This window comes from Ovis aries, chromosome 2, assembly GCF_016772045.2.
Source record: "Ovis aries strain OAR_USU_Benz2616 breed Rambouillet chromosome 2, ARS-UI_Ramb_v3.0, whole genome shotgun sequence".
Taxonomy (NCBI): Eukaryota; Metazoa; Chordata; class Mammalia; order Artiodactyla; family Bovidae; genus Ovis; species Ovis aries.
This window is the reverse complement of record NC_056055.1, coordinates 133,946,302-134,007,570: the sequence shown is the minus strand read 5'-3', so window position 1 is coordinate 134,007,570 and position 61,269 is coordinate 133,946,302. Positions and strand designations below refer to the sequence as shown.

Below are 61,269 nucleotides of genomic sequence, written 5' to 3'. Positions count from 1 at the left end.
TCGTTAGATGGGCGCCGCCTGCAGCTGCTTGGAACGGGCATTTTCCGAACGCAGGCCCGGAGGCTCCTTGGGGGGCTCCCGGGTGTCAGTCCCCCGACCTCCGCCCGGGGCCACCGCCTGCCGAGGTCCTCTCCACGAAGGGGCTGAGACCCAGAGCCGCGCGTCCTGCCGGAGAAAATACCAGCCTCCCAGCGTGAGTCCTCCTTAGCGGCTTGGAACATTTCTCTCTGCTTTTCTATTTACTCCCTCAGCAATGCTAATGTTCCCCCTCCCCACATTCTTCAGGCTGCCCCCTGCGCCTGGCACTGACGTCTATCAAGGGTGAAATGATGGAAACTATATTCATGGGCATGATTTCCATTAAGTATCAATTAACCTGGGAGCCTCAGCCAGGCATGCAGTGCGTCAAGGGTAAATGTACATCTCATTTCCACAAGGCCCGCTCGGCTGGAAAAGAAGGGCTTACTTAGATTCACTTTGATAATGCACTTTGGTATTGAGGTCACCTTTGTGGCCTTTAATCAAGCCACTTGGATAGGACCTAACTCAAATATTCAGTCCGGATCGTCTACACGGCTTGTCCTCGTTCCCTGGGCTGCGCCCGCGTGTCCAGAGGCGCAAAAGCCACGGCCAACCTCTGAGGGGTTGCTCCAGGGGCTGGGGAGGGAGTCATTTGCTCCACAGTCTCCTGGGAGTGGCCTCTCTGCCTCCCCGCTCCCCCACCCCCAAGTGTAAGGCTCTGCGGTGCTCCCGCCCTGCCGGCCACGGCCCGCATTCCCTGGGCCCCGGGGGCACGGCGAGCCCTTGGCAGTGCGGTTTTATGGGCCCCCTTTAAGGCTGGCGGAGGCATCTCCGCGCCAGCGTGAGGCGTCCCGTCGGGTGCAGTGATGTCGCCTCCGCGCGGATCCCTCCGCGCGGTTATCTCGCGACCATCTCGCTCCCTCTCCCGGCAGTGGCGTGGTGTGAAAATGCCTCGCCGGGGCGCACCGGGGCGGCAGCCTCGGCAGCGGCGGCGAGAGCGGTGGGAGGGGGCTGCGGGGGGGGCGAGGTGAGAGGTGGCGGCGGGCAGAGGGTGTTTTTTTTCCTTTTCCCTCCAGAGCGGGGGTTTGTAAACCGAAGCCAAAGAGTGTCTCCGTGGGCCGGGCGCACTTTTTTTTGTTGTCCCGGTGCGCTCAGGGCCGCCTGGTGCCTGAGAGGAAAGAGTGGAGGCAGCGGGGCAGGTCACCGGGGTGTTGGCGAGTTTATTGCGGCCAAGCCGGCGCGCGCCGGGAGAGGCCGGGCGGGCAGTGGAACGCGGGGGCTGGGTGAGGCCCTGCGACCCGCGAGGGAGGCGGCGCGAGGTCGAGGCGGCGGGCGCGAGAGAGGAGCATGAGCGCCCAGTAGCGGAGTGCCCGCGGTTGCGGGGTCTCAGAAGCGGCGGGCGGGCGGGTGGCAGCAGCAACGTAGCCCGGCGGCCCCAGTGGCGCGAGCAGCCGCCCCAGAGGCCCCCGCGGCAGTGCGGTGGCGCTGAGGCGCGCTCCCTGCCAGCTCCGCGCCGCCCGCCCGCCCGGGGCCGCCCTACCTTGGCCCCCGGCCGCTGGCCGCCGCCGCCGCCTCGATGAGTTCGTACTTCGTGAACCCGCTGTACTCCAAGTACAAGGCGGCGGCCGCGGCGGCGGCCGCGGCGGGCGAAGCCATCAATCCCACTTACTACGACTGTCACTTCGCGCCCGAGGTCGGCGGCCGCCACGCCGCTGCCGCCGCCTTGCAGCTCTATGGCAACAGCGCCGCCGGCTTCCCGCACGCGCACCCGCACCCATCGCCGCCGCCCGCCGGGCCGGGTTGCAGTAGTGGGGGCGGCCCGGGTCCCGGCCAGGACTACTTCCACCCCGGCGGGGGCAGCCCAGCCGCAGCCTACCAGGCCGCCCCACCTCCTCCGCCGCCGCCTCCCCCCTGCGGTGGGATTGCCTGTCACGGGGAGCCCGCGAAGTTTTACGGATACGATAACTTACAGAGACAGCCGATTTTTACGACCCAGCAAGAGGCCGAGCTGGTACAATATCCTGACTGTAAATCGTCCAGTGGTAATATTGGCGAGGACCCAGACCACTTAAATCAGAGCTCGTCTCCTTCTCAAATGTTTCCCTGGATGAGACCACAAGGTTGGGATGCAATTTTTTTTTTTTTTTAAGCGGGGAGAGGGGGAGAAATCTGCTTTCATCTCACGTAATTGCTTTAAAACTCCCCTTTTCTCTCCCTCTCCTTTTTCTTCTGGTGTAGCTTACAGTGACTTATTCATGAAGTAGTACAGACTTTTTTTTTCTTTAAAGTAGAAACCATGAAAAGATGATGGGGGTCATAATAATTGCTAGGACGTTCTCGCTGTCCCTCTTGCCTGCCCATGCTATATATTATATCAGACCTAAGGAGAGTTGTGTATATTTCACCCCTTAGACCTGTTTCAGAAACCCCCAGCAACCTGCAGACGCACCATTACATTTTTAATGTTTATTTTCCTCTTTTTTTTCTCTTTGTTTTAATCAGCAGCTCCTGGTAGAAGAAGGGGAAGACAAACCTACAGTCGTTTCCAAACCTTAGAGTTGGAAAAGGAATTCCTTTTTAACCCTTATCTGACCAGGAAGAGAAGAATCGAGGTTTCCCATGCCTTAGCCCTCACCGAGAGACAGGTAAAAATCTGGTTCCAGAACAGGAGAATGAAATGGAAAAAGGAGAACAACAAGGACAAATTCCCGGTTTCCAGACAGGAGGCGAAGGATGGGGAAACCAAAAAGGAAGCCCAAGAGCTGGAGGAAGACCGAGCTGAAGGCCCGACAAATTGACTTCTACCTTTAAAAATTTACCGCAGACTATTAAAACTAATGATCAGCATATGCTGGTGGACACCACCTGTTTTCTTTTTTGGAAAGGACTTTACCTGTGTTTCAAGCTACCTTCATGTCACTGCTCTTGAGGTTTCTGCGCTTTGAGAGGGATTTGGGTGTTTAAAAAAATGTTTCTAGTGTCGCATAGAAACAGCCCTTGAGCTGTCCTATGTAAGAGTAATTTGATACTGACCTTGTAGCTATATTTTTATAATGGTAGTTTTTAATGTCTGAGCTGGTGATTTTGCCTCGACAACGTAAACTTCCTAATGATTAGCACTAAATAATTGAATATAAAATGCTTTATTAATCAAACAAGTGCACTTGAACATTTTAAATCTTTTCTTTATGGTGAGTAAATTAAAAGAAGTTTATTAATTTTAAAAAATTATGCCCGCAGAATATTTACTTTATATTATTTGATTAAAATGTGTTATTTATATTTTTTTCTGCTTTTATAATGAATGGTTCGGGTGCCTTTTGTTTACTCCTAAAAGGTTTCTTTGAGAATTTTGTAAATGTAATATCTCTGGGAAAAGTCTGGGCCAAATATTGAGAAAAGCACATGTTAGCTTAAGAGTGTAATGTATAGTCCTGGCTCTGCAGCTTCCTTAAACTTGGGGAAAATGTTCGGCTAGTGACAGAAGTTTCAGGACAATGTCAAAGTTGACATTTAATAATTTTTCTATAGTTTATACAGATTATGGCAGTTTAATCATCTAGAGTGAATGAATACTTGAAAAGTCAATTATAACATTTTCACTTAGATACTTTTTAGTCTGGCAAGTCACCTTGTGGAACGCCTCTCCTTTCTGAATTTGCTTTCGTTTTGAACTGTGCTTGCTTGGTATCGCCTGCAATTGCTAGGTCTTTGTGCTGTGGCCGCCGCTGTGATTCCGGTTTGTGTGTGTGTGTGTGTGTGTGTGTGTGTGTGTGTGTGTTTTCTGAGGAGGTGCCATATTTATTTTGTATTCTCTTCTCTCTGTTTGCACGACCATTGTGAGCCAACTTGTGTGCATCTCAGATATCGGTTGGTACGTCCTCTGCTGTTCTCCAGGTTGGCCTCACCTATTTGAAACAAGCCTTGAGAGCAAATGCAGAAAAGTCCAAGTGTAAACAACCGCTGCAGAATATAGCTAGCTCCTTAATAAAAGAAATGAATCCTTTTTCTAGAGCTAGTGTCTTTGAGCGCCGCCAATAACCCTTTTCCTGAGTCAGGAACAATCTCCAGGGCTCATGGGAAGGCAGCATCCTGCTAAAGCATCTATTTGATTTTTAAAAGGTGGGAGGGGGGTTACCTGCACCCTTGCTATAAAAATAAATAAATGCGAGGTGGGGGGGGGCTCTCTTTCATTTCAGAGAGGCTAGGCTATTCTAGCTTCATCTTGCTCTAAACAACCTTGATAAGATACTGGGAGAGCTTTGAACTTCGCAAAAGACTGGAGTTGTAGGCCCAGTGGGTAGCAACTCAGAGTCCAGATTATACCACAGTTTATTCCATTGAGCCAGCGCTGATGCTGGGGTTTGGGATCTGTTATTAACAAGATATCCATTTTCCATTTGAGGCTACTCCTGCAGCTGCCATTTTATGAGGGAAGAGGAGGGGGAAGAGGGACAGGAGGGAAGAGGAGAAATTCAAGTAAACTAACATTTCTCTTCACAAAAGGGAAAGCCCCTTTATCAGGTAGACTTTGCAGAATTCTCTTCTTTTTCTAGATGCCTGTATGTTTTTAAAGAGGTACATCTTAATTTCCAGAGTGGCTTTTATTGCACAGGTATGAAAATGGAATCCTATACTTTGGGGCCTGTATCACTTGTTCAGGTGATGGTGGGCTGTTTGCCTGCTGCTTCAAGGACCAGGGAAAAGTTGGCACAGGTTAGGCCAGAGGCGAAGCACCACCTGGCTTTCTATCCAGGGAAGAGGCCATGGCTGTGGCATTTGCTGACCTGAGCCAGGAAAGAGTTTTAAGTCAAGGGTGGCGGCCCAGGGCTTAAGAAACATTTGCACAAGAAGAGACAGCTGCAAACGTGCCTGCTGGATTTGGAAACGTTTTGCTCTGTGTGTTGCCTGAGACTGCTGTTGACTGGTTTAGAGCAAGTGTGCCAAGTGCTTGAAAGCATGGCTAGGGAACAGTCTGGCTATGGAGAGGGTGGGACTAAGCTGGCTAGAAACTGGTGCTGGCTAGGCTCCAGCTGCCCTCCATTTAAGGGATTCCTCTATTAGCAAAATTCACTGTCTTCTACACAAGAATTCTCCCTGAAAATCATTTTTAGAGCCATTGATTTGGGCAAGACTCTAAATGGTGGGGGACCCGGTGCATGGATTAATGTGGAAATCTGTTAAGGAAGGGTGGTAAAAATGTTTTTTCCTCCATTTTGTGCTACTCTGAAAGTGTTGTACCTTCTGGCCCTGTTGGACCCCTAACCTATGGTAAATTCGTAGCTCATGTACACAAAAAGACTTGCAAAAATTAGTACACTTGCGAGTATTTGTACATTTACACATTTGGTATTTTGGGTATATATTTGTTGTACATATACATAGATTACTCATGGAGAAAGTGTTGGTAATTAATGTAGGTATACATGCTTCCTTTTGTAGTTGGGGAAAACAGATTTGTCTTCAAATAAAGAGTCTGTGGAATTACAATCACACCCACTCACCACCTTCTTTCTTGCAGTGGCTAGAAACCCCCATCTGTGTCTCATGCAGACAACTCCCAGTGACGAGTGCAGGAGATGCCCTTCTAATTGGCTCGGATCTGTAAACATCCGCGGGTTGAAGCATATCGAACCAACATTTTTGCTGCAGAAATTTGCATAAATCTTCAGAGACCCCTTCTGACTGCTTAGAGAGTCTGCTTAGAGAGGTCTGTAAATCATTTACAGAAAAATAGGACCCTCCAATGTTAACGCTGATTGAAAAAACCAAGGGTCCTAAGTGATTTGGGTTCTCTGCGTAGACCAGAAACACACACAAAAAGAAGGTGTGGGTCTCAACGGTTCCTAGAGAAAAGTCAATTCAGGGGCTGCCATTTTGTGAGGTTCCACAAAGCCCAGCACATGGCTTATCTCTGCACAGGGTGAAAAAGTACAAATATGGCTGCCTTTTCAAAAGTGCAGTCTTTTCCCAGCCCTCCTTCCACCAGCTGAAATAGAGGGTCATAAACTCTGCCTTTATTTGGGTAGAGGAAAATTGACAATTGAGGTTTATTTCTCAGAATGTTTCAGAACTAAACAATGTTCTGAATGTATAGTCATGTATAGACCAGCATAAAGTGTTAACTGTTTGGGAAGGTCCAACAACATGCTCGATTTTGTGTAATTAAAATATTGTTTAATTATTCTTCACTGCAGAAGGTGTTACTATTTCCCATCCAAACTTGTGTCCTCTGCTTTCCCACTGTTTGCTGAATCCGAATGCATCTGGCGGTGAACAGGGGAAAGAGAACATTTTAATGAACCTGGCTGCTGCTCTGGGTACCTCCAGCAAAGTTGGAACTCACTGACTTTTTCTAGAAAGAATATGACTTTTGCAGACACATGGCAACAGAAGCACTTTAATCAGAAACATCCAAGGTCATCAGAACTTTTTCAAGGGATACACATAGCCTGCTCCAGAGGGTGCTGTGTGCTTCCTACTTAAGTGTATGACCACTTAGGGACTTGGTGTGAGGATGTTAATAGAGAACTCACACATTGAAACCCTAATGCACATATTTATAAATGTATTACTAGAAGTCCAAAGCAGTGTCCTTGAAAGGATGGGGTTGGGGTGAGGAGAGGTTACCTCTTACAGGCACATTTGAAGCCTGGATGGCCATGCCCATGGATTAATGATGAGGGGAGCTAGCCAAGGATGTTTACCTTCAGCTGGGGTTCTCTGGAGCAGCTTCCATGAGAAGAGCGAAAGGAATGGCACTCCTGCCTTTGAAGAAAAAGAACTATTTTTTTTTCAAGCCTGAAACTGGGGAGCTGCTTTTTTCCTGAACAAATGGAGTCCCTCTCCTCTTCAATATTGCATTGAATAGGCTCTTCAATGGACAAACATTTTGGGGGGCAAGGGCAGAGGGGCTAGAATTCCATAGAAATGCGAATTGCACTTAGGGGAGACTTAAACAAGGATTTTCAGAGGGTATTAAAAAAGATTGACTCTTCTAGAGAAGACTGTCCCAGGGGGTGTTTCTCTCTAGATTAAGTATAGGTATTGGGAGTTCAAACTGTTATTTTGGAGAAGTTGACAAGTATCTAAAACCATTTTCAGCCTTTGAGCTGATTGGCAACTCTCCTACTGCAGAAACCCCAAGAAACAGGAGGGACCCCAGTTTATGTTGGAGAGAGTTGGGTTGGGGAGAGCACACATTTTCTTGGCCTGCAGAGCCCCGGTTTTCTGCACAAGGTCAGACTGGGTGGCTTGCCTGAAGATGAGAGGGGCAAAAACCGAAAGCACTTGGCTGCTCTTTCAGAGAGGCCTTTTGGTGAGGGGAGGAGAGGAGAAGCCAAGTGAGGGGAGAGTTGGAGGGGTGACTGACAGGATCACCTCCCCAAGGGAGCGCGGCATTCATTCTCCCTGAAACACAGCGCCCAAGGAGCAGAGGTTTCAAGCCAAAGAACCAAAATAAAAAATAAAAGGAAAAGAATTCCTAGAGAAAGGAACCGTGAAGTCTAGGAAGGCAGAGCGAGCGGTGGAGAGGGACACCGAGAAACAGGAGGAGGGAGAAAGAAAGAGGAGGAGGAGGGGGAGGAAGGAGAGCAGAAAAACGGAGAAAGAAGAGGGGAGAGGAGAGAGAGAGAGGGAAAAACATGGCGCTTGCGAGCTGTATGTGCAAAATCCGCAAGGAATTGCAGTAAATTCCTTTTTGTTTGAAGAAAATTTACAACTTGGTAATAGACCTTTTTATGACCTATTTGCGGTCGTCATTGGCTGCGGCTGGTCATGTGCAGGCTCCGCTCGCCTTCACGGCCTTTTTCCTGATTTCCCAGGCGAATTTCCCCCCGCATTCTGCCTTCCTAGAGCCTCACCCCCTCTTTTTCTAACCTTTGTCTCCGCAGAGGTGGGCTCCAGTCGCCGGCTGCGGGATTGCGGGGTCCGCGGCGGCCTCGGCTCGCGCCCGGCGCCCAATTTGGCCCCACGGCCGCTTCGCCCCGGGCCGCGCCGCTGCTGCCTCCGGAGCCGGCGGGGAGCCCGGCGGGCGGGAGAGCCCGGAAGGAGCCCGGGGCGCTGAGGCCCCCACTGGCGCCGGCACCGCCCGCCGGGAGCCGCCGGCCTGCAGCCGGGTGGCCGAGTCGCGCGGTTCCGACGCGGCTCCTTCTCCAACATGAGCGGGTCCCTGCCGCGCAGAGCGCGAGTAACCGGGCAGCGCTTAGTGGATTACAGCAGCCGCCGGGGACGACCGCCGCCTCCAGCTCTGCACCTCCGGTAAGAGCGGCCCCCGCCCCGCGCTCCCAGCGCTGCCACCGAGAAGCTCGAGGCGCCCACCCGTTCGGTTAGCTCGGGGAGCCCAGCCCGACCCCCCACACTTCCCCGGGGCCTGGGAGTGCCTGTCTGCGTCCCCTGCCTCCAGATCACTCAGGTTCTGAGCGGGCGTCCCCTGGGGCCCTGGGTGGGGTCCGGCTGAGCTCAGAAACAGAAGGGAAGCCCCATTTCCTCTCGAGATTATGAGAGGTGGATAGAGGCGTAGATCGAGAGCCTCAGGATCCCCGCCCTGGAAGACTGTGCAGATGGTTTCTGGAGCTGTCAGCTTTGCTGGGGGTCACTACAGGCACTCTGAAGTCGAGCAGTATTTTGCGGTTGGTCTGTGGTCAGAGGTACCTGGGAGACTAACAGGTGTTTTCTGAGGGTTGGAGCTTGGGGGTGGGGGTGGGGTGGATTCTGTGTATCCAGGATGGTGGTACGTTTGTTCATCTAGGCTTTGGTGAGTGATGCTGATTTTTAGAGTTTTTGGTTTATTGGGCTCTGTTTATGGGATGGAATTTTAAATACTAACTGCTTCTCTAGTTCTCAGATGATTTTCTTAACAACTCAAGAAAGGTTCCGCACACATCTGTCAGGTGAATCTCGGTTATTCTGTGCCACAAAATGGACGCATGTTTTGAGAGGTAGCAGTAGAGCAGAGGATCAGAAACCCTGGTGCAGGTCTTGGGAAAAAAACAAGAGACGTTTCAGAAATTCTAAGCATGCTTAATAAGTTCAAGCATCGCGTGTGTTTCTTATTTGTCAGAGTAGGGAAAGAGTAGACATTTTGCTCTCTAAATGTACTGTTGTGGTGTGTTTGTGTTGCCTATAAATGAATAGCATAGCAATATTTCCAACTAGACTTCAAAACTAGTGAACCAAAATATCTATGAATCGAAAGAAAATTATTTGCAGAAAGAAATGCTATTTTCTCCTATGGATTTTGAAGGGCACTAGAGGATGCAGTTCTCAAATCCCATTGCCTCTTCCCTCATGGACACGTGAAATATTAAAACCTTAGGACAATCTGCCGCATTGCGCATGGGGTTGACCTGCGCGTTGCGGAGTATTGTTTTTTTCAGGAACCAGCGGAAAAGCCTAACTCAATGTTCTCCCAAATATCCCAGTGTGACCATGCTGGCCTTAAATGCATTTCTGAACAATAAATGATATTTTTATAGAAAGATATTTTTAGTAACAACGGAATCATGCTCGTTTCAAAATGGAGGGCTACAATTTGTGGCTAGTTGATGTGCACAGAATTGTCCTTGATCACTAATTATGATCACTCACAAATGAGAAACTGATGGTTAAGTCCAAAATGTCTGTATTTTGTAAATATTTCTGATAGAGTACTGCTGAGATCATTCTTTCATATTGGTATCGAGCATTACCTACTGAAAAACAGGCCTCTGGACTGGGGCTCCCAAGGCCCTCCCCTGGCAACTCCAGGAGTCCCTAAATTGCCTGGAGTTGCGGCGGGGGTGGGGATGAGTTGTGGCCGTGATGGCCAAGCCTCTCCCTGGGTTCAATGACTGAGCGCGCCCAAGTGACTAGGAACCTGGGCAGTCTGCAGGTCCAGTTGCACAGCAGAGGGTGATGTCATGGGCAGATATGGAGGACTAAGGGGTTCTTCCTAAATCCCATAGTAGCATTAAGAGCTTAAATAGTCAGTTACATCTAAGGGAATATATACGCTGCCAGTCACATTTGAACTTAGGCCACTTAGTCCAAGAGGAGACTAGTCAACGCTTTTGACACTACCGGAAATGCCCCCACTGGTAACCCAATTTTTAAAAACTTAAACGAAATTTTAAAAAAATAGTTGGATCCAAAGAACTCACAAGCCGGGGAGTGTAATTCCCAGAGTCCTCGAACCGAACCTCTAACTGTGTGTAGATCAGAGAACCAATGGCACCTCCGGGCCTTAGTGTCTAAGGTCAGGCAATGAGCTGGGCTTGCGCTTTCCCGGAGGATCAGGAAAAAGAGCGAAGCTCGTTGTTATAAACGTGGCCAAGCACCGGGTTGAAAACCGAACGTATTTTCCTGTCAGATGCTCCTCCAAATAAATATATCTCGCCAGAATTCTGTTTGCCGAGCTCGAGAAGCAGGGGAAATCGGAACAAAGACAGTATTTCACTCTGGGCTGGCAGGCAGCTGCTAGAGGTATTTACGGCCTTGCCGCAGTGCGACCGCCGGGCAGGGCACGCGGGGGCACCGGAAGCTGGGGAGAAGCCACCAAGAACTCGGAATTCCGACTTAAGTCCCATTTAGGGCCAATTTTCCGAAATTAATGCGAAAAGATACCCTCTTTCTAGGAACTGGTCTCTTGGACTTCATAGTTGTGCAGAATGAGGGAGAAGTACTCTCTGGACGTAGGGAGGTTCCCTCTCCCCCCTCCCCACCCCCAGCCTTGATTAACGACGGGGGAAAAGGCGTGCACTGGATATGAAACTGCTGATCCAAAGGACAACCTTGAGGGTTTACTGGAAGCATGGCGATTTTGTTGGTTTGGCGGAACAGGGCTTGCAGATCAGAAAGGACGCGTGAAGCTTTTAACAGGGTTTCCTGCAAAAGTATCTTTCCTGTGTCTCTAAGATGGGGCGTTCAGGCTCTTCTGCAGTTAGGCGCTGCAGCAGTGTGCGGTGCTGCACACCGCCCAGTGCTGCGCACGCCGCCCGCACAGCTCAGTGCGGGGCTGCGCCTGCCTAGCCCGCTCGCCCAGCGTCCGGCGCATGTGCAGTGAAATAACCCAGCCTGGGGATCCAACCAGCAAAGCACGGATGGGGGGAGGGGGCGAGTGGACTCAGAGCTGGAAGATAAAACCCGATCTCTCCACTCGGCCCTGCCTCAAGATTCGCTCCTGATCTTTCCTTTATTCCAGCCTTCAATCTAAATATAGCCAAACATCTTGCCCTTGACCACGTTATTTTCAATCATCTTGACTCACCACCTCACCCAAATTTAAATCTGTACTTTAGAAACAGTCTGCAAATATGAGCTAGTGACCAGAAGAAAACCAAATCTTTTTTTATGGTGTTAAAGTAAACATGCATACATTTTGTAACACCTTAAACGAAGATTATATATATGTATATAATCCTCAGGGAAGTGTATAGATGTTTTTCAGCCTGGTGCTTCTGCTTTGGGAAAAGGCCTTTCCTCTTGGCGCCTGTTCAAACCGCCAAACTTCAGGCCAATTCTTCAACCGGACCATTCTCGGATCTTGTTACGCCAGCGCAGCACGTTCGAAGGCTCTGTGGGGACCAGTGGCTCAGCAGAAAGCTGTCAAACAAATAATAAATAAATAAACGCACGAACTGTAGGGTTTTTCCGCCTGGGCTCGCCTAATTAACGGAGGATGCACACTTCTGGGTCGCGAGCCTGCTGTCAGTGCTAAGGGTGGGAGTGGGGGTGGGGTGCCCTCAGGGCTCTCTCGACTCCTTCTGGCCTCCCCCAGGGGAAGGGAGGACCAGCTCAAGCCTCTGGTTCGGGAAGACCTCTGCCCGCGCTAAGAAGCCGGGGCCTCGGGCTTCCGGGACTGCAGCAGTCCCCCTGCTCTGCTGTCTGGCGCCTTGTCCAGGAGGAGGCGCTGTAGGACAAGCGTCCTGTCGGCTACGGAGGCGCGGGAGATGCCCCGGGCGCTCGCGGGCGGGCGCGTGGGAGGGACACTGACCCCGCCCCTCCCTCTCCCCGCCCTCCACCCAGCTCACAAAGTGTTTTCCGCCAACGAGGATAGTTGGCGATGCGGCGCCCACCCCCAGGGGCGGCTTCCCGAGACTGGCAGCAGAGGCAGCCCGGGGTCCAGGAACCTGGAGGCAGGTTCCGGGGTGGCGGGCCACCTCACTTCCTCCGCCTTCCCGGAGGGGGCGCGATTTCTGCGCTTTGGGCTCTGAAGAGCAGGAAAAGAGGGTCTTGTGGTGGGGCAAGCCACGCCCAATCCCTACCAGCCCCTTCATTTGGGCTGCTGCTGTTGCCACTTTACTTTCTTGCAATTCCTGGTACCTAGAACCGGCAGCCTTGAAAAGCCAAGCGTTCAGCGTCGCCTGCCTCAAGCTGATGGGCTCGCCCAGGCTCACTTAGAACAAGGCCTCGGCCCCGGGGCTCCCTTGAGCCTCCAGATCCAGGGCGACTTCTTGCGTGTGGCTTGATAACCCCGCAGTTACTCATCTCTCCCCCTTTTCACACCACCCTCACACTCTTCTTTACCCACTGCACCCATTTCAGGCCTTTGGTGGGCTCCATGGGGGTGTTTCTCGCATCAGCGGTGACATCCCCAACTGGCTCTGATCCAACCTCACTGTTCCTTGTTGTCTCCTGGCAACACAGCCTTTTGCTTCCCTCATTTCCCTGCGTTGGAGCAGTGATTCTTAATGAAGGCCTGCATTTAAGCCTCTTCTTTATAATGCAGGTTCCTTTGTTTCAGATTTACTGAATCAGGATGTCTAGAACCTGCAGTTTATAAACACTCTCCACCATGGCAGTTAAGATGTATGCTTATGTTTGAGTACTCATCGAGGGTCTTTCCTGTATCTTTTATGATTCTGTGGTCTACAGGGGCCAAGTTCTCGCTACCATTTAGCAATGCCCCGCCCCCTAGTTAAGGGAGCTCTCTCTTTCATTGGGTTTTCTAGGGGATCTTCCTGACCCAGGGATCGAACTTGGGTCTCCTGCATTGCAGGTAGATGCTTTACCATCTGAGCCACCAGGGAAAAGTCATAAGCTGACTAGTTGCTACCAAATTGGGAAAGGGAAGTTGACTGCTTGCTAACTCAGAAGTTTTTTCAAAGAGGTGAATAGGTTCTAGATACAGACCGCTTTCTTTCAAATTTTTTCCACTTAACTGTTGTGTGAGCTTAGGCAAGTAGGGCAAACTCTCTGGGCTTGTTTCCTCATGTGGAAAGCAGAGATAATTAGAGTACCTTCAAGGGTTGTTATGAGGATTTTTACTTACATAGCACTACTATATGTCCAGCACTATTCTAACTATTTTACATACATTAACTCACTGATTAGGCACTTAAAATGGGTTTTTAGCACAAGCCAAACATTCAATACCTGTTTCAATCACATATTGAATAACAAGCATTCAATAGGTGTTTCTTATCATCAGTATCCTTTTTCTGTTTAATAATCAGGCCTAGCCTTTTAGAGCTTAGAGAGACCTGGTTCATGCACTCAGTCCCTGAATTGTACAGAGAAGACAGGCCTAGGCTTGGTCACAGGAGAACATGGATCTGGGGCTTCCCCTGTTGCTGTAGTGGGTCTCATAAGCCCTGCTTCCTTGGGTCTTATTGTCTGGCACCTGCCTACAGGTAGACTTCAGGGCCATATCCAAGAGGAAGGTGCCCTTAGCTCCTTAGTGGGCAGACATCAGGTAGCGGAAGCCTCACACCCACACAGGCACATCCATGACTCTTACAGAAAGCTCAGGTCTTACTAGAGAGCAGGCCCTACTGGCCACCTTCTGGAGACACCCTCCTTACCACCACCCATCAGTCACAGCCTCTTTTACAGCCCCAAGGCAACTACCCTTGTTTTCAGTATCTTGAAAGCTGGGACAGACTGGAAAAGCCAAATGCCAGTGGGCAACACAAAGGAGGCAAGGAGTGTTCCACACCCTTAATCTGCTTGTGTTCCAAGATCTGGGCTCCAGGGCCATGGCTGAGCCACAGCTCCCACCTTGGGCCATGGTGATGTCAAGGTGTGTCTTAAAGAAGCCTGTCCCCCTCAGATCTCCATCAGCCCTTCAATTTTTTGAGATACTTTATATCTTTTAAAAAGAATTATATAAATACTACCTCAGGCTGTAACCCACACATATGTACACCCTTCCCATGCAGCCAGGTTCTACCCCTTACCCCTGGCCTCCAGGACTTCTGACTACAGACTTTTCCTACGAGGGACTCTGCAGCCCTTGGCCAAGCTGCTTCTGCTTAACCAGGAGTCCACCTGGGTCAGATTTTCTGTCCAAACACACCTTGTCCCTCCTGCTATAAACCATGCCTGGCAGAGTTTGGCCCATGAAATTGGGCAGTGCTGCAGTTGCCCAGTCACCCCCATCTCCTGATCCATCTAACCTCTGTTCTTGGTTCTCAATGAGCTTAGATGGCTACCCCACACTCTGCTTTCCTTGGACCCACTGGAGCTTTTTCCAGGTCTGGCCCCCCATTAGAGGTCCTGCCCTAGAGCCTGTTCTTTGGGATGCCACATCTCACTGTTGGAATTGTTACCTCCGGGGTTACCTCTCCTTCCCAGAAGACACCAAGGCAGAGTTCCAGTGAGCAGACCCTACTGTAGGGGGTGGGGGAAGGGGTAGCAGGAGAAGAGTTCCTCTTTCAGCGATAGAGTATAGTGCCAGGAATATGAAATTATATTCTCTCATGCTTGGGACTCCCTGTCCAGCCCTTCTCTGGCTCTTCCCCAGCCTGTGTCCCTAAGTGCCAGGCCTGGCAGTTTCCTTCCTACCCCTGGTCTAGGGGATTCATCTGAAGTCTCATTCCCACTTATCCTGGTTGTGGAGATAGTTTAAGAGAAGAGTTCAACACCACCTCTGGGCAAGAGGCCTCTTGCAAGTCAAGGTCAGACTATCCTTTCCTAGGCCACATAGCAAGGGCCTCTAGGGCAGGCAGAGAACGGACCTTGTTAGGTTTGGAGTGCAGGTGATGCCTCTTGGGCCCCTTCACTTTCTCCTCCTTCCTGGGAGTGGCTCTGGCATCTGGGTTGGGAGAGCCCTGCAGGGGACTCTAGCTCATGGGAGCTCTCTGAGCAGAAACTCCCAGAATTGGCTCTTTCTAGTCAGATGGGGAAGACAGTGCTCAGAATCTCACTGTACCCAGCAACAGGTTTCTAAGAAGGCTCCTACATCTTCTCCCCCCACCTCGTCTTCATGACTTAGCACCACCACCATTGACAGTCCTTGGAAAAGCCCCAGGAAATCGGCCCAAGCCACTCTGCTCTTCTCCCTGGTGCTCAGCCTTCTTACTAGACAGAGTTTGCTCTTCCCCATTCCCCTGTGTCATTCATCTAGAAAAGCCCAAAGTTGGGGGCAGAGGCCAAGGGAAGACTGGAGGAAGGTGTACACTCTCCTTAATCATGTTGTCTGACTATCCTAAGATTAGAAAGTGATTGAAGTTATGTGCCTCAATGTCTTCCTTTCTTTCCTCCTTTCCCCTCAGCAGAGCTAGTTACTTTCCTGTTATCATCTAAATATACAGAGTAGGCTGTATAATTTTATTCTTCTTATGTAAGCCACAGTGAAGACTGTGGGCAAGCCCCAGTCATAATCTTTCATTATCATTCATTCAAAAAATGTCTCGAGCCCAGATTAGGGGCCAGACATTGTTTCAAACACCATCTCCTCAGTCTGGTCTTCTCTTTACACCACTCTTCTTCCATAAAAAGCTCATCACAACTGCCTAGAATGTCATATATCCTTTGGTTAACTCAGTTTTATTAAGTTAGGAATTAAGGAAAAATAAAGAAGCCTTTCCCAAGCCCTCAAACTTTTTAAAAAATGGATTAACAAGGACTTGTTTGGAAGCTGCTCACCTGGTGCTAATAGAGTCAGAAAACAGTTTTTAAAGGATTGATCTTTACTCATATTTTAAAAACAGATGCTACCAACTGTAAAAGAAAAAGATACTTCTAAGTGGGCTAATGGGGTGGGGGTTGGGGGAGAGAAATCAATGCCATACAGTCTGGACTAATAGCTCCCTGCTTTCTATCCAATGAATGTGAAATTAGGAAATGGGTTTAGAAATGCACAGAGAATGGGTGGAAATTAGGATGCAAAGAGATTTTAGTAGATAGGAGTCTCTTTCATAGGTTTGATAGGACTTGCTGATGAGAACTTTCACAAGTGAATTTTATTTAGAAATCTTAGATGTATATGTGCTCTACAAAGCTACAGAGAACATTCATTCTTTTAATCGGAATAGTCAAAATCACATGTTTCCACACTGTTTGGTAGCAACTCTGGTGGGCTGTGGAAGGATGCTGAGGAGGGCGGTGTCAATTCTCTTTTCATTCTCTCCCTTTGGTGGGAGCTGGGGGTGTCTTTCCCACCCCCACCTACCCCAAGCACGGAGTCATGCTCTCCGATGGAGCAGTGCTCAGGCCCAAGCTCTTTTCTTGGTTTCTCAGCGGGAGAGCACGCTGCCTCCTCCTCTCAGGCTCTCCCTCTGGTGGGAGTGGCAGTGGGGGGCGGGGAGTGGAGGGGTAAGATCGGGGAGAGATAGGATCTTACCCAGCCAGATTTGGACCCCAGGCCCTGTGGTTGGGGCCCTGTGGGACTGGGGACATCTGACTTCCTGGGCTTGGGTTCCTGAGAGCCTCATTTGCTTCCTCACACCCTGTCCCCTTCACACCAGGGCTGTTTTATTGTTTTATAACCTTCTTTAGCGCTTCAGTTGCCAAAGATGCCCGATGAGGCTATTCTCTACTTTCTCACATCACCAAACCCCAAGTCTTGCTGTTTTAAGCAGTTTGGTCACTTGCAAAGGCTTCCCTTCCAGATCTAAGCAAATTACAGAAACCTCTAGGCATGTGGCTACCTTCAACTTTTGCTGAGCCCATTCACAACAATACAGAGCCAAGTGTTAACTCCAACTGCCACCCCCACCCCCAAGCCCACCCAGCCTCCAACCACGCTTTTCTTATTGAAGCTAAAACAAAATCTGAAATAACTTCTGGTATAAGCCAATAGAAATGACCTTTGGCTTTCCTCTTTATTTACCACATCTAGAGCTAGAAAATGATTGAAATAAAGGAGTTGATGGTACTCACAGCCGATGCAGCCAAAGAATCATAAGACATGCCCACCAACCAGCCTTTTCCAAATAGCACTATCTCCCCCTCTAAACAGAGTCCCTGAAAAGATACTATTTGAAAAGACCAGGGTATTGATATGAATATGACTCCCCCCCCTTGAATCCTAGATATTTGGAACTATTTAAATGTGAGGGAACAGTTGCAGTGAACCTTTATTTAGTGAATAAAAGTTTAAAGCCGAAGGTTATTTATGGTTCTGCAGAGATGGGACCTGAGTGGCTATTTACGAGCACGTGATTCCAATAAACTTTGTTTTATGGCTTGAGAGTTGACAAGCCAAAATATAATTCCCACCATAAATTAGGTTAAGAGCATACAAGTGCAGATGCTTGGTTCTTGGAGCAGCGATAGGAAAGTGAGAGGCTCCAGCTAGCGCCGGGTTCAGAAGGAGACAGGTCTGCTCCCAGCTCCCCTGCCCACTAGGAGAGAAAACCAGTAAGTCACTTATTACTTTTTCCAGGACAACTCCAGGGGTGGGGGATTTCTCTGCCCCATCTTTTCTGCCTGGTGGTGGGGAGAAGTCTCATGGAAGTTAATTTTAGCTTAACCTAAATCAAGAAATAGGATGGGAATCCCCTCTCCCTTCTAGACATAGAAAGTTAGGAATTGAGGGTTCTCACCTTACCAGAGGAACTTTCTGTCTCTCACCTCCTCAGAGTGAAGTTCTGCTTCAGAAGTGGAATAAAATGGGTAGCCTAGGTGGACAGATATAAAGTTTAAGAATGGAGATGCTCTGCCTCTGCGATTTCTCAGAGAAGACCCCTGTCCCAGACTAAAACTAGAGGCGACTGAAAGCTGGACACCAGCCCCTGAGAGGACCACTGCTTTGTAAGACTGCTTTGTGGGTTCTCCAGCAAAAATGCTGATGAAACGATGTCGTATCCACAGAATTGGGTAACAGTCTAAAGCACTGCCATTTACCTTTAAACCCATCGGTTTTCCTCTTCCTTGGCTATCATTTGGGTCCTCATTTCCCTTGGAAATTGCTCTTTGTTTTGAATTAGAGCAGAAGTGGGACGGCAAGTCCCAGCCTTGCCTGGTCCTTCTTTGGGAAGAAGACAGTTTTGAGGGGGCACTGGTTGGCTGGGGAATTTGAAACCAATCTGAAATTGGAAAGGGGGTGCTGAGTTGCTCCAGCTCGAGACAGCCGGGGAGCTGGGGCAAGGGACAGATGCGGCGGCTGCCCCCTCCCCAGTGGACCGGCGCCCACCCAGCCGATTTTGCAGAAGGAAACACACAAAGGCCCGTTTTCTCCTCGCTTCCCGTTTTCCCACGGGGGAAACCCTGTTACAGGCCGCCTGAGTCGGGCCAGGCAAAAAGTAAGGTTTTGCCCAAAGGGGTGCATGGCGTGGGGGAAGTGATGGGGGCATACTCTCCTACCGCGGGTCTGCCCTTGAGCACTGCAGTCTCCCACTTCGCGGAGAACTTGGCGCAGTTCCTAGGGGCGGGCATCCGAAGCAGGAAGGAGGTCCGGGTATTGGTGGGGTGTCTGGGCCTTGTCATTTTTCTGTGTATCATCCATCTCTGTTTTATTATCCTGTGGAATTTAAATGACCTCGTTTCCATTGCAACAGGTTCGGGACCGTGAGACACCACTCCTGTGAGTACCTCCCCGTTTCTTCCGAATCGCGAAGGGGCGGTATTGGTAACGGGGCGGGTGTGGGGAGAAGGGCCGAGCCAGGGGGTGTGGGCGGGTGGATAAACGGCCCTTGCCTCCCCAGGCCCGGGTAAGCGAGGGGAGTCCGTTTGGAACTGGAGGATCTAAGCTGGACTCCCGGGAAGATTTTCTGGGGCCTAGTTTCCAGTCACCTAACTAAAGGAACGCGTCGCGAGCACTCGCACTTGCCTCCTTGGGCCTCCCTGGCCCTTCCCGGCCTCCCCAGGCCCCCCCAGCTCGCACAGGTGCAGCTCCGCCTCAGCGGACGCGTCTGTGAAGAGCTTGCAGCTAATTAGCAGCCTGCCCTATTAACAAGTTGCGCCGAGCATCGCCTTCTGCTCGAACCAACCTGCTAAGCACCCAGGCAACGCGATCCCCATTCGCCGCCCAGCCCAGCTTAACCCGGTCCAGCCTGGCCCCGACCTTCTCTCCTTTTTTGTTTTTAATAAAAAGAAGGTGCGGGGGTGGGGGGACGCAACCCGTTACGGCTGCGGGTGTGTTGGGTTGGCCCGCTTCCGGGAAGGGCTGAAAATTCTGAGCTTTATGTGAAAGTCCCTCCTACCCTCTCCCCCGGCCCAGCCCCGGCCTCAGCAATCTGGGTCCCGGGTTGGGGACTCGGGCTGAGGAGGGAGAGATACGGCCCTTCGAATTCACTCCTGCTTCTCTCTAACTGCAATTCGAGAATTTCTGCACCAGAGCCGCTAGCGTTGCAGGCAGACAAGGGGGAGGGGTGTTTGGGGGTGCGGTGGGGGCCAGAGATTCTTGGGGTGTTGGGCTCAAACGTTTGGCTCTTTCAGAGTTGCTTATGCCACGGAAGACAGGTAGGTACACTTCTGAGGAGGCCTGTGAACTGTCCAGGAAGGCTATCTCAAGATGATGGTGGTAGGGAGAGACTCCAGGAAAGACCAGGGGCCCCTCCCTCATGCAAAATGGAGATGGTTTTATTTTAATAAGAGATGGAATGTGTGAAGATGTTAAGAACCAGGCACCCTCCCTTTCTGGTGAGATGTCCTCTTTCTGGGGTCAGAGAAGATGAGGCTTGGCTCTGGGCCAGATTTCTGCCCTCCAGCCTGGGCAACATAATCAACTTCCTAGGGACTGTGCCCACACCCTAGGAGTGGAGGACCCACGAAATACAGAGTTCACCTCTACGAATCAGGCTGTCTGAAGTGAAACAGGCCCCCCAGCTCCAGGCCGGAAAATCCGGAGTCCCCAGAACTCCTGGGCTTTCCCTCTTCCTGTAGCTCCCCTGGCTCTGGGTGCTTATCTCTGTGGATGCTCCTTGCTTGCAAACCCAGGATTGGCACCCCGTAGCTGAATACAGCACAAAAAGCCGGAGACATCAAAAGCATTTGTATGGGCAGTTGAGCGGGAGGTGAATATTTAACGCTTTTGTTCATCAATAACTCGTTGGCTTTGACCTGTCTGAAGGAGTGGAGCAATAAGGTGAAATGCAGGTCACAGTGTCTAATAAATATGAAAATGTGTGCCCTCACCCAGGTCCCCACTCATCCCAGCAGGCACCCCCAATTTGTCTGGATAAAGTCTAGACCCAAGGTACCCAGGAGCTCTTGGCATTAAAGGAAGTTGGGGGAACCCCCTGGGACAAGGGAGTTGGGTGTGGGGGAGTTTCAGAAGGTCTTGTTAGAATTGGCACCCGGGAAATCCCTACAAAATAGCCAAAGCACTGGAACCAAAGGATTGGGGGGAGTATGTGGGGAGTGTGCACAGTGCAGAGAAGTCAGCCAATTTCACCAGACTAGCGGTGGGGGGAGTGGAGGGAGTTCTCCCTGTTCCATCAAGGCCCAAGTTGAGGCTTGAAAACAATTTTTGAATCATGAGGGCAAAATAAAAAAACAAAATGAAATACTTCTAGCTTAGAGTTAAGGATCCAAAATCCCCACCCAAGCCTGGGTATCCCTCTGCCCCTGAAATCCATCCCAGTCCTGAGCCCTCTTGGTGCTGTGAATTGAGGAGTGAGCCCCAGACTGCACGAAGCACTAGGGCGGGCACACTTCGTGAACTTTTGTACTCTTGTGTCCTGCTGTCGGCAAAGCAAAAATAATGAAACTTTGTGATATGTTTGTAAATGATTTCGAATGACCCCTCGCCCTGCCCTTCACCATTAGTACGCCAGCCCCAGCCCAGGGCAGCTCCGTGCCTGCAAGCAGTGCCTGCCTCAGGGTGGTAAGCAGCAGCTGGACAGAGAGGCCAGCCGGGCTCAGAGCCCTGGAAGGTAAACGTGCGACTTCTTGGAGAACTAGCTTAGCCAGCCAACCTGGCTTGCCCTGGCAGTGGGGAAAAGAAGGGGCAGAGGACATTCCCTCTTGCCTCTTTTTCTTCTGCCACTAGGGCATTTTCTCCTTTCTGGAAAATACCACTTGATAAGGGAGGGGGTGTTATGTGCATCCGAAAAGGGGATAATAATACAGTCGCCATTCTGCAATGGATTATTTTTCTTCTGTTCTTTTCTTTCTTTCTTAAGAAGACTGTCCTGACTCGTTGGCTGCTTGGTAACCCCGGCTCTGTTACAAGGATGGGGAACTCGTTGCTGCAAATTGCCACCAAGCACTTCAGACTACCTGAACTGTCTCTGAAAGTGAGAGTGGCTGTGTCGGGCTGGCGGCTCCGAGGAGGAGGCTGGGGCTGGCAACAGTCTGGGTACTTGCTCTGGGTGGAACCTGGAGGCAGTAACGTTGTCTATATATACCCTGTAGAACCGAATTTGTGTGGTATCCATGTAGTCACAGATTCGATTCTAGGGGAATATATGGTCGATGCAAAAACTTCACATTCTCCGCAATAGTCAGAAGTGGAGGCCAGAGGCAGCCGACTGGTCAGTTGCTTCTTTCTGTTTTATTACCTTGGACTCCAGGCAGGAGGATCGTCGGAGCCCAATAATGTAAAGTAGCCTTTTCCTGGAGAAGCTCCTCACCTTCAAACAGTTCCCCCCCGTGTAAATCCCTAACTGGTTGCATGAATGCAGGGCCAAAGGATTAGGTTTGGGGGCACTGGGGAGTGAAGTGGGAGTCAGGTAGCCCCAGGATCAGTCTCCTCTCTAGGGGCATAAAGTTGGAGGGTGCCCAAAGAGGGGGCTTGTTGACCTTTACTGCCAGGTGGGAAAAAGGTGAGCCGGAAAGAGGGAGTTTAGGGCCCTTTTAGGGATGCTTTTGAGTGAGGTGGGGTTACCTCACAACCTTCCTGGGCTACCCTTCTGCGCTGCCCTAGCCAGAGAATCAAGGGGGCTTCTTGCCATACCAGCAAGGCCGGATTTGGCTACAAATACCCTGGCCTTCAAAGAAAGCTTGGCAGTTACTTATTGCCTAATTTGATTCAGGCCAGCCAGATTGTAGTAACTTTTGGGTGACCCTGATGAAGACAAAGCCGGCGGGATTCGGCCTTTGTATGGCAGAGTCCTCGCGCTCCCGAGGGCTGGGCGGGCGGGAGTCCTGCCTGCTTGGGGTTCTCTGTCCAACTCAGGAGTCACCTCCTCCACCACCTTTTGATGCCATGCACCTTGACAAATATGGGAGATTCATTCCCTTTTGAACTGTGCCCATTTTGGGGGGCTGATTGCAGGCCGGGTGCATGGAGAGGGCAGTGGAGGTTAGCAAAGTCAGTGGCAGACAAAAGCTGGGGTTACCAGTGGGGAGTGAGGGCGCTGGGATTAGAACTCCACTAACATCTGGTGGGAGCCCTCAAAGGTGCCACGGTGAGTCACTTGATTACACGTATGTTATTTAGTTAAATTTGTGAAAATTATGAGATGCTCACCAGCCCGGTGATAAACTCACTCCCTCGCTATTGGCTGGCCTGGTCACATGGCCGCCAACTTTATTCAGTTGACAGCAAGTAGGAGGGCCCTATGGAAGAAGAAAAAAAGACAACACGAGAAAAATTAGTATTTTCTACCTTCTGAAATTAATGGCCATGAGTTCCTATATGGTGAACTCCAAGTATGTGGACCCCAAGTTTCCTCCATGCGAGGAGTATTTGCAGGGCGGCTACCTAGGCGAGCAGGGCGCTGACTACTACGGCGGCGGCGGCGGTAGCGCGCAGGGGACCGACTTCCAGCCCCCGGGGCTCTACCCACGGCCCGACTTCGGTGAGCAGACCTTCGGAGGTGGCGGCCCCGGGCCCGGCCCGTCTCTGCCCACGCGGGGTCACGGGCCAGAACCCGGCGGCCCCGGCGGCCACTACGGTGCTCCAGGAGAGCCATGCCCGGCGCCCTCCGCGCCCCCGCCCGCACCCCTGCCCGGCGCCCGGGCCTGTAGCCAGCCAGGCGGCCCCAAGCAGCCGCCACCCGGGACTGCCCTCAAGCAGCCGGCCGTGGTCTACCCGTGGATGAAGAAGGTGCACGTGAATTCCGGTAAGGACGGGCCCAGGACCGCTCAGTCTCCACCCCGGCCCGGCGGCATGAGCCCTGAGAGGGGGTGCGAGGGGGTGGGGGCGTGTGGGGTTTCAATGGGCGCCGCAATTACTCTCTCCATAAATTTTTATAGCCAAGGGAGCAGGCCGGGACCATGTGGCTGGCTGTTTGGCTGTGGGCGAAAAAAGGGGTGGAGATGGGGGTGGGGTGGGGGAGGACTCCATTTTCAGAGTGGAGGGAACGCAGTGGAGGAGAGGGGATTTCCAAAATGCCTGGGAATTCTGGAGCTGGTGGCAGGCCGGGGAGACGGGGGTACGTTTGGGGATCCCTGCCTGCGAGCCCAGGGGAGCAGGTGGGTGCGAGGGGATGGGAGGGAGGGAGCGTGTGCGCTGGGGAAAGAGGGCGGGCGGGAGGCAGGGAGTAGCGGGCCAGGGGGAGCGCAGGGAGGGCCCGGCCTCGGGGCGCGCCAGGAAGTGAGCGCCGGTGGCCAGGGGCCTACCCTGAGGCTGGAGCTGACCTTGTGCGATCTCTTTTGTCTCTCAGTGAACCCCAACTACACCGGCGGGGAGCCCAAGAGGTCCCGGACGGCCTACACCCGGCAGCAAGTCCTAGAACTGGAAAAAGAATTTCATTTTAACAGGTATCTGACGCGGCGCCGTCGGATTGAAATCGCTCACACCCTGTGTCTTTCCGAGCGCCAGATCAAGATCTGGTTCCAGAACCGGAGGATGAAGTGGAAAAAAGACCACAAGCTGCCCAACACCAAAGGCAGGTCCTCCTCATCCTCGTCCTCGTCCTCGTCCTCCTGCTCCTCGTCAGCTGCCCCCGGCCAGCATTTGCAGCCGCTGGCCAAGGACCACCACACGGACCTGACGACCTTATAGAAGTGGGGACCCTGGGCCCACCCCTCCCTGAGCTCCTGGCTGAGCCGAAGTTGCGGGGGCAGGCCGGGCCTGCTGTCACCTCCCTGGGCTCTAAGGTACTGTGGGGTGGACCTGGGACACACGCAGGCCTCCCTAAGGTTAGCATCCTGCCCAAGGACAGCCCCCTCCCTGGAGCGGGGATGGGGTGGGAGGGGGCGGGATTCTCTCTTTAAGTATATTATCAAATGGCAGGAGCTATTGAGAACATAAAACCTTGGCGAGTCATTAAACTCCTGAAAATCTCTGCTGTTGGGTTTTGAATTTGCAAATGAAGGTTGAATGCTTTATCCCAGTGTGAATTTGAACATGCTCCCCCACCCCACCCCTCCAGGGATCTTTGTGGTTTAAAAATGTGCCAGAGTTGAGGCAGAAGCTTGGCTGCCTCTGCTCTAGGTGTTTTCAGTAGAGCAGGAGAGCTGAGCCAGGATTCCTGAACTTTCTGGGTTGTCTGTATAATTTCCAGTGTGAAAAAATATATATATATATATATATATTTTTTGCTCCCGGTGTCCCCGTGCCCAAAGAAATGAGTCTAAGAAGGAAGCGGAAACGGGTTGTTTTATGTTTATATTTGCTTAAATATTTATTTGTTGGAGAATTGGGGTACAGAAGTAACTGACATGGTGTTGCCAAAAAACTTAACATGTGAAAGGGGCTGAGTTTCAGGGAGCGGAATCAGAGGTGCGTGGCCTGACTCCTGGCTGGAACTCCACCCCCTCCCCACTCCCAGGAAATGTATATAGGGGGCCCTTAACCCTTCTAAAGGGAAGAGAAGGATCCACTCAAAGTTGAGTTCTTGAATATATATTTCCACATGTGCGTTTTTCAGCACTGTGCTTAGAGCTAGTTCTGGGTGATTAGAGGAAAGGGAGAAAAGAAAGAAACAAATGGTCCAACATTTTTCTTCTGGGGAAAGAAAACAAAACCTCCATGTTCTGGGTCATTAGATAATGACTGAATTTTCTGTTCCAACTGGATTCCGAATGTCCCCAAATATTCCATGTAGCAGTATTTTATAGGAATTGGTATATGGCTGGTATGGGAGAAGGGATGTACATTGGGGAGAAAGTGGAAAGGTGAGGAAATCTTGCTTTTTAAAGAATGGAAAACTAACTGAATCTAGAAGTCCACAAAAGTTGGTCTTAGGGTTTTTTCCCCCTAAGTTTTAATTTTTCAAAACAAATCTAAGGAATTTCTCAACCTGTTAATTAGAAGCGGAATTTGTGAAAGTACCAAAGTTTTCAGGCCCTTTCTGCTCCCTTGCCTTGAGAATAGTGGTTTAAAAATAATCACTCTCAAACAACAGGAGAGATGTTCTTTAGTCGTTTTTCTCTTGCCTTGCCTGCGAAGGATTCAAAGCTCATTTTTCTAAAATGTTGACCCTTAAGGATAAGGGGAAAGAGTCAAAGGTAATGGCCAGAGTTCATAGACTCAAATGAAACAAGGCTTCAGAAGTTTAAACCCCAAAGCCTCGGGCTCCAAAAAGAAACCCCTGGTTGTCCCTTACCAAAAAGTGACAAAAGTAGGGAGGGAGCAGGAGGGAGGTTGAAAAGGAGATTCAGAATTGGGGCTATTTTTCAGTGCTTCAGAACACTTTAGAAGGCTTCAGAGGTAATTTTTTAAATATATTCGAATGTAGAGGGAAAAAAGACTTCCTCTACGGGCATGTTCTTTGGTTCTGTGTCTCCTGAGAGCAGGTATTCACTGGGGTCCCTAGGCTGAAATTCCACTTCTCTAAAGTATCTTACAAGCCTTGGTCTTTTGTATTAGACCCCAGGGACAGCTCTTTGTTCCTCCTTGGGGTGAGCCTGGCTCTCAGACTTGCACATGGCAATACTTGAATATCGCCACGTCGGGATATTAAAGATGGATATTCCTGCATTATTTGCATCATTGTTTCTATGACAAAAAGCACAGAGTTCATACATAGTCAAGATGTCTTTTTTCTGATGCCCTCACGTTGAGAAGCTGAAAAGGTATTTTACTGAAGTTCGGCTAAATTACAGAATCAGGTTCATCCAGAGGACAAATTTTCTATTCGATTAGCTGTATTTCAGCCGGGAGGACTGACCTCTAAACCCTTAACCTTTTGGACTCTAACTACCCTTCTCTTCTTTTTTCCCCCCTCTAACATGGAGAGTAGTCTTTGGATGTAGCATTTGAAAAGAGCTGCTATCTTTAGGCAAGTTGGAAAGTTGCTCAGATTCTTCCCTAAAACCCAAACTTGTTAATACATCGAAACTTCTCCTTGTGGGGAAGGGGTATATATTTCACAATGTTCAACTATATATGCATTATAAAAATTATTATATAGATTTCTTCCCTTCCTAGAAGTTCAGGTTACTCATCCCAGCTTCAGACCCAATGCCAAACTACTTAACTGCCTTCACTTCTGCCCTAGAGGAAAGCCAAGAGGTATATTTGATGAAGAAAACCCAAGTTCCTTATTAAAAATAGCCCCACTACTTTGGAAAGTAATTTTATCAGAGAAACAAATTCTTTGTTTATAAGTCTCAGTTCTCCTTCTCGGCTTCTAGGGATTCTCTTTTGAAATGTTAATGGGGCCTGCAAGGCCCAGAGGGCAGCCCTCAACCCTGAGGTCCCAATCAGACCCTCTTGCCCATTTGGGCCCACAGGAGTGGGGCGGGCAAGAAGCAGGGCCCCCCAGCTGGCCAGGGCAGGGAAAGAAATGAGTTTCCTCCTGGGAACGTGTTCTGGAGACCTAGGTGTAGAAAGGCTCAGTGCCCATTTGCTTTTATTTGTTTCCAGTTTGTTCCCCCAACTATGAGCCAGAAGTGTTTGTTTTAAGGGTTTTTAAAAATGGTATGCTGGGATAGTAACTGGGGAGGAGTGAAGTGTTTGCTGAGGACACTGCTTCTCAGACTCCCATCTCACTTTGTCCATTGCAGCCTTTTGTTGGGAGATGACATTGTCTGTCAGCCCCATGGTGTCTGTTCACGCAAGATGCTTTCTTAATAGAACTGATCAATGTTCTGCTGCCACTGATTAAAGTATTATTTATACTAATTGTTGCCTGTAGTTTTGATGTAATTCATTGATCTATATTTGAAATAATAAAAGGTGTAGCGAAATCTCCCTTCTGTTTGGTGCCTCCACAGAAGCATTCTTCATTAGGTGTTCTAAAAGCTAATATCCAGTATAAACAATGTATTTTATTATTTTCTATAATATGCCTGATGTGTGAGGGTTAAACTGTGTAAGGCATAGAAATTCTACCATTTTCTCCCTCCCCCATACCTACATATTCCCAATTTGGCTGTTAAATTTTGTGTGCATTGGAAAGACAGAGGCTGGATTCAGGCTGGGGTGGGGGCGGAGTGGGCATTATTATTTTTTTAAAAGGAAAATAAGTAACTTCCTGGGCTAAAAAGAGGCTCCAGTTTGGCTCTGTGCAGGCTCAGGTCAGCCCCAGACCCCCCTCGATCTGTGACATGGTGAGTGAGAGATCTCCTGGCTCCCCAACTCTAAGAGTGTCTGGTGCTGGGCTCTGGGCCAACCTGAGGATGGCCGTGGCTGCTCGGATCTTACCCTTCTGGCCGCCAGTCTTGGGCTCCTACTTCTGTGCTGTTCAGCCCCACTGGGGCCTGCAGCAGCTGCCCCTCCTCCCCCGAGCGCCCCTTCCGCCCTCCAGACGACAATAAACACTCCCCACTATAAAGAGTGGCGCGCGCTATTTTTTTCACGAGGGCTTTTCACGTCTTGGCCTCGCCTTGAAGAGGGGGCCAAGACAGAAGTCCCAAAATAGATGGAGGGGAGCTTACTCTCGACAGGAAATGAGCAGAATGCAAAAAATCAGACGTGTGTCCTTAATATATGTAAGGGCTCGCCTCAGACGCGTGGACATGTGTATTTATAAGTGCGCAGACAGAAGTTTAAATATTCAGACACATTTTATGATTGTCCTCTGCCCGTCTTCTGGCTAATGGCTCCTCCTGTGCCCACCAATACATCAGTAGGTCGTGTGTATTGAATCGCGGGCAGGGGTGAGGAGGAAGCGAGTGCTCAGCCCAGCCGGCCGGAGTGCAGGACCATAAATCGGGGACCCCAGGCAGTCGGCGCTTCCCGCGCGCCCGCCATGTTGGGGAGCCCTCCCTGCCCCCCGCGCCGGGCTGGGCGGCCGGGGCTCGCCGGCGGCCGGGGGAGGGCCTTTCATAACCCGGAGAATTTTCAAAGTGCGAGGAAGATGATAAGAATAGATTTCTACAAGTCCCGACCACGTGATTGGCGAAATAATTAATTCAGCACGTCCCTTAAGAAACACGGAGTCGTCATTAATCTGCCACGCAAAGGGCTCTCTCCTACTTGGAAAGTGCAGGGATCCCAAGAATATCACCCACCGAGGGGGGCTGCGCGGCGCCCCCAGCCCTCCACCCTCGGCCCCCGGTGGCGGCGGCGGCGGCGGCGGCGGGCGCGGGAGTGCAGCCGGCAGGTAAATATTTTGGCGACTTTTATTTCTTCGGATTTAAATCCTTAATGAACTTAGCTGTCAGGGCCGCTGACAAATAGTTCCCTTTGCTTCCTGATTTGGAAGCGTGCGCCGGCAAGAAGTTGTTAGTGGCTTGGATGGTGACCTTTGGTTCAGCAAAGCTTTGCACTTATGAAAAATTACTAAGAGCGGCCGAGTGTGTGTGAGAGAGAGAGAGTGTGAGGGTGTGCGGGGGGCGAGGGTGCGCGCGGGCTGCTCAGAGGCGACAGGAGTAGTAAAGACCCGCCCGGCTGGGGGACGCGCCTGGCGCACGCGGGCCGAGGTTGCCCGGTCGCCTGTGTCTACCGGGAACAATGGTCGCTGTCACGGCATCTGCCGCCTATTCTTAAACCGGTGAGAAAAGGCCCCGGCCCTCTTTTCAAGCAAGGGTCGTAAATTTTTCTGTGCGTCATAATGGAAGGCTATAAAATCGAGTTGAAATTTTACCCCAGGCAGATTTTAACCAACAGATAATGATTTCCGAGTTGCTTCTCCCACTCCCCTCCCTCTCACCCCAGCTCTACTGCTTCCCTCACCCCAGCAAGGAGTCTGTCCCTCTTCCCCCCATCTTTAATTTGGGGAGGAGACCTAAAATAAAGACAGGGAAATTCCCTGCCACCGAAGGAGTGGGAGACCCTGGGGTGAGGGGAAGCCTGGGGGAAGGGAAACGGGTGTGTAGAGTCGGGGAGAGACCAGGGATGAGATGCTGGAGCCGTCTCCCGCTGGCTGGTTTCAACCTTTTTTCTCTCCAACTCCCGAGAAGCTAGCTGTCGGGTCCCACGAACCACCCGGCTCCCACCCCACCCCACCCCACCCCAGCTTGCCGGAGGTCCATGCTGGGGGCAGCAGCGGGCATTCTCCTCCTCCAGCTCGTCACTCCGGCCCTGATGCCTCCTTTCCTCTAGTTGGCTTTGAGGATGATATCGGGAGAGCTGGGGGCTGGCTGCGTGTGGTGGTTGTTTTGGGATTGTGTGTGTTTTGATTTCTTTTTTGGCGTGTGTATATTTCCCCCATCAGGACAGAGACAAAGTTTCCTCCGTTATGAATTATACATTCAAACAATAACACATTAATTCAATTATTCAAAGATGACAAATGTTTATGTGCTTTGCAAGTGACTTTGGCGCAGATTCTGGGCGCTTTCTCTGAGCTGCTTGCGTTTTTTTTTCAATGAGAATTGGCTGTCACCCTCCTAACCTCACACCCACGCACCCCACCCCACCCCACCCCACCCCACCCCACCTCACCTGGACATACCCTGGTAGCTCCAGAGAGGAACCCACAAAAAACGTCCCCAGCCCGGCTGCCAGCAGCCTCCCAAGGCCCGGCTTGGCGGGCACCGGCCCGGGCTATTTTATCAGTGTGACAATTGCCCGGGTTGGTGTGATAAATCATCGTAAGTAATTCCTGAAAGGGTGCGAGGCTGTTGGGGGCCGGGCGAGGACTGTAAATCTTTCCGGTTTATTGCTCTATGAACATATGCTCCGATTGAAGAAGGCTTAGATCCTTTCCTGGAGACAAATTCCCGCAAAGGGGCCCCCCTCTTTGGCTGGAGATTAACACTTGCTGCGGGCGGCTGCATGGCCCCTGGTGGGAGGCTTGGGGGCGGGGTCCTCCGGGTGAGGGTGGACGGGGGGAGGTGGGGGCACCCACCGTCCGGCTCCAAGAGGCGCCCTTAGTGGGCCTCTAGCTAGGGCTGGCCAGGTGAACAAAGGAGGGGCTCGCTGACAGGTCTGGGGGCTCGAGCCTGTGACCTGTTCTCCGGGACTTTCCTGTGCTTCTGGAATGGGAGGGCGGAGGATCTTACCCCCTTCTCCCCGCTCTTGTACGGTGGCCCTGCCCATGCGCCTACCCCTGTCTGAGACCTCGCAAGTGGCAACAGGGCATCTGCTCCGTGCCCGATGCCTCTGAGAAGAGCCGGCTGTGAAAGCGGGACTTCGGGGATGGAGTGGACACCCCCACATGGTGCGGGATTCCCGGTGCGAGTCGAGCTGGGGTAGTGCGATGGGGGCTCACTGCAAGCCGGGAGCTGGAGGCTGGCTGCTCGCCCTGGCCAGGAGCTTTTTTTTTTTCTTTTTGGCCCGTAGCTTTTAAGCTCTTCTTCCCACATGCAGAGTTGTTACCCTTGTTACCGTAAATTACACCCGACCACTCAGAGTGTGCTGGAAATCTATCCTGATTTACTATTTCTAAAATAGAAGCTCCCTCTTCTCCCAGCTAAGCCCAGCTGGGACTGATCCCGCATCTCCCTTCGCGTTCTTGGAGACGTCGCAGGAAGCGGGAAGCCGCGGCCTGCTGTCGCTGGGCCTGCGGGATCCATGGGCCCTGCCAGGACCCGGAGGCTCACAGGTCGCGGCAAATAGCGGCTCCACGCCTCCGCTGCTCCAGGCCCCGCCGGACCCGGGTGAAGTTCGCCAGATGCAGAGAAGGGAGAACGCCCCCGGTCTCGGCCGATGCTTATGCGCGTTTTCTGGCTCTGAAAGTGTAGGCTCATTGGCTGTGTCCGCGGAACGAGCCAAGGTCCCAGATTATGGTGGTGGTGAAGAGGGGGGTTCCTCGGGGTCTGTGAGCTGGAGGCTCTCAACTTTAGGATGGGAGCCTGCGCTGTACCACAACGTAATTGCCTCCCAGGGGAGGGGACGAGCAGCCGGTCCGCCTAGGCTAGGCTGCGCCTTGCCCGGGTGTTTGAGGATGCGGGACCTTGTATCGGGCGCGGCTGGGGAGCTTGGGGAACCTGGGCCTCTGATGCTCCGCAGCTGCCTCCACAGAGGCCTGTAAGAAACGCAGCTTCTAAAATTTCCAGTCCCCGGGCCAGCCTGGTGGAAGGCTGGGCCAAGGTCAGAGGTCGTGGGGGGGGAGAGACGCTCAGCGCCCCCATCCCACTGCCAGCGGCCAGGCTGGAGCTAGGTCATTCCCAGGCCTCGGGATGGGGGCTTTCCTTCCGCCCCAAACTCGCCGTGGTCTGCCCAGGGGAAGGGACCGAGATCCCACGCCTCCTGCCCCTCCTCCCAGCCCCCAGGCCTGGCTGCGCTCCGGGGCTGGATGGCGTGAAAGTTTCAGCCTCAATCAGTACAATCTTCCCTCGGGGTCACGTGAACAAATATGCTCGCATTTGAAGGCAGCGTCTGTATTTCCCGACTATGAGGGGGTTTCCGGGGCTCTCTTCAAATCCAGAAAGGTCCACATTCCGAAAGGAAAACAAACCCCAAGCTCTGGGGGGCCTGGGAGGGCTGGGCAGGAACCCAGAAGTGGGTGGGGGCGCGGGTGGCCGCCGCTCTGGGCCTGGGAGCTGACAGGCAGGCGGTGGACCGGCGGGCGTGCAGTGCAGGCAAAGCCAGCTCGGGGACTGCGAATTCGTTCCTCCTACGTTTATTGGTAGTTGAACCTCAGCCTGGTTCCGTTCTACCGGGAATTCCGTGTGCTCTGGTATATGGCCGCGTCTTGGAGCGCGCAGGACCAGGGTTGGGACAGCGTTGTCTGCAGACAAAGGGGGAAGGCTAGCTCTGCCCCCCACTGGAGCCCACTCTGAGGCCGAGGACACCAGGTTTATGATAAATTGGGATCCAGGTAAGCAATTGCATGACAAAATAGAAATCTCTGGGCACAGGGCTGCTTGCTGCCCTGAATGGGATACTAAATATGATTTATTTTGTGTAATCTGTGATCTTGATTATTGCCAATTGGTGAGGCAGCCCGCGTAGACCTAGATACACTTCTACATATACATCCAGGATGGTGATTAATCCTAAGGAGGTTCGCTTTGTGGGGATGTTCCCCGCCTACCCAAAGGTTAGGGGGACATACTACCTTGCCAGGTTGGGAGGGTGGCCGGTGGCATAGTGGCGGGAGGTGGCAGTTTGAGGAGGGGGCTGGTGAGGGGACTGGGCGCTGGAGGAAGTATTTGGGGGTAAATGTACAGTTATGAGAATGGGTGGAAAATGGAATGAATAAAAAGAAACTTAAAAAAAAAAAACAACACTGTCACTTCCAAAGTAAGATGGAGCATCATATTAATTCCGTGTCTTGAGCTGCCTGGCTGGGTGCAGGCAGGTTGATTTATACGTATTTAAAATAAACTCTGTGAACAGCCAGCTCCCTGTATTGTTCTAGAAGCTAGCTCCACATACGCACGCTTTTTATCCTCTTACTGTTGGCTTAATTTTTTTTTCCTCTGTGAGGTTAACGTGCTATTCAAGTTTCTCCCCCAAATTCAAGAGAACCCCCAAACTACCCGAAAGAATTTGGGGGGCACCTCCACAGTCTTCACTAATCTGGTTTTTGACTGCAATAGTGGCAGAGAAAAGGTTTAGGGCTTCTGGGTCCTTCTTAAAGAAACTGAAATGACAGCTAAATAATATTTTGGTTCCTGCATCCCATCCATCATTTTTTGTATTGTGTCCTGGATGTGGGAGCACAGGACAGTTCTTCCTGGGTCTTTTCCCCAGGACCAAAGCCTGAGGAAGCGGCCCCATGAGTGAGCGGCTCCTAGCTCCTGGAAAACTGCTATAGGGCTAGGCCAGACTGGGCCTCTGTGGGAAAGGGACCCAGAAAGCAAGGAGCACTCCCTTAACCTAAGTTGGGACAGGTCTCAGCCACAGAGGGACAGACTCCCAGGGTCCTGGCCATCAGAGGAGAGCAGTAAAGTTGTTTGGTCAATGGCTGATGCTTCGCTCCATCAGAAGTTAAAATCGCTGGACATTTTTCTTCTCTTGCTGCCTTGGAGCTGCACGCCTGCCAGCTTAGTCAGCTGAATCCAATTACTGCGAGCAGCATTTCATTTGGCCCCGTGGAGCACTCACTTATAACTTCCCCGAAAATTTCAATAATCCGCACCAAGGCTCCCTATCCAAAAGGCTTTTCTCCTTTTCCCGGGGTACTGGTAGAGGATGGGATACATGGCTAGGTCTGCCAGGACCAGCTCTTCCTTGACAGCTCTGAGACCGGGTTCCTTCCTGCTCCCCGGTTTCTGGCTGTGAAAGAGGTACTTGAGCTGGTGGCTCAGAGCCAGCCGGGTAAAGTCTGCAGAAGGCTGGGCAAGCAGAAGGCTGAAGTTAGTCGGACCCGTGCTGGTTGGTGGGTGGGCTGGGGAAAGAGCCTTCGAGAAGACGATGGGGTCTCTGGGCAGCCCAACTTTGGCCACCTTGGGGTCCTCTTTGCTTTCCCCTTCCCAAGGTGTGCCCAGAGCACACAGCACAGCCCAAGAACGCCCGGGAGTAACTTACCCTGTTCCTCCGCGGCTGGGAAAACAAAATCTAGCTACAGGCATGGGGGAATCGCGGCACTGGGCGGCCTCACAATTTAGATCTTCTGAGGGGAAGGGCATAATTCTGGAGAACTCCCCCCACCAAATAAATAAGAAATAACTAAGCTCGAAAATTGACCGCCCACGTGAATGCATCATATAAATGGCTTCAGGACCCGCTGATCCGGTCCGAGGGCTCGAGTATATCGTGTTTCCACCGCTCAGCCCTCTGGCCCGGCTCCGTGGAGTGGGCCCTCTGGGTTTGGGACTGCCTGGGGAGCTGAAGCCCGGGCGCGGTGTTAGGAGCCCTACCGGTCCGGGATCTCTCCGAGGCGCTTCCGTTGGGTGTTCATTAAGGGGTGAGTTATTGCCGCGCGAGCCAAAGGTCACTTCAAAGGCTTATGGCTCCGCTCTCTGGTCTTTAGAAGGGCCCTGAACGCTTTGTGTGGGGCTTTCCCCAGCACAGTTTAGTGTTTGCAAACTACTGAGTCGACAAATTGCACAGGGCAGATACAAGAGGAGGGGACTGTGGCTCTCCTTTCACCTGACCAGGGCGGGCACCCGCTGAGCGCAGGCAGTGGTAGGTAGCTTGGTCTGTTTTGGGGTAGAGTGGAAGGGGTGTTTGCTTCTTTGCCAGTTTTCAGCTGGTTTGATCCCTACCCAGTTGTGGGCAGCCCAGGCCAGGAATGTGGTGGGTACTGACTGGAATAAAATAAAATCAGGGAAATCGTGGTGGATACAATGTACAAACCAAGAAATAACAACGCAGCTCCCTCTTCTCTGTGGCTTCACGTGGGAGCCTTGACTAGGACCTACCCAGGCCCATCTACACATTTGCCCTCCTTCTCTGGTGCCCTGAGCTGTAGCCTCCCTCTGTTCCAATCCTGCAGTCCCTCCCTTTTGCTCCTTAGAGGGTGGGCTTGACCCGGGGGATTGGGGAACATGGGGCTTTTAGCGCTTGGTTGGAATAGGAGGAGAGGGAATGGCTTCCCTGTGCCTCTGACCCACTTGGCTCACCCCCTGCGCAAGGTCTGGTCCTTCCCCACCGCTCTGCCTCCCCTTTCTCACATCCAGTCAAGGATTGGGGTGTTAAACGCCACCTGCTCCCCAGGAGCCAACCAAGTCTCCTTTCTGCCAGAAGGTGCCTGGAGTGGCTACAGACACCATATAAAATAGTGGCATTGATTATGACACCCTTAAAGGGAGTAATGTCTCTCCGCATGTGTTGGTAAGAAAGAACTAGCCGCTGCTGAGAGTTTTCCATTTTGTTCCAGATTATCTCAACAGAATATCAAAAGGAACTCGAAGAGCCTACAAAGAGTTAGAGACAAAATTTTGAGAATACACACACACACAAATTGTGGTGAGTGGTGTGATTTTTAAAAGTAATTTCCACTACATTTCCATTTGTCCTGCAACTCAAATTAGCCGTCTCAGGATTCATACATCAAAACATAAAACAAAGGGCCGCTTTGAAGTGGATCACCTCAGTGTGAACTGCCGCCAGTTACATGATAACCGATCATCGGTCTTCAAATTTATGGCACCTTAATAGGGTGAGCCCAGTGCCTTAAATGCAGGGTGTATTACATTGAGTTATCTGGGCTAAGTAAGAGTGATTTAGAAGGCGCGTCCAGATCCTCCCATAGGGCAGAAGAGCTCAGGCTGAGAGATCGGGAGAACGTGGGCAGAACACTGCCCCATCTCTGTGGTAAATAGAGCCCCTTCTTAGCAAATAGAAAAAGTAGTCGTTTCCAATGCCAAAGTAGTAGAGCCAGCAGGGAAGGAAGAATCGTTGCCCGGTTCCAGTGAATTAATGGGGATGCCCAGCAAGATTCGTGTCTGTCAGAAAGAGATCTGTGGGTTTCCAAGGCCCTGATTCAGGTAAAGCAGAGAAGCCGGCCCAGTTCGAACCTTAGAGGAAACAATAATAATTTAAAAAATGAAAGGAATAGAAGCAACCTCCACCCCAACGCCTACCCCTTCTCTTTCAAGTTGCACAGACTAATCCGACCCGTCCTTCATTTTACCACGATCGCACCTCTAGTCACCACCGGGCGACTGCAGCCGCCTCCCTCCCCAGCCCCCTCAGCCTTTGCGCGGCCACTGAGGGCGGCGGGCGAACGCGGGCGGGGCCGGCCTCCGTGCGTCCGGCGAGCCTCTGGCCTGGCCTCCAAGGCTGGGGGGCGGCAGGTCTCCGGTCCCTGGCCAGGCTGCGCGCATCGCGTCCCGCGTCCGGCCGCCGAGCAGAGCTGCTCCAGGAGGCCCGCAGAGGCCACTTTATATACCCCCCCTACTCCCCGGGAGCGGGGCCGGGAAAACTGCGGAGCAGGGAATTCTTTTGCTGCGCCTCCTCCTACGCAGAGCCTGTTTTCCACTTCTGAAAAGTGCCGGGCCTTGGGAAGTGTTTTTCTTTTCATTCCTTACTGAAGCGTTTACTGCAGCCGTGCTCGCAGTCATAAATTTTGCTACAAACCACAATGACAGGTGCATTGATATGCACCGTGAGAGCTCCAGCTGCTTAATAACTCCGTCCCCCAGCCGCTTTGAGCGCCTTTTATTTATTCGGTATCATATTTAGATATTGATCCCGGGCAGAATTAAGTGCAGTGAGCAAGTATCAGGGTTCGGCTGATTCGGAGGCGCAGAGGGTGCGGCGGGGATCCGGCGGTGGTGGCTCCAAGGAGGCCGCCTCCCTTTCGGCTGAGGACCGTTTGGCCCTGCATTCCCGGCCGGCGGTTGGGCCTCCGAGCTGAGCTGGGCAACTTCCCGGGACCACGAGAAAAGAGCCAGCTAGATCCCATTTGGCGCGCCTGCCCTAGGAGGAGCCGAGGATGGCGCCGGCGGGGTTCTGGGGTGTCTGCCTTGGCCGGTGTTCCGGGCCAGGGGTGGGGGCAGGATTTGAGGGTAGAGGAGAGGAGGAGAGGAAAGGGCAGCTGAGGACTTCGAAGACCACCCCTCCCCCTACGCAGCTTAGTCTTCACCCCAAGGCATTTGGGTCCCGGGGCCCAAATGAGCAGAGGTACCAAAGGGCGAGAAAAGAAAGCCCTAAAGGGAGGGGGGGCGGCTCGAAAAGATGAGCCACTGAACAGTTGACCATTGTCCAAGTGATTTATGACCCGTTCCTGCTTCTTAGGTTCAAGCAGAGTTCACAAGGAGTAGCGATTTCTAGAAAGAAATAAGCTAGGGCTTCTTTTTAAACCAATTTTGTAACAATATTCTCAGGTTCTGTTTTAGGAAAGGTGACTTTGGAGCTTTACATTTTGGGGTGAGGGAAGAGGCTACAAAGTCCTTCTCAGTGAGGAGAGAGCTATTGTCCTCGCTTCTGGGGAAATGGACATTTGGGTGCAGGATCATCATGGAGTGACCCTTGAAATTCCTTAAGACAATGAAAACAGAAGAGGGAGTACAGACTCTAAGCTTACTCATGGAGCTGCCCAGTATTAGCACTTTTGAGGTCTGTACACAGACCTTTGTCTGGGAATATGCCATAGGAACAAATATATATGTAAAGCCATCTGATTCAAAGACTTGGCCAGTTACTAAAGAGGCTATTTTACTATGACTAGTCTACCTATCAAGATAAACTTGGTCACCCTGGGAGGCAAGAGAGGGGAAGTTTTGCTTCCACTGCTGTAGATGGAATGACAGAAGCAGCATCAAGTTCTGGTGGTCTGCGTATCATGAGTGACCATTTTGACATCCAAAGAGCCCAAGGTTTAAGACTGGAAGCAGGATCCTAGAAAAATTATGAGATCTAACCAAAGTCAGAGTAGTCTTTTGGCCTGGGGACAAACACATATAAATATTAGTCACAGAATGAGGATGTAGCTTTCCATTTAATATTCAGTAGCTTTAATAGTCAGATAATGATACAGAAAATGAATGAAAGAAAGATTAAGACCAGCTTTATTTGGGAGATATCCTAACTGCACACGTTTAAGAACAATAATAGAAACTACTCCTAAAACATTACATCTGACTATTCTGTTATTAAGAAGCACTTCTCTTATCAAGATTAATGGTATGCTCACTTATATTTTAAAAGAAAATGAGCAACTATTCTACCAAATAAAGCCTAATGTGAAGAATTTAAGAAATTGAGTTAGGTTGTTTGGTGAAAATGGAAGGGAATGGATGAACGGAGTTGTAGTACTAATGGTCAAATCCGTTAGGCCACATAAGTTGTCTAGATAATGTGGTCTGTCATGATGACTATGATGGAAACCAGGGAGTTTTGGGGAAGGAGAGTTGCCTGAAAGGTGAGATCAAGAATTCAGATCTAGGAGCTGACCAATGAGTTTTCTTTATCAAGCAGATGAAAGTGGTTGAATAGTGCTAGTTACACTTTAACTCATTAGGGGCTTTCAGAAGGAGAAGGGGGTAGGTAAGAAGGTAAACCCCCCATCAAGAGTCAAAGGACACAAAAAGGGTAGAATTTTCTTAGTTTTTTTTATTATTATTATTATTCTAATTCTACATCCATTCATTACGCCATAAGAGGTCTCTCATTGGTTGTAGGTTGGAGGTGGAGTGGAATGGCTGATCGAGAGCAGAGGTCTGTAGTAGTATCTATTCATACAATGGATGCAGGATTAAAATTATAAAGTTAGAACATAAAGCATTTTCTATTCACCCATGCTCCATGCATTTCAAATTCTAAGTCTCTTATTTCCAATGATGCCTGTTTAAAAGTAGTGGACTACAAAGTAAAGCATCTAGAAAAATGTAGAAGAGAAGAAACTTCTTTAGCCTCAAAATAACTCTGGGAGTCTTTAAGTCTTCTTCTTGGGTTTTATCTCCTAGTAGGTTTCACAGTGCTGACCCATGTGCTAACTGGCTGACTCTGACCCATTCACCGGAGAGTGGACTGTCTGGGTCTCCGTGAAAGATGCTGTAATTTTGAAACCAGGTGGGGGAGATACTTTTTTTTTGAGAGTGCCAGCTGTTCTGAGTGTTAATAGGCTTTTCTTTTGCCCATCACATCCCTGGGATGACCTATGATTAACTGATTGATCCATTCATTCATTCACTCATTCAGCATGCATTTACTGCACTTAACTGCATGTGGGGCATTGGGCTAGATGTTAGGAATATATAGGTGAATAAGACACAGTCCCTACCTGCAGAAAGCTCAAAGTCTAGTGAGTGAATCAGTCATTAAAATGTATAGGCCATAAGTGCTTCTCTATGCAGTTTCAAAGGCTAAACTGACAATTTTGAAGAAAGAAAATTGTATCTGGGAAAAAAAATTAACCCCTTCCCTTGGATGAAGGGGAGACTTATGGTTTATGAGAAATTCCTTCTGACATTTCCAAGGGTTCAAATAAGTTGAACTTCATAAAAGTCCCAGATCTTCCTCCTATGAAGTGTATGGGAAGCAGAGAGCCTGGGCTAGTCCTTCTGTATTGACTGGTCTTGCCAATGACAGTCCCTCTGGGACCTCTCACTTTTCTTCTTTGCAGGTTATCTGGAGCCTGGGGCTGCCCCAGCTCTCTCAGGATTTGGCAGACATTGGAGGTGGTGGTGAAGGAGACAGTGGTGGTCAATGTTATTTGAGCAGGGTCAGCAGGCCCCAGAGGTTCCTGAGTACATGATGCAGAAGGCAGCTTACTATGAGAACCCAGGACTCTTTGGAGGCTATGGCTACAGCAAAGCTGCTGACACTTATGGCTATAGTGCCCCCCATCAGCCTTATCCACCCCCTACTGCCAACTCCATGGACACTGATTACCCAGGCTCTGCCTGCTCCATCCAGAGCTCTGCGCCTCTCCGAGCCCCAGCCCATAAGGCAGCTGAACTCAATGGAAGCTGCATGAGGCCTGGCACTGGGAACAGCCAAGGAGGGGGTGGTGGCAGCCAGCCTCCAGGTCTGAACTCAGAGCAGCAGCCACCACAGCCCCCTCCACCGCCACCACCACCAGCCCTGCCCCCATCCTCTCCCACCAACCCTGGAGGTGGAGTACCTGCCAAGAAGGCCAAGGGTGGGCCCAATGCTTCTGGCTCCTCAGCCACCATCAGCAAGCAGATCTTCCCCTGGATGAAAGAGTCCCGCCAGAACTCCAAGCAGAAGAACAGCTGTGCCACTGCAGGTAGCCCTCTGAGGGGCCTCATCTCTGGGCTTTCCCCAAGACTGACCCCAAGAAGCTAGCTCTCCTAGGAATTAAGAGGCTCAGGGCTGGAAGAACAACTTTGGAGGCCATATGTGTAAACTCGCAATGCAGAAATTGTCGAGGGTTTTTGGCCATACCACATGGCTTTGAGGGATCTCAGTGCCCTCACTGCGGGCTGCAGGGATTGAACCCAGGCTATGGCAGTGAAGGTGCTGAATACTAACCAATGGACCACCAGGGAGTTCCCTGTTCTTTCTTTTTAGTGTCTCTGGTTGTGGTCACATCCTTACAGTGACAGGGTGCTGATGTCCACTCCAGGCTGCTGGCACCGCTGCTGGACATGTCTCATAGTTATTCACAGACAGCTCTTCCTTATACTGCCCCAATATCTGGACTGCTGGTCATAACTCAACTCCTTCCAGCCAACAGATCTTCAAAACTTGAAGATAGGTACTATGATCTCCAAGCCCAGGGGGTGACATAGCCCATATCACATGAATCCCACTTCCCTAAATTAATAAGAACTAAAAGGCTATTGAACACTATGTTAAGAATCATGTTAAGTGCTTTATAAGCGCTGTCTAATTTTCCAAAGAACCCTTTGAGGTAGGTATATAATAAAACATCCATTGTAACAGATAAGGAAAATGTTAGAGATGATAAGTCACTTGCCCAAGATAACTAAACTACCAAATGGCACACCTGGGGAATTCCCTGGTGGTTCAGTGATTAAGGACTGTGCACTTTCACTGCTGAAGGGCACAGGTTCAATCCCTGGTTATGGAACTAAGATCCTGCAAGCTGAAAGGCACGGCCAACCCTCTCCTGCCCCAACAAAACAAACAAAATAACATGTACAAAAACCAAAACCTCAAATAGCATGTCTCAGGCCACTCCCACTCAATTCTCCCCATCCCAGGAAATCCCTAATGTGGAGGCACATATCCTAGGGGAAGAGGCTGCACTCTGAAACAGGAGCAGCCTTGGGTTTTTTTCCCGTGGAAAGGGAGACTCTGGTGTTGAGAAAATTTTCCCTACGTCCATTGAGTCTGCGTGGAAGAAGAAGGGCAGGACTAGCAGCTCTGAGACCTTCTGCCACTCTCTGCTCAGCTTGCTGGATTCCTGAACTTTTCTGGCCTTGTGTTCTCTGATGTACTCTTTATCTTCAGGTAGATGAACTTGCTCTCAGGTCCAGGGCTTGCTTGAGGTGTAGTTAGCTTGGGATGTAGTTAGCTTGTTATCAGATCTCTGGTTTGCCTGCTGCTCTTTGGGGCTGCTGCTCCTAGGGGGAAAGTGTCTTCAAGTCTTGTAAGCTTCTTCTCCTTCTGCCCCTCCTTCCCAGCTGCAGGCCTAGGCCCTCCCTCCCAGGAGAAATCCATTTGTCTTCCTAGGGGGGGAGTGGATAAGCTGCTGAGAGGTGGCAGGGGTGGTGGAAACCACTGCTGAAGCTGCTGCTCCCAGCATGGCAATACTCAAAATATGCCCAGCCTGGCCTTGGATGCCCTAAAACTCTGGGGCTATATTTTCATGGTATGTCACCTCCCTGCATTTGAGTACTGGGCCCATGGGTGCAGTTGAGCTGGAGTGAGCTGCCAAGATCGACACCCTCATTCCATGCCTGGGGTGCTTTGCCCAGGAGCCAGCCTCTGAGCAAGGCAGTTTGAGGCTGCCTCCAAGATTCCCCCCACCTACCTTCCTAGCAGCAGCGGCTGGAAGGAGTGTTCAAAGTGAAGTCTGGTCCTTCTTTGACAGGGTGGGAGGCCTTACCAGCTGCTACTAGTCTCTCATTAAACTCCTCCTCAGCCTTGGTAACGGGATGATGGACTAGGCTGAAGGGGAAGGGGTGGGCTGAGTGAGTTGGACTTCAGAAGGCAGATGGGAGTTTCAGGTGCCACTGATAGGTAGGCCTGGGGCCTTTGAGTTCTGGGAATCTCTTGGAATCTCACCGCTCTAACGCCCCTCCCTCGCTCCAGCCAGGATTAAAGTGGGGTAAGGGGAGGAAGAGGAAGGAGTCAGGGAAGCACCCCTCTACGGCCCAAGGTGTCCCTACATCTCCCGCTCAGCGACCTCTCTCTCTCCCTCCCGGCCCAGGAGAGAGCTGCGAGGACAAGAGCCCGCCGGGCCCAGCGTCTAAGAGGGTGCGCACGGCATACACAAGTGCACAGTTGGTGGAGCTGGAAAAGGAATTCCACTTCAACCGCTACTTGTGCCGGCCACGCCGCGTGGAGATGGCCAACCTTCTGAACCTCACCGAGCGGCAGATCAAGATCTGGTTCCAGAACCGGCGCATGAAGTACAAGAAGGACCAGAAGGCCAAGGGCATCCTGCACTCGCCGGCGGGTCAGTCTCCGGAGCGCAGCCCGCCGCTCGGCGGCGCCGCGGGCCACGTGGCCTACTCAGGCCAGCTGCCACCTGTGCCCGGCCTGGCCTACGACGCGCCCTCGCCGCCCGCCTTCGCCAAATCTCAGCCCAACATGTACGGCTTGGCCGCCTACACGGCGCCGCTCAGCAGCTGCTTGCCTCAGCAGAAGCGCTACGCGGCGCCCGAGTTCGAGCCCCACCCCATGGCGAGCAACGGCGGCGGCTTCGCCAGCGCCAACCTGCAGGGCAGCCCGGTGTACGTGAGCGGCAACTTCGTCGACTCCATGGCGCCCGCGTCCGGCCCCGTCTTCAATCTGGGCCACCTCTCGCACCCCTCTTCGGCCAGCGTGGACTACAGTTGCGCCGCGCAGATTCCAGGCAACCACCACCACGGACCGTGTGACCCTCATCCCACCTACACAGATCTCTCGGCCCACCACTCGTCTCAGGGACGCCTGCCCGAGGCCCCCAAACTGACGCATCTGTAGCGGCCGCCACCGGCCCGAACTCGCGGCGCGATTACCTCTTTGGTTTTGGTGGCGGGGGTGGCGGGGCCCGCGGGGCAGCTCGGTGACCCCCTACTCCCTCGCTCTGGCCCGGTCCGCTGCCTCCCCGTCTCTGGGCCAACAGCGGCCGAGGCGCAGGCGCCTGGGCCTCCTTTCCAGGCGCACACTGTTTTGGGTGACTCGCCGTAAATCAGCCGCAAGGATTCTCCGCTGTTAAACCCGACAGTGCCACATACTGCGGACCGAGGGACTCTAATCTGGTAATGGTGTCCCGAAGGTAAGTCTGAGATCCATCGGCGGCGCGCCTCGCAGAGGGTCCGGGCCTAGCCCGCGTCTAGTTTAGTTGCGGAGACCTTAATTTATATGCTTCTTCCCGTCCCATAAGAATTGCATCGGACTCAACGATCTGTATTTATTATTTGAAGCGAGTCATTTCGTTTTCCTGATTATTTATCCTCGTCTTAATGTATTTATGTGTATATTCGTAGAGTTCTCCAGCCGAGTTTAGGAACGCGCTCCCGGGCCGCGGGGGGCCACATATCACCTCTTTAGTCCCCTTGCTCTAAACTAGTTGAGAGAGTAGTTTTGAACAGTTGTAACCGTGGCTGGTGTTTGTAGTTGTAAAGGATTAAGACCGCAAATTGTCCTTCACGGGTAGAGTCAGGCGGCCCCATGGCGTGGCACGACACTCGTTATTCTTTCCCCAACAGCCACAGCCCTCGCCACAGTTTATTGATTTCAAATTGTCTGGTACTATTTGAACAAATATTTAGAATAAAAAATTTCTCAGTCGGAAGTGTATCTGTGTTAATCACCCACACTTGCAAGTAGGTCTCTCTGCCTTTATCTTGTGCACAATCCCAGAGGAACCCCGCCCCCCCCCCCCCCCCCCAGGCTAACCCTGTGAAAGGTTGTTTCCACTTACTTGGAATCTAGTACACAAATTGGTTCTGGGGAATACTTGATTATTTTCTAGCTATTGACTTCAGAGGGTGCAATATCTGAAGATGCAAACCTAGAAATGTTCTGGGTGGGATGATCTGGGTAGGGTGTTTCTCTGCTGCCTGTTTTACTGTTTCTACCGCCCTCTTTCTAGATACAGATCCACCTTTTTAGGTTGCACTTACATTGGGGAGGCCAGAGCTCACTTTTCTGCATTAAGTAGTTAAAAAAAACTTTGAAAGAAAACTGACAATCAAAGAAAAGATACAAGAGAAGTCATAAGAAGAATTGAACAATGAAAAAGCTGAGATGCAGAAAAAGAAACGATCATTTGAAGCCATGCACCTAAGCTTTTTCTGTCGGAAATGCCCTCACGATTTTTTCCTTATAGAAATCAGTGGTTCATTTCTAAAGAAAACAAACGTTCCCCACGATGTAAAGTAATAAAAGTTTCATTAATGGAACATACTAAGTATAAACACTTTGTTTACTCCTGTTTCTTTGTACAAAATGGGCAAAATGTCTTCGAGGATTTATAACCGTTTTGTAAATATTAGCGTGGTTTTAACTGGGGCAGACTGCTTAGACCGGCTTCTCTAGGAGGAGGCACTCGGAAAACGCCTTCAGATAAGGTTCGGTTCTTTTGTATTTCAGCAAAGTCGGCCCACGCATCTCTATTTGATTTGACAAATAATGCAACTCCTACTACATCCCCGGTGACACGAGGTGAAATTTCTATTGTGTGGAAATCATTTAACTTCTAATCTTCTGGTGGAACAACAATCGTTTCTATTTGGATGTTTGTGTTTCGCTAAATAATTATGGCTCAAAATAATATTTAGTTTCCTTGTTCCTTTGTGCTGTTTTTAAAATGGCATGTTAGATTGGGGGCGGGAGGGAATTATCCTTTTTGCTAAATTTCACTTTATCTGAGCAGGTTTAAAGTATACATGTTGTAGAAGTGTATCAAAAGAATAAATGACTTCAACCGAAGGGATATTTTACCCACGTTCAAGGCTTAAAATTGTTTTTCTATGAAATTTGCATCCATAGGCAGAATTTCTAATTGTCTTGTAAGAAATTATTTTTTAAAGCTATTAGGGAAATCAAAGGAGAGCTTGCTGCCTTGCAGGGATTACAACAACCTTTCTTAACTGGCTAAATATTAAATAGATGAATTGTCAGGCTGTTTAGATTCAGCCCGGTTTTCCCCTCATCTCCTCTTCCTACCATAAATAATAATAAAAATACATAATGCATCACGGCTCCAGGCGTTTTCCAGCGCGGTGTGTTACCGCAGGAGTATCTGCTGAGTCTGCGGGTGTCTGCAAGGCCCCAAGTGTCATCTGCGGCTTAGGGTTTCATGGATTAGATTTTAAACGGTGTCTGGCCCGGTTGACATCAGCCTCCTCTCCCACTCAGGCTCCAAAGAAGCGCGGGGTTGGGAGCTCCCTCTCCAAGCAGCTGCAGCCGCCCCAAAGCACACCCTCACTAGCAGAGTGGGAGTCCTCTCCCACCTCTGGAAAAGGTTCCCCGAGGCTTCCGGGAGCGACTCGAATAGATGTGTTCCTGCCCCTGGCGTGAGCGTCATGTGATGACCACACTCGGTCGCTCCCGGAGCGAGTGGGGGCGGCGGCCAGTCTTGGGAAGGCCCTTCCCGCGCGGCCGCCAGCCAGGGCGAGAGCGGAGCCCGCGCACAGCCATTTAAAACTGCATGAATTATAAACAAGCTGCCTTGTCCTTCGCCATAAATTCTGCTCTTTTTGAGCCTGCAATTAGTGTTAGGAAGCACCAGAGTCTAAACACAACCAAACACCCTCTGAAGGGTCCAACTGCCCGAGGTTGCAAAGCTTTATTTATTTCCCACTGCCACCCCCGCCGCAGCCCGAGATTTGCGCAGTCTCCTCCCCCACCACCGCCGGCGGTACGCAGCCGGCTGGGTTCCCGCTCCGCGAGAGAAGGTCACAATAGCTGCTCTATCGGCGGAGGCGCCCGCCTCCCCCTTCTCGGGTCTCTGGAAGGCAGAGAAAGGACGGTGGGGGAGGGGAGCGCGGGCCCGCAATGGCGCCCCAGGCCCAGGCCGCTCCTTCTCCCGCGGAGGACCTGCAGCGGGAAGGGGCGCGTCTGCAGCGGAAGGACACCGCCACTCCAGACCGAGGCTTCTTCCCGGGAGCGGCGCGCGGGCTCCGTTGGGAGCTCACCACGGCCTCGAGGAGGCTGCCTGCTGGCCCCTCGCCGCCGAGCGCTGCTGGGTCGAGGGGGCCCGCAGTAGCGGGCCTTCCGGGAGCAGCGGCGCCATTGCGAGTGCGGCTTCCCACGGGCCCCGCGGCGGGGAGGCCGCACAAAGGCGGCAAGGCGTCCGACACCCGCCGGCGGGGAGGGGCCGGCCTCGCTGCGGGCCTTGGGCTGGGGAGGTTAACCCCTTTGCCCAAGAGCAGGAAATGGTTCTTTGGCTCTGGCCGTGGCCGGTTCTGCCTCCCCCCGCCCCCCTTACTTAGACCCATTGGAGGGAGGTCTTATCAGGGAGGTTGTGGGCGATTCTCCTGGGACCAGAAGAAAGGGGTCAGGGCTCCAAGCCCAGGCCTACGGATGGGGGTGGAAGTCATTTGGGAGCCCCCTGGTCTGTCTTGCCAATCAAACGTGAATTAAAGCAGGGTTGAGATGAAGTAGCTGGAATGATCAGCTGCAGAATGAGAGCTGGGGGTGGGAAAAGATTTAGGGACAAGGAGACCCTGCCCTGGCTACCAAAGAGAAACTCAAGACCCAGCCTGCAGTGGAGTGAGAAAACCCTACTGAGTTAGCCAAGGGGATAGGGAAGTTGCAGAGGAAAGGTGGCAAGAAAGGGCGATAAGGCATTCACCCTCCTGGCTTTCAGACCTCAGCCTTATCTAAGGACCTCACAGAGAAAAATCCTTCTCAGATGGAATCATTTGTTAACTATCCATTTGTACCATTTCTTTGTAGAGGCTTCCAAATAAGAGAGGGAGAGAATACAGAGCAAGTGCTTGCCCCTTGGTGCATCCGCAAGCTTAGTCCCTATCAGAGACGCATCAGCGAAATTGGTTTCCCAGGCCCCAGAGGCTGCTAACCTTGCTGAAAAGCATTTTTAAAATTTGTATCTGTAAGGAGTACTTTAAAGGTGGTAATTAACCATAGTAGTTACTCATCCCTCTCCCTCCCCCATTCTGTACTGGCCAACTGACCCTTGAGTGAAGTGATCTCAGCCAGCAGGCTTGAGCACCTAGGCTCCCCATCTGTTGAGGTTTTTCATTAAGGAGAGTGAAGTGTGGGTGTATGAATAACAAAGGAGAAACCCAACATTCTAAAAAAGTGTTTCTCTTCTTGACCTGGGGGAGCCAGAAGCCTGTTTACACCATGGATATTCAAGGGACATCCCAGGCCTGTTTAGACTTTATCCTGAGAATTAGTTGAAACTGCCTCCTGAAGTCAAGAATGGGTTAATCCCAGTTACAGAATCCAGGAAGGTCCTCTTCATCTGGCAACTCTTGGCATTACTCTGGTCCTTCTTTCAGAAACTGTAGGAAAAGAACAAGATGAACAGCAGTTCATATTAAGTAAATAAAAAGAGACAGAAGGCTCCAGTTCCCACAGGCCTATAGTCTGATTACTTCAGGGCACTGCAACTTTCTAGAGAGGGGATGTAGCTATGGCTTGGGTGAGCAGGCCTATTCCTTGACACTTCAGGCACAGGGAAGTGAGGCTGAGTCGCCAGCTGCACCCACAGCACCTCTGAGAACTGGCTTTCGTGGAGCTCTCTTGTAGAAGGGTCTGGATGGAGAGAACAAACAGGGTAGATGAATCCTGTGCACTTACTGCATTGGTGATGCTGGTGGTAGAGAAGATCATTACAGAGGATGAAATCTTAGTTATCACTGCTCCCTTGTCTTCTACTCCAGCTACAAAGCCCTTTATTTTGGGTGCCCAGAGTTGCCCAAATGCATTTATTATTATATGCCTGGCCCAAAACCCATGCCTAAACATTTCATTCAGGTCTCATACTCACCTTGGCAAGTTGGGAAAGTACAAAGACAATTCAAAGATCCATTTTCAGGCCAGGCCCAGCCTTCTGAAGCACAGTAAACAAAAGGTTTCCACACATGAAGAGCCAAGGTTAATGGATGTCCAGTCATGTGCAGTAGAAGCAGGTGATGGGTTCCCAGAAGATCAGCCTGGTGGGAGATACTACACAAGTCTTGTCCCAGATCTTGTGGTAAAATCTCTTCTTCCTGCTCATTGCTCAGTCGTGACTCTTTGCTACTCTGTGGACTGTAGCCTCTCAGGCTCCTCTGTCCATGGGATTTCCCAGGCAAGAATATTGGAGTGGGTTGCCATTTCCTCCTCCAGAGGTAAGTCTCTTGAATGGTTCCTATATCTAGTTGGGGTCATTTTATATGGAAGAGTAAAATCTGGAAAATCATGAGAATAGGATTTTAACATTAGTAAGAGCCCAAAGAGGAGATCTTGATAGAAATCAGGATGCATGGAGAACCCTGGCACAGAGGCAGTGTTTTAGGTGGGGAAGCCGGGCTAAAATCTGTCTAAGAGTGCCTGTTGGACCAAGGCCTTTTTGAAGGAGGCGACGAGAGTCCCTGACTTATCAGGAGACAGGCAGAAGGCCTTCTGATGGCTCTGCTGGTAGGGAAGCTGCCCTAAAATGCCACACACCCCCATCTCCACAAGGGCCTGAGGGCCAAAGGACCGGGAAAGTGGGTCGGTTGGGTTGAACTCCAGGCAGTGGCAGAGCCAGAACTGACCTCTTTCACCCGCGTCTGCTAACCCCTTGGGGCAGCAACGATGCCATCTCCGTCGCCGGCAAAAACACACAGAGGAGGCTCCCACCCAGGCTCGAACCTGGGGGCACACTGGAGAGAGGGCCGGCGTGGACCCCGAGTCGGAGAGCCTCCCACCCCCGCGGGGAACAATAGCTGCCGCCTCCCCGGGGCGGTGGGGCGGTCGCGCCGCACAAAGGCCGGCTCGGCCAGCGCCACGTGACGCGCGCTCGACCCGCTCTCCCGGCGGCGCGGCGGACGGGAGGGTGTTCCGACCCACCTAGAACACTTTCCGAAAGACAAACGGTGAGTTAATCACCCAACCGGCTGGCGACCGCGTCCCCCTGGCCCGCGGGGAGGCCAGGGGAGGGGCTGGGGTGAAGGCCTGCTCTGCGTGTGTGTCTAGGCTGGGGGCGGGAGAGGTTAGTTCTATTAAGAGTTCATCAATCACCGGTGTGCACTTTTCGCTCGACAGCGGTTCCTCCTACTTCGGAGCAAGTCCGGGCCAGCTGGGATCCGACCAGAAACCGCAAGCGGAGGAGACGCGGGTACGCAAGCGGAGCGGTAACGGAGGGCGCGACCTGCCGCCCTGCGCTCTGCCGCGCCAGGCCCGAGGGTCGCGCCGCCCGGTCTTCCCCTCGCCAGGGACGGCAGCCGCCCAGCAGCCCCGCCCGCGGGCCAGGCAGGGCGCCGGGTGCCCCGAGCCTCCCGGCCCCACCTCCACGCCCCACCTCCGCGCACTTCGCGCTTGCCCCAGTGACACCCTTCACCGCTGCTGTCCCCCTAGAAAGGGACAAACCCGTCTCTGAAGGCAGGACGAGAAAAAACCTCAATAGGTGGGAAGGTTCTTGCAAACACTTTTATTTAAGAGTTTTATAAAGGATGTCCTGAGGGATCAGAATTCAGGGGAGACGCTGAACGAATTCTCTCATTGTCCTTCAGGACTATTTCCTATTTGTATGGGAGGAAGGAGGTTAAGAGCCCCTGTTGAACTTGGAACTAAACTTGAATGCCATTTAAAATAACCATTAAAATACACTTAAAACACTAACCACAATGATATGCCTCTTCTTTCTTTTGTGATATGAGGGAAGGCTTGGAGTAGTTTTACTTTAGCTCTTGGGGGTTCATTTTAGAAACACCATAAAGGAGCAGACGACAGCTGGGGGCGAGGGGCAGGCCTCAGTCAGAGCTGTTCACAGCAGGAAGGCCTGGGTGAGTGGGTGGGGAAGCACCCCCTCTCCAGTGGCACCCGCTGTCCTCTTTGTCATAAATTCTAAGACAGTTCTGGGCTACCCTCTCTTTTTAACTTTTGTTCTCAGTGATATGAGATGGGAAGTTTCTCAAGTTAATGTGTTGTCTCAGCCCACAGTAAAGAGCCCCTGGAGGACAGAAAGTTCCAGCTCTCTCCCTCTCCCCTCAGTCCTCTTCTCTCTCACCATCCTCTTGGGTGGAAATAGCTTGTTCTGGAGAAATGTTCTACTATCATTTTCCTCATGGATATAAGCTGAAGCCTTAAGGCCTCCACAGTGTCCTGAACTCCTCCAGCAGTTAAAATACGGAACCTCTTGTTCTTGGTTCAGAGTCTTCTGTCTTCAGCAGTGCCTACTGAACAGTTCCTACATGTACTGTGCTGGGCTCTGGGATATAAAAATTGAGTCACTAATGGCATATGCTTTTCAGTCTACTGGGGTAGGAAAAGAATTAATCCTAAGATTAGTATGACAGATGCTATAACATAGGTGTGGCCAAAATGTTCCTGGAATAAAGGAGTCATTAACAGTATCATAGTGTCAAAAAAGGCTTCTCAGAAGAGGTGAATTTGGGTTCCTGAAGTATAGGAATTTTTTAGGCCCAAGAAGGAGTGATCTACCAGGTGGAGGGAGCAGCACATACTAAAGCAGGGAGGGAAGAAAGAGCAAGGTATGGACCTAGAACAAGGGGAGGAGCTCGGAGTGAGGCATCTGGCTGGACAGAGAGGCTGTGTAAGGGCCACGGAAGGGCACCTGGACTTAACATGTAGGCAAGGGAAAGCCACTAAAGGTCTTAAGCTGGGACATGTGGTCATTTGTTATCTATATTTGGAAAGCTGACTCTAGGGGGTACTGTGTCTGGTGGGAGAAAGGAGAGATAGGAAGCGGGAAGAACAAAGAAGGAGGCTGCTGCCATAATCCAGCCTAGAGAGGGAGAAACTTAATAAGGATGAAGAGGAGAGGCATTTAGGAGGAAGAATTCAGAGGACTTGGTGATCAATTGGATTAGTGAAAGAGGAGTTGTGGATGCTAATCCCTAGGTTTTGATTTTGACAGCCTAAGCAGGTAGTCAGTTATCCACCAAAATGAACAGTGGAGTGGAAGAGAAGACTGCAGGGGAAATGAATAGGTTCAGGTTTAGGTCTCTGTTCACTGGTTTCTGCTTTGCTAACTGATGCACTGTGTGACCCTAAGATATTCACCTAATCTTTCTGGCCTTCACTTTCATCATCAACGGAACAGTCAATAAAGATATCTACAGGTTTCTCATTAGTAAAGCAGTGCATGTGTGCACTCCCAAGCGTAGGAATTATCTTTATCAGGTCTACAAAAAGCTAAAATCTAGGGAAAACATCCTCTTACCCACCCCCATGCTGATCAATACTTAGATCCTGGGTGGCCACTGAGAAATAAGTCTCAGGGAAATTAAAAGCAACACCCTGCTGCTTCCCAGATACTGAATTCAAGCTAATGCTTAGGACTAGGTCAGATCAGATTGCTAATCAGAGTCCCTCAGCTTCCAGAGGGTACTCTCCAGGGGAATGCAGAAATGTGGTCTTGGTATCAGACCACTAAAGAGGGGGCCTCTAAGAGATGTCTGAAAGCTTCTGTGCTTTTTTATACCATGTGTCTTTCAGGGAATGCTTGCAGCCACCCATTCTCTTTAAATCTTAGGCTTCCTTGTGTTGTATAGGGAAGTGTTGAACATCTGACCCTAACCATTTACATTGAACGTGACTGCAGTAAGTTGTTTCTTTTTTCTGTGTCAGTATTAGCATTTGTAAAATAGAATTATAATAGGATCAGGTAAGATAAAGAAGAATGATATTTTTGGAGGTGCTATAAGGGTATTATCTTTCACTTATCAGATTGGCAAAAATTAAAAAAAATCTTTAATATCCCACTGACTTATCAAAGGTACGAGGAAACAGGAATTCTCATATGTTACTGTAGAAGTATAAATTGATTCACTTCTAAAGAGAGTGATTTAGCAATATATAGAAACATTGCCAGTACACATATATTAGATTAAGTAATTTCATGTCTAGGAATTTTTTCTAATAGGCAAAAAGTTGAACATGTGTCTTAATACCAAAATGAAAATAAATGCCCACTAATAAGGGACTAGCTAAATAAATGGTGGTAGATGTATACAGTAGAACAGCGTAAAGGTGTAAGAAAGTAGAAAGAAAGGATCTTCAAGATATAATGGGGGGGGGAAGCATGGTGCAGAAGAGTCTTGTAATATGTTATCATTTGTGTAAAAATATGGGGAGATATATCTCTAACTAGATATTTATCTATCTATAATTGTGAAGTAGAAAGTATTTCTGGAAAGATATACTCATAAAATTGGTGAAGAAACTCAAAATTGGTGTTCATGTGAAGGAGAACTAGGTGCCTGGGGACAGAGGTGGGAGAAAGAAAGGGTACCCTTTGAATCTTGAATCATATAAATTTAAACTTAATAGCTACAATAAAGATAAAGGAGCAAAAAAAAAAATCAGCATTTTTTTTTCAGCCGTACCACCTGGCATGTGGGACCTTCCCCCCCCCCCCCCGCCCCCGCCAACCCCTCTGCTCCCCCTAGCCAGGGATCAAAGCCAAGACCCCTGCAGTGGAAGCATGGGGTCTTCACCCCTGGGCTGCCAGGAAAGTCCCAAAGATCAGTATAACTGACATGGGAGTACTTTTGCATGTTCACACATATCTTTATTTGTACTTGCCTATCCAACTACATTAATCTATGGATACCTCTTGTTTTATCTTCAGGACCCTGATGCCTATCAGTTGAACAGGAAATGAGGGGATCTTTTACCTTCACGGAGGTTGTAGGGATCTAGGCTCAGTTCTGCCCTTTCTAGCTGGAGCAGCTCAAGGTGGGGCCTCAGAAGTCTAGGGCACAGGTTTAGCAAACAAATGGCAAAGGGAGGGCAGGCCTCCCAGTCAGCCCGCTGGCTGTGTGGTCTCCTTGAGCACTGCTCAGCTGCTCAGCATGGAGGTCGCCACTGTGTAGTGGAGGGGCTGCCTGACTCTCTGCTCCTGGCAGACTGGAGATGCAGGAGACCCCAGTGGCCACCCTCATCTTTTGCAGGATGGCTTTGCCTTTTAACTTCTGAGTAAATAAAGTAGCTTCGCCACTAATATGAGGGGATGTCACTTCTCTCTCTAAGGGGTCTTCTAGCATTGACATCCTGTGTGCAAAAGGTCAATCTTTAGCCACACTAGGAGTTACACCTTAGGCCAAGGGACGGTGGCCTGCTTTGGATCCTGAGAGTTTAAATGCTCATTCCAGACCATTTGGGAGAGATGGAAGGAAATGAGAGCTGGCTTCTCTCTCTTAAGACCCCCATTCCTATTCCTTCCTTCTTCCCATTGCCTCAGAACCACTCGGCTCCCTCTGAAGGGATTGCCAGTGACAAATCCCTTTCTTTCACTTCCTACTCCACTACATTCTCAAAGTCAGGTTAGGGAAGTGGCAAGAAGTGAGCTAGATCTCTTCAAAGCACTTGGGACGCTCCTACTGACTACCTTTTAAGGACATTTCCTGGAACTTCAGTCTAGTGAGACTTAAGTTTGATCTTGACATTGATCTCTCCTCCTCTACCTCCCAATGGGCTTCTGGATAATTTTCAGGTATAATCCTGCTCCATTTAGCCATGAGCTCTCATCATGCTGGTCAAGACTTACTCCATCTCCCCACACTACCCCCTACCCCAGCTCCTAAAGCAGATATTTTCAAAGTGTGGTTCTGAAGAATACTACTTTAGAATCATTCGACAGATTTATTAAAAAGAAAGACTCCTGAGTCAGACCTATTAGAAGCTCAGTGGGGGTGGGGGAAGGCTAAGGAAACTGCACATTTAAACCAGCTTCTCTGGTGATTCCTACCCACCTGAAGTGGTGCTAGGAGCCAGTAATCTAAGGATATCCTTTAGCCAACATTGGTCATGGTGAAGACACACCATTCTGTCCATTTTCATTTCTGCCCAACAAATGTTTCTTGAATGCCTCCCATATGCCAGGGACAGGCTTGACTCACAAGCCTTTCACAAAGCTCTAGGAAAAGTCACAGCACACTAGACTCTTTTCCTCAGGGAGGGTCATGGTATCAGACTTCTGACAAGCTTTGAATTCTTGTCTTTAGGATCCTGTTCATCTCTACCCCTGTCTTGGGATAGCAAGATGCTGCAGAGAACTACAAATCTTGCTTAAGAGAAAAGACAACCCCACTTTTTATCCCAACAAGCAAGAGCCTTTCTGTCCTTTGGGACTGTGGAGCCAAGAGTTTGCCTCTGCTCAAGCATCACTGGGCTTCCCAGGTGGCACTGGTGGTAAAGAACCCACCTGTCAGTGCAGAAGTGGGTTTGATCCCTGGGTTGGGAAGATCCTTTGGAGGAGGGCATGGTAACCCACTCCAGTACTCTTGCTTGGAGAATCCCATGCTCAGAGGAGCCTGGGGGCTATGGTCCATAGGGTTGCAAAGAGTCACACAGGATTGAAAGGACTTAGCAAGCACATAAGCATCTTAAAGGGATAACACAATGGGACTTGTGGAGAAGGATTGTAAGAGGCTTTTCAGGAACAACTGTAAACATACAGAAGACTAGACTGCTGAGCCTCCACTGCTCTGTCTGCAGAAAAGAAGCTGCTTGTTTGAATGGTAGAGAGAAAGGTAGTCCTGGGGGGTGGCTGGGGTGACTGCTGTGGTAAGTAGGATGGAAGAGATTTCAAAGCATTCCTACATCAAACACAACCTGGCAGTCAGGCCCCTAGGCTGCCACCTCCTGCTGAGAACTCACAGCACCAGGACCCAGCAGGGCAAGTGACCCTTGGGAACAAGCAATAAAATCCTTAAGATGTTTCTTCTATACCCTGTGAACTTCTAGGAGACAAACTTTAAAGGTACTCAAAATATCCTATATTCATATCTTTATATACACAATTGCCCTAATAATACCTTCCAACATCTCCTTAGAAAATTATAGATTCAGATTTTCCTAGAGTAGATTTATAGCATAGCTAACATGTGTCAAAAATGAATCCCTTATTCTTTTGGTTTAAAAACATCTTTTTTCTTAGCCTAACCCTCCCCTAACAAAAAGTTCTTACACAGTAGGTCTTTGGCAAATGTTTATTGAATCTGAGTCTGAGATAACCAAACTCTTGACTTTCATCCTGAGCAAGTCAGAATAGCCCAGGAGTGGAGATGGCAACTCTGAGCCCCAAGGTGTAGTATATGCCAAAGGCTGGGAGAGTAAAGGGAGTAGAGAGAAGGGTGAACAGAATATAGCTCTTTGCATGCAGTTGTCAGGGACCTGTTACTGGGTCTGAACAAATACTGGAAACCCCACCTACTTACTTTCGTCCACAGTTGTTAAAATAACACACTTTTTAAAATCTAATTTTTAGATTATTAATTTTAGATGTCGTTTTCAGGACATTTTCTTCCCTCAGCAAAGCTCTATCTCCCAAATTTCGCTTCAGGGAAATAGTGTGTGCAGCTCATGGGTGCAACAAAGTCAGTGCTTAACTGCGACAGGCAGGACCCAACCTTTGTTCTAAATGCTTAGCAGCAAAAACCTGGTCTTTGTTGAAATGACTGTTGCCAAGGCATCTAGGCTGGCTGTTTTTCCTGAAACCTTAGAGAAAAGGCAATTAATTTGATAGGTATGGGCCATATTTGCCAGACCATGGTTTTCTGTCCTCCACCTGGGTTGTAGAGGGCTGGAGGTCTTTCTCCAGAGAAGCTGACAAGGCAGCCCTTCCTTCTTGACCCTCTTGGGCCTCTGGACCTAGGAGCTGTGATCAGATGAGTACCATCTGAGACTGGGTCTTCTAGTTTTGAGACAGGAGTGTGAGAGCTGAGACATTATGCTGGTAAAAACTGGTAAAAATTGAAGTCTAGCCAGTGAGGGGTTAAGGGACATTGTGACCTATTGATACTTTTGCATTAAGGGTACAGAAGGAGGACAGTGAAGAAATGCCTATATATTTGAAGCCTGAGTTAGCTCCAAAGAGGTCAATTATTTCCCAGCCAAGGTGCTAGAGAAGAGCCTTAATTTTTTTCTTTTAAAAAACTATTTAGAAAATAAAAACTATTTAGGACCTTTGCTGTGTGACTGGCTACAGGAGATAATTGAAGTAGCAATATCAAGCTTGAAGGGCTATTTTCCAGCCCAGAATTTTATTTCCCAGCGAAATCCAAGAACTTCAGCAGTGCAGGAATCCTAGACCTCTTCAGCTTTGTGCTCATTCCTTGGTGTCCACTCTCTATCTATCCCCTCCCCTCCTGGCTTAGCCTTCCCCCATCCTGGCTCAACTTCAGCCTCAGCACTGTGGTTAACACTTTCGGTGCCTCTCTGTTTATTCACAAGTTCACATACCTGTAGGGAACTGGCTCCCTGGACTGTAACCACTCCTATTTTCCAGACTTCCTCAGAGTGGAATTTTAGGCAAGGGCTCAATCGCTCTTTCATGACAAGTGGATCAGTAAAACAATAATAAAAGCTCTGTCACCATAACTCAGAGGCTATAACAGATCAAGTTCTTAAAAGCACTTGAAAAAGCCAAGAGTAGGCTCTTTATTCACACAGAGTTTAGGAAACCACCCTCTTTCATTACTGCTGTGTGTAAATAACATCTATTTATTTATTTAGCTTGTTACTTTTCCTAGAGCCCTAAAGAAGGAAACATTAAAAAAAAAAATGTTCAAGGAAGTTGGAAAGTTTGTCAGTGTAAAGCTTTGTAACTCTTCTACCCACCATTTCCTGTGCCAATTGCACTTTTATTTCCCCTCTCTCTACACTCAGTAAACAAAACCATATTATCAAGGGAAAGACGTGAGCCCATTAACATTGTGAGCCCTCAGATTTCACTCGCAAGAGACGACGCAGCACTTATCTGATGGAACAGAAGCTTTAATTGCTTAGAGGCACAAGCCCGTCCAAACCTCTGAGATCTGACGGGTCCCTGAGAAGCCTTTGCGCCCTGGAGCCAAAGTACCTCTAAAAAAGCGGGCGCAGCACGGATGCGAGAGCCAACCTCCCAGAGAGGAACAGAGCGAGCGACTCATCCAACGGCAGATTCTGTCTTTTACAAACTAGTCCACGAGGATAATCTGCTAAACGTCCCACAGGCAGAAACTGTATCTTCTGTCCAAATCAAAATCCGCACTCTTAACAGTCGCTTCTCATGCACCACAAATGGAACAGTGGAAGAAGCTGCGAAGTAATGCGAAAATCTAGCCTAGAAGTGAAGCTTTTGTGCCGTCCCAACTACACAACACCTACAGCATAAAATTTATGTCTCCAAAATCGCGGGTGAGGGGAAAAGTAAAATTAAACGTCTACTAGAGGTTTGTGCTTAGTCCCTCAGTCGTGTCCGACTCTTTTCGACCCCATGGACTGTAACTCAGCAGGTTCCTCTGCCCATGGGGTTCTCCAAGCAAGAACACTGGAGTGGGTTGCTATGCCCTCCGCAGGGGATCTGCCCAACCCAGGGATCGAACCCAGGTCTCACGCGATGGAGGCGGATTCTTTACCGTCTGAGCACCAGAGATATCACCAGTGCCAAGAATACTGAAAGCACATAGGGTTCAGATAAAAAGGGAAGAGAAATCACTTTACCTTCCCTGGAGGAGGCTAGGAAGGGGTTCCGTAGGGCCTTTTAACCCTTCCCACACCGCGGCGCCCACCATCCACACTCGAGGGGCTAGCCACCCATGGTGTAGAACAGGCTCTCCCCCTCTCCATTCTCTCCTCTTCCCCCGAGCGGCCCTTCCTGCTTTTCTGCCCCTAACTTGTCCAATACCTGTCCGGGAAGCGGGCGTTTAGCGCTCAGGCTCCGCCCTTAGCCAAGCAGCCCTGGGGCCAGAGGCTGTCCCCCGGGCCGGGTTGGGGCGCGGGGCGGCGGGCTCCCGCCTGTTTGGCAAAGTTGGCGGCCCGGCGGGCGCGTGGAGCCGCGCGCCAGTCGGGACCCGGGCCGTGCGGGGACGGCGCCCATTGGCCGGCCGGCGCCACGTGGCCACCCCCGCCTCTATATTAGGCCACTATTTACCCCCGGCTGGCTCGCCATGGCTCGGCGAGGGCAGGTCGACTAGACAGGGGAGGCGGAACGGCGCAGAGCGCGGCGGTCCTGCGGACCCCACACCCAGGCCCAGCCGGCGCCCTCCGGTGGGTGGGCCAGAACCATGAGCTCCTACCTCGACTACGTGTCGTGCGGCCGGGACGGCGGCGACTTGCTGAGCTTCGCGCCCAAGTTCTGTCGCGCCGACGCCCGGCCCATGGTCCTGCAGCCCGCCTTCCCCCTGGGCAGCGGCGACGGCGCGTTTGTTAGCTGCCTGCCCCTGGCCGCGGCGCGAGCGGGGCCCTCGCCCCCGGCCGCCCCGGCGCAGCCTCCCGGGCCTGCCGCGCCCGCGTACGCGCCCTGCCCCCTAGAGGGGGCCTACGAGCCAGGCGCCGCACCTGTCCAGGCCGGGGGCGAGGACTGCTGCCTGCCGGGGTCTGCGCCCGCATACGAGTTACCGTGCGCGCTCGGGCGGCCGGCAGACGACAGCGGGGCGCACGTCCATTACGCCACCTCGGCTGTCTTCTCTGGAGGCGGCTCCTTCCTCCTCAGTGGCCAGGTGGATTACGCGGCCTTCGGAGACCCGGGCCCCTTCTCGGCGCGTCTCAAAGAGCCGACCGACGGCCACTCTGGGGCCTTCCAGACCGCGTCCCCCGCTCCCGGCGTCTACCCCAAGTGTGCGTCCCCAGCCTCCGGCCTCCCTGCCGCCTTCAGCACGTTCGAGTGGATGAAAGTGAAGAGGAACGCGCCGAAGAAAAGTAAGTACTTGAGCCTTGGACGGACGGACGCGACTGGGGTTGGGGACGAGCCTGCCCAGCGGAACTGAGCCGAGGGCGCGCTGCAGCGGTCCCTGTGGACGGCGGTTTGGGTCTTATGGGGAACACGCGGCCCCAGGCATTATTAAACCAGGCGAATTGCATTGAGCGTGCCCCGAATGCCAGGGGTTGAGAAAATTGCCGGAAGGAGCGCTCCGTGAAGCTTTTCTCTTGGCACAGCTGTGTTCGGAGGCCCAGAAGGGCCGCTCAGTAACTCTGATTCTAGTGTGGCCCCAAAGCTCTCCCAAGTCGCGTCTCCGTGTCATCTCGCCACGCTGACGACGCCCTGTCTTTACGTTGCAGGCAAATTCGCGGAGTATGGAGCCGCCACCCCCTCCAGCGCGATCCGCACGAATTTCAGCACCAAGCAACTGACAGAACTGGAGAAGGAGTTTCATTTCAATAAGTACTTAACTCGGGCCCGACGCATCGAGATAGCCAACTCATTGCAACTGAATGACACCCAAGTCAAAATCTGGTTCCAGAACCGCAGGATGAAACAGAAGAAAAGGGAACGGGAAGGGCTTCTGCCCTCGGCCACCCCCGTGGCTTCCTTCCAGCTTCCCCTCTCAGGACCGAGCCCTGCCAAGTCTGGCAAGAACCCGGGGAGCCCCTCTCAGGCCCAGGAGCCATCCTGAGGTTTAGTCACGTCGCTGGCGAACTGTGGGCTGCAGAACTCGTGGGCCACCCCACCCCTCTCTGGACTTATTAGCTCAGTTTGGAATGGAGGTGGGCATGGTGGAAATAAGAGCGGTTTCTCTCGGGAGAGGAAATACCTTGGTGGCTTCTGAGTTCCGGGCTGTGGGTGTACAGATGTTAATTTGAAGTCTCTAAAGCCACTCATCTGTGTATTGTGTCTTATCAGAGAAAAGGTGCCCAGCTGCCAGCCCAGCCCTACTGCTATGTTGCCTAACTTATTCATATGCAGTTTCCCCTGCAGAGTGGCAGAGCATTCCTTGCTAACTGCCAACCCCCTGATGTGCTCAGAAGAGCATCTACCCAAGGTTTTATCTGGTTTTAATTTAAAAGACAAGGCTACATATATTCAGCTTCTGATGACCAAAGCTAGTTATACTTAAGGCCTCCTTGGTGTATAAGCTGCTTCAACCCTGATCCTCACATTTGCACTACAGGTCGCCCCCCCCCCCCCACGCTTAAAAAGCAGTTTCTACCTCTCCAGGTGCCTAAGTGAAGATACAATCTCTGTTTAGTTAGTAGCTGAACAAATGCACAGGGTGAGTAAAGACCCTGAACTATACCTTGACACCAGTTACTCAAACTTGAATGTAAATATATACAGTATGTATATTTTTAAAAAAGTTTGCTTGTAGTGAACTTACATATGGCATTTAATGTCAGCATGTAAATGGTTTGAACTTTTTTGGTAATAAAAATGACAGAATGTGCCACTTTCTGCTTTTCCTTATACTCCTTTATTTTGATGATCTTTCTTTAAAGCTGATTCAGTTTCTTCTATTTGGAATTCTGCTATGGAAATTTGTTAGGCTGGCAACTTTAAAAAACAACACTTCTTAAAGGCTGTATATGCAAACTAGTTAGGGACAATTATCTGAGTAGTTTAAGGGAGGAAAACACCTAACTCTGCTCAATATACCAAGTAACTATAGAAGTATTTCCTTACCTTAAGTGCCCAAGTTTTATGGTGAATATGTGGACTGCACATTAAGTTTAGATGTCCACTGTGGGGATGATGTATAGCTAAGGAGACACTGAAGAGACATTGCCTTTTCCTTTTGTCTTTTGCTTTCACAAAAGGAAGAAGAAAGACAACTTGAAGACTTTGTTAGTTGGTCAGTGTTCTCTGAGAAAGGCAGCTGCACATCAAAAAGTCTCAATGGCTGAATTCCCATTTTCAAAGTCAAGAATTACAGAGGAGGCTGGGAGAGGCCAGTACAGTAGTCAAGCTTTCCACTTCCTGTAACCCAGACTTTGTGTTTAAACTTATAAGAACATAGAGGTACCTTTATGTGTGGTGTTTTTTTTAATGATATATTTTCAAATGAATTTTTTTGAAGGCGCACCCCAGGCACAAAATAATTTGAAAGTTGCCAAGAAGGTATGTGATTTAAAAAAAGCCTCTAACCTTATTTCCATCCAGCCCCCCCCCCCGTTCCCACCTGAAAGCATCCATGGTTGAGCAGGCTTTTATGTAACCAAACACAATATTACTTGGAAAACTCTGGTGTTAATACACAAAAACAAGCAGATACTTGGGACAGTTGTGTGGGGAGAAGGGGCAGTTCATTTTCCTCACTTCATAAGTTATAGACCTATCTAAATTCTCTATCAAGTTTCACTGAAAGGCTTAAAGGCCCGAAATAATCCAGCTAAGAGCATCAGCTCTCCTTTTAGCTAAATTTCTAGATTCTAGTGTAGTACTTCAATCCAATAATTCAGAAGTCCAATAATTGTGGAGAAATACTTTCTCTATAAAACAATAGTGTCATTGTCTTAGAAAATTGAAATGACACTTAAATTCCTGTCCATTGGACCCAAAGTTTGATGGAGTTGAAGAAATAAAACGATCAACTCTAACAAACTCAGCCGATTATGGGGAAAAGATACCATTTATAAAG

General features: G+C 50.6%; 4 protein-coding genes, 3 long non-coding RNA genes and 1 other non-coding gene across 11 annotated transcripts; 5 read left to right on the top strand and 3 right to left on the bottom strand.

The window, feature by feature from the left end:
- The first annotated feature begins 951 nt into the window (after window positions 1-951).
- Window positions 952-5,514, top strand: HOXD8 (homeobox D8). 2 transcript variants are annotated; one of them, XM_015093347.3, is made up of 2 exons: window positions 952-2,141; window positions 2,527-5,514. In XM_015093347.3, the coding sequence occupies exons 1-2, from the start codon at window positions 1,598-1,600 to the stop codon at window positions 2,817-2,819; spliced, it is 837 nt and encodes a 278-aa protein (XP_014948833.2). In that variant the 5' UTR covers window positions 952-1,597; the 3' UTR covers window positions 2,820-5,514. The 2 variants fall into 2 exon arrangements, with proteins under 2 accessions (XP_014948833.2, XP_027820622.1); XM_027964821.2 differs by having other exon boundaries at window positions 2,524-5,514.
- On the bottom strand, window positions 5,374-8,051 carry LOC105610367 (uncharacterized). The gene is made up of 3 exons (XR_003588197.3): window positions 7,900-8,051; window positions 6,729-6,789; window positions 5,374-6,287 (listed from the first exon to the last, which is right to left on the bottom strand). It is a non-coding gene; the product is annotated as an uncharacterized LOC105610367 (long non-coding RNA).
- Window positions 7,847-27,193, top strand: HOXD4 (homeobox D4). The gene is made up of 3 exons (XM_060411099.1): window positions 7,847-8,280; window positions 17,805-23,174; window positions 23,718-27,193. The coding sequence occupies exons 2-3, from the start codon at window positions 22,730-22,732 to the stop codon at window positions 24,056-24,058; spliced, it is 786 nt and encodes a 261-aa protein (XP_060267082.1). The 5' UTR covers window positions 7,847-8,280; window positions 17,805-22,729; the 3' UTR covers window positions 24,059-27,193.
- Window positions 11,322-18,639, bottom strand: LOC121818698 (uncharacterized). Its single transcript, XR_006058735.1, has 3 exons — window positions 18,529-18,639; window positions 17,769-17,843; window positions 11,322-11,601 (listed from the first exon to the last, which is right to left on the bottom strand). It is a non-coding gene; the product is annotated as an uncharacterized LOC121818698 (long non-coding RNA).
- MIR10B (microRNA mir-10b) lies at window positions 21,494-21,592 on the top strand. The gene has a single exon (NR_107944.1). It is a non-coding gene; the product is annotated as a microRNA mir-10b (primary transcript).
- Window positions 27,194-30,790: 3,597 nt separating the features above from the next.
- HOXD3 (homeobox D3) lies at window positions 30,791-49,588 on the top strand. 3 transcript variants are annotated; one of them, XM_060411097.1, is made up of 5 exons: window positions 30,791-32,150; window positions 38,635-38,737; window positions 39,291-39,917; window positions 42,030-48,843; window positions 49,013-49,588. In XM_060411097.1, the coding sequence occupies exons 3-4, from the start codon at window positions 39,374-39,376 to the stop codon at window positions 42,785-42,787; spliced, it is 1,302 nt and encodes a 433-aa protein (XP_060267080.1). In that variant the 5' UTR covers window positions 30,791-32,150; window positions 38,635-38,737; window positions 39,291-39,373; the 3' UTR covers window positions 42,788-48,843; window positions 49,013-49,588. The 3 variants fall into 3 exon arrangements, with proteins under 3 accessions (XP_060267080.1, XP_060267079.1, XP_060267081.1); XM_060411096.1 differs by having other exon boundaries at window positions 38,632-38,737; XM_060411098.1 differs by lacking the exon at window positions 49,013-49,588 and having other exon boundaries at window positions 38,632-38,737; window positions 42,030-43,082; window positions 43,902-44,756.
- LOC121818699 (uncharacterized) lies at window positions 35,184-36,083 on the bottom strand. Its single transcript, XR_006058736.2, has 2 exons — window positions 35,867-36,083; window positions 35,184-35,739 (listed from the first exon to the last, which is right to left on the bottom strand). It is a non-coding gene; the product is annotated as an uncharacterized LOC121818699 (long non-coding RNA).
- An 8,273-nt stretch (window positions 49,589-57,861) lies between the features above and the next one.
- Window positions 57,862-60,100, top strand: HOXD1 (homeobox D1). Its single transcript, XM_004004562.5, has 2 exons — window positions 57,862-58,615; window positions 58,976-60,100. Exons 1-2 carry the CDS (start codon window positions 57,982-57,984, stop codon window positions 59,308-59,310), a joined length of 969 nt encoding a protein of 322 aa, XP_004004611.4. The 5' UTR covers window positions 57,862-57,981; the 3' UTR covers window positions 59,311-60,100.
- Window positions 60,101-61,269: the final 1,169 nt, after the last annotated feature.

Bases quoted from the DNA above. Each gene is read 5' to 3' on its own strand.
- HOXD8 (XM_027964821.2), top strand. From the start codon at position 1,598: ATGAGTTCGTACTTCGTGAACCCGCTGTACTCCAAGTACAAGGCGGCG. The intron at 2,142-2,523 runs GTTGGGATGCAA...TGTTTTAATCAG, and splicing joins TCCCTGGATGAGACCACAAG to CAGCTCCTGGTAGAAGAAGG.
- HOXD4 (XM_060411099.1), top strand. From the start codon at position 22,730: ATGGCCATGAGTTCCTATATGGTGAACTCCAAGTATGTGGACCCCAAG. The intron at 23,175-23,717 runs GTAAGGACGGGC...TTTGTCTCTCAG, and splicing joins GAAGGTGCACGTGAATTCCG to TGAACCCCAACTACACCGGC.
- HOXD3 (XM_060411097.1), top strand. From the start codon at position 39,374: ATGTTATTTGAGCAGGGTCAGCAGGCCCCAGAGGTTCCTGAGTACATG. The intron at 39,918-42,029 runs GTAGCCCTCTGA...CTCCCGGCCCAG, and splicing joins GAACAGCTGTGCCACTGCAG to GAGAGAGCTGCGAGGACAAG.
- HOXD1 (XM_004004562.5), top strand. From the start codon at position 57,982: ATGAGCTCCTACCTCGACTACGTGTCGTGCGGCCGGGACGGCGGCGAC. The intron at 58,616-58,975 runs GTAAGTACTTGA...TTTACGTTGCAG, and splicing joins GAGGAACGCGCCGAAGAAAA to GCAAATTCGCGGAGTATGGA.